This window comes from Sciurus carolinensis, chromosome 8 (assembly GCF_902686445.1).
Source record: "Sciurus carolinensis chromosome 8, mSciCar1.2, whole genome shotgun sequence".
Taxonomy (NCBI): domain Eukaryota; kingdom Metazoa; phylum Chordata; class Mammalia; order Rodentia; family Sciuridae; genus Sciurus; species Sciurus carolinensis.
In genome coordinates this window covers 20187342-20259430 of record NC_062220.1, presented here as the reverse complement: position 1 = coordinate 20259430, position 72089 = coordinate 20187342, and the positions used below count along the sequence as shown (strand labels likewise).

General features: G+C 44.0%; 1 protein-coding gene and 2 pseudogenes across 1 annotated transcript; 2 read left to right on the top strand and 1 right to left on the bottom strand.

The window, feature by feature from the left end:
* Positions 1-24654: 24654 nt before the first annotated feature.
* LOC124991271 (protein tyrosine phosphatase type IVA 1-like) lies at positions 24655-25551 on the top strand (annotated as a pseudogene).
* Positions 25552-28027: 2476 nt separating this feature from the next.
* Positions 28028-29038, top strand: LOC124991270 (telomere attrition and p53 response 1 protein-like; annotated as a pseudogene).
* Positions 29039-36553: 7515 nt separating this feature from the next.
* Positions 36554-51778, bottom strand: Akr1b1 (aldo-keto reductase family 1 member B). Its single transcript, XM_047561951.1, has 10 exons — positions 51624-51778; positions 45187-45354; positions 44549-44665; positions 43857-43934; positions 43432-43554; positions 42826-42932; positions 42436-42517; positions 41794-41877; positions 39467-39549; positions 36554-36946 (listed from the first exon to the last, which is right to left on the bottom strand). Exons 1-10 carry the CDS (start codon positions 51687-51689, stop codon positions 36904-36906), a joined length of 951 nt encoding a protein of 316 aa, XP_047417907.1. The 5' UTR covers positions 51690-51778; the 3' UTR covers positions 36554-36903.
* Positions 51779-72089: the final 20311 nt, after the last annotated feature.

Sequence of the window (72089 nt, the reverse complement as noted above, 5' to 3'; positions counted from 1 at the left end):
GCCAGGAGGGGAAAAAAAAACCAAAACAAAACAAAAACAAATGGTTGATGGTTTCCTTGGTCTTTGAGGAAATACCTTGTTCCTCTTTCTCCCTCCTTTCCCATGTTCCTGCCTCCTTTTCAGTCTCCTCTCTTTCCCTCACTGTTGCATTTATTATTCATTCATCAAATATTTACTGTGATTTACTATGGATAAAATTCTGTGCCAATGCTCACAAGGATGGATAAGAAATGGCTCCCCTAGTAATAAGGGAAATGCAAATCAAAACTACCCTAAGATTTCATCTCACCCCAATTAGAATGTCGATCATCAAGAATACAAGCAACAATAGGTGTTGGCGAGGATGTGGTGAAAAAGGAACACTCATACATTGCTGGTGGGGTTGCAAATGAGTGCAGCCACTCTGGAAAGCAGTGTGGAGATTCCTCAGAAAGCTTGGAATGGAAACACCATTTGACCCAGCTATCCCACTCCTTGGCCTATACCCAAAGGACTTAAAATCAGCATACTACAGAGATACAGCCACATCAATGTTCATTGCTGCTCAATTCACCATAGCCAGATTGTGCAACCAACCTAGATGCCCTTCAGTTGATGAATGGATAAAGAAACTGTGGCATATTTATACAATGGAATATTACTCCGCAATGAAGAATGATAAAATTATGGCATTTGTAGGCAAATGGTCGAAATTGGAGAATATCATGCTAAGTGAGATAAGCCAATCTCAAAAAACTAAAGGACGAATGATCTCGCTGATAAGCGGATGAGGACATATAATGGGGGGTGGGAGGGGCTAGCATTAGGTTTAGGGTTAGGTTTAGAGTTAGGCTAAGGAGAGCGGTAAGAATGAAGGAAAGAAGGACTGTGTAGAGGGAAAAGAGGGGTGGGAGGGGTGGGGGGGAGGGGAAAAATAAAATAAACATCATTACCCTATGTAAACGTAAAAAAAAATAATAATAATAAAAAAAAAAAAAAAAAAACATTATGTTAAAAACAAAAAAAAAAAAAAAAAAAGAAATGGCTCCTGGTGACAGAGTTAATCCATTAACACATGCGTCTGTTACCTGACATGGGGTGGGCACCTCAAAAAGGAATTGCTGACAGTCTAATGAAGCTGTTCCCAAAGAGGAAGATGGTCCCTCCTCCCCACCAATCAGGAGTGCCTGTGAGCAAGAATATGGTCACCTTGCTGTCCACCGCTTACCAGGGCACATTTGCTTATGTCCTTCTCCTGTTGGGCTCACTTCACAGGACTTGGGCTCCCCAAGTAAGGGATCGACTTCATCCTGTGAGGGTCTTAGCCAGGGTTTATAGCTGGGGACAGCTCAGTGCCAGCACCCAAGTGCATGACTTGCAGAAGGCTGGGACAGGAGGTCTCAGCTTTTATTTCTTGAACAAACTTTACAAGTTAATTCCCTATTCTCATTTTCTTAAGGCCTCTCTTTGATATGACACACACACACATGTATGTGTGTGTGTGTATATATATATGGAGAGAGAGAGAGAGATAAAGCCTTGGAGTTAAGGCGATCTGTGTTCAAATCTCAGCTCTGCTCCTCACAGTGTGCCATGTTGGGTAAATGACTTCATCTCCCTGAACCTCAGTTTCCTCACGAGTCAGCCTCCAAGGGTGCTTGTAAAAGTGTCAAGACAATTCACGCACAGTGCTCTGACACACGGTAGGTGATCTGTACCTGGTGACTTTTGTGACTACAATGATCCTGCTAGATCTCCCACTGCATAGCAATGATCCTGCCAACTTTCACTGTATCAAAATCAATAGAACAAGGACTACAGAAATCCTCTCTCCTGAACTGATTCAAGCACCATCTTATATGGAGGAACCAGGAATTTAGAAAGTCAATCAAAGCTTTGTCCCTTTATCCATATACTTCCTTCCTTTTACAGAAAATAAGGGGGGTGGAAAAGAGATGGGGGGCGGCTGGCAGAGCGACTCAGAGAAGCTACCTCAGTTGCCTTTCTTCAGACCTTGCATCTGTGAGGGGAGCTCTTGGCCCTCTTTAGCTGGAGCATTCTGTAACTAGCGAGACAACTGCCCAGCTCCCTCTTCCCAGCTTCCTCTGCATACCAACTGTAGCCGGAGTCAGGGCCTCCAGGAATCTCTCATCTCCCCTTGGACTTGCAGCATGACCGAGAATGAGTGACATTGCTCATTTTTCTGGGCCTGCCTGTGGGTCTCTCTGCTGCAGGAGCCGCTGCTGGGGTGACCTGGGAGAGGATTCGTGGTGTTTGGGGATACACACTGGATGTAAACAAAGCCCCTGGTTATGCTGGGTCACTTCACGCTTCTTCCATCCTGACCCTCATTACCACCTGATTTGCCTGTCTCCTTCAGTAGAAGATCAGCTCCATGAGACCCGAGGCCTCTCTGTGGCCCCCACCTCTGGGACCTCCAGTGCCAGAAGGCAGTGGAGCAGAGTGGGCACTCCACGACCATTTGCATGGACAAATGTGCGAGAGATGGCTGGCATGCACAGGCTGGGGCCACAGGATGCCAACACTTCTAGGTTGGGCAACAACTAAGATGTGGAGCAAACAGTAGCTGGGAGAGACCCAGGAGCGCCACCCCTCCCCAGGGCATTGACATGATTTACCCAGGTTAGTACCAAGCAAACCAGGTGAACTGGCCTCTCAGCCGCATGTCATCCAAATGGGTTGTAGGTTCGTTGAACCTTTTTGTCGTGTTCAGGTGCATCTGGAGTCCAGAGATAGGGCTGTCATCAGGCAGTGGAGAGAGATGCAAATCATGCAGATGGATCTCAGAGAGGAAACGGGGCTGCCCGCGCTACAGCTGTCCAGCTCACCACACGGAGGAAGAGCTGGGAGACGAGACCCTCCAGGCATCTGAAATCAGAAAATAGGTGCCAGTGCGAGCAGGACCCACGTTGGTGCTGTCCCACTCCCGCCTTCCGGTGTCTTTCTCATGATGTGACTTAGACGTGGTTCCTCAGCCTGTCATGTCTTACTTGGTTTTAATTGTTCCCTAAATGCCATTGGAATTATTTAGCCATTTTAAGTTCTATTTGTTTCTTAAGGAACGGTGGATCCCCGCCCTGCCTGCACCTTCAGGAACACAAGAAAGGATAAGGCAGCGGGACGTTGTGTATTTGGCCTCAGCTGGACACCCCTCCCGTGTCCTGTGAAGCTGCAGCAGAAGTCTGCAGGTGTGAGAGGGGCCGGGACTGTCCTTGGAAACCAAGGGAGATGAGAGTTCCTGAGCCTGCAGGCCTTCGGTCTGGCTTGTTCCAATGCCAACTATTTTTGCTTCATCGACTATGGCTGAAGCTGGGACTGTCTGCCACTCGTTAGACAGGACTTCATTTCCCCTCCTCTCATTTAGTGTTTCATCTTTTCCCCCCTTGGCGGTGGAAGTGAATCACCCTGGGTCGGCTGCTCATCAGCTGGGGGCTCAGGTCTTTTCCTTCCTGAGTGTAGGCAGAAGCCTGAGAAAGAATTGCTTTTTTTCCAAGAGAGAATCACTTGCAATCAGCCTTGTTACCAATATCACAACGATGAGTGAATGTACAGAGATGGTATCGTGTGCAGAAAGAACGTGGGGTTTTGAGAGATCTCTTTCTGCCTTACTTTCTTTGGGCCTGCAGTCCACCCTGCCCAGCCACACCCAGAAAGAAAGAAAATAAAGGATTTTGGTAAGAATTAAATGCAATGGCATATGATGTGTTCAGCACACAAGAGGTACCCAACAAATATTAGGCCTCCTTCCTGATGCTGTGTGGGCAATCTCAGCATTCAGTCTAGAGGGACAGCAGAAGGGTGACTTCCCATGACTCAGGCACTGTTGGCCTCTCCCAACCTGATTGTCACTAATACTGGTCTTCATTCATGTCTGGGGCCAGCTTTTTGAACCCAATACAAAAACCTATCTGCAGTGACAGTTGGAGACAAGTTCCAACTTCTAATCCAGACAACTGCTTCTCACAATCTGAATCGAAGGTTGTAACAAAGGATGAAAAGCAAACCATAAGAAAACTCACCCTCAACCATGAACACGTCAGAACTTCCAGAACTCCGGGGAGGGACCAGAGAAAGAGAGTGGAGCAATGTCCCCACCAAGTGGTGTAATGCTGAATGACTGTTTTGACTCCTGGTTTTCCATTAAGCTCCGCATCCCAGCAGCGTTAAGGAGCCTCCACCTGAGCCCAGGACTGGTTTATTAGAGCACAGAGTTAATAGGGACAGCACACGCAGAGGAGACCTCAAACAGTGTGCTAATAAGGGTGGCGAGCAAGACAGTGGGGGCAGAGCAGCAGAAAGGAATCCTCTGCAGAGGACAAACAATACATGTCACGTTAGTCATTTGCAAAACGTTGCTCTTGTATCACTTAGGTCAGAATTGCCTGGCGAGCTTGCAAAGGTGCAGATTCCTGGGCAGATTTCCCATTCTAGGGATGGGGATTGGGAGTTTGTATTTTTAACAAGTGCCCCAGGTAAGTCTCAGGCACCTTAAAGTTTGGGAACAGAAAGTGACCAGAAGCCAGCAAATGAACGACCATGAAGTCCCATCAACTCATTCTATAAGATGAAAACACGAATCCAGTGGACAGCGGAAGGAGGATCACAGCAAAAAGAGAGAAGCTTGAAGGACAAGGCAGTTCTTAGTATTTTGTTGGCGTGCACACATGACCCCACGGGAGGAATATGGCATTTTTGTTTGCTGAACCACACACTTTAAACTACTTTTCCTTTTTTGCCAAATAAAAAATTGCTGAACTTGAGTTCTTTCCAACACATTTTGGTATAGAGTAGCCCAGTTCAGTTCTGGGGGCCTTTTGTCCCTACGTAGAACAGAAACCGACCCTCCCCATCCTCTCCAACAAAAACAGATTCCCGGGTCCAAAAGGCTCGATTTATTTCCAGGGAAGAGGGGATTCAGTGCTGGAGAGAAGATCTGCTTTCTCTGCCATTCATTTTCTCCCAGAACCAGCAAGGTGAGTCTTCCAAATTTTTGATGAATAAAACGAAGAAGGGATGGAAGGAAGGGAGGAAGGAGCCAGCAAGCATGCACCTCCCTTCAGCTGCTCCCAGGTGACCTCTCCACTGGCCACTCTATCTGAGCTGGCTCATTCCTGTGCCCACTGGTCCATGTGGGGACTCTAGGACCAGAGCTTAGCATCCGTGTGCAGTCTGCTTGTGTGGAGGTGTTATGTTCAGTGTGGACCTTTGGGTGGCTGATAAACCAAAACAGAGTGAAACTTGGTTTGCAGCATTTGTCTAAACAATCCCCTTGTGGCCTGTTTATTCCAAGCTACAATGTGAGGTCCTGAACATAGAAGATGTAATCATAAATAATCCCAAGAGCATAGATTATAGTGAGATGTAGTAAAATACATAGCAATAAGTTCTGTATATTTGTTGCCTTTGTTTCTAATATAGTTTTTAATTATAAGATGCATATGACTTAGTTTTTAAAATAAGTCAGGCTTTTTTGCAAAATTCCTGAAACTGTAAGCATCGGCTTTCTTGAGCTGGTATGACACAGCTCTGGCACCCCACCAGCCTGCCCCAAGGAATGTTCTGACACCAGCCTAAGGCCTGTGATGGGGGCCACGCCAACCCTGGGGAGGAAGCTCCTGGTGGAGGATGCACAGGCTCAGCAGTCAGAGGAGCTGGGTTCAGGTCTTGGCTGTGTTGTTACTGGGTTGTGCCACTTTGGCATCTCTGGGCCTCAGTTTTCTCATCTGTGGGAGGAGTGAGGTGAGCCATCTAACCCTCAAGTCTCCACAGCATTCCAGGTCTTTCTTCTTCCTGCCCGGGGCCCTCCCCGGATGTTGTCCTGGCGATCTCCTGACCAGGCTCACTCACCCTCAGGGTTTCACTTCCTGTGGGGCCTGAGATCCCCAGGCCTTTACAGGCATGTAAGGAAACTTCTGTCACTGGTGTCCCTGAGGAGAAAGAAGCCCCGAAATGTGGAAAACTTTACCAGAGAGCCCAGCTGTCCATTTGTGGCAAGAGTCCAGCTTCATGGCAGGATTTCTCCAGAAATTCCAGAGAGGGTGTGGCAGGCCTTTAGGACCTCAGCCTTGAATTGCCTTGGAAATTACCAGCATGGGGGCGGGGCTTCCTCTCTGGGGCAGGGTGGGGGAGATGCCATGGGATAGGAAATGATGGGGAATAGTGGATTACTAAATTCCATGGAAGGTTTCACTTTAAAATGGTGAATTTTATGTTAAGTAAATTAGATGAATTATATTTCAGTTTTAAAAATTTACCAAAGAAAGTTTTGAAAAAGAGAGGGGAGGGAAAGGGGGCTCCCGGGGTAGAGAGGTAAAGCTTGCCAAGAGTCCCTGAACCAAGTCCTGCTGGAACTTCTCCTCTTGGAATAAGGGTTTGAACTGGATGTTGACTGCATATATCAGATGACGGGTCAGATGAGATGCAAGTGCCAGTCCTGGGAGGAGAACTAGTCAGAGTGCCAACCCCATCCGCGTGCCCAGAAAGTGACACTGAGAGAGGAAGAGGAGCCCTGCCCTTGTCCACAGGGCCAGCCTGCAGGCCTGCCCTGTCCCCCACTCAGCTGCTGGCTCTTCACAGCTTTCGGACGAGTGGCCCCTGTCCCCCTAACAACCTGTGGAAAAATCCCTTTTTCTTTTTGTTCAGCTGGGACTGAGTTGGAATTTTCCAAAAGGAACTTTTCTTCAGAAACCCAGGGGGAAAGTAAATACAGTTCTTAGAAAATAAATAAATAACAAAAAACCCATTTCACTTGAGTGTAGTTTTCCATGGTGATCAAAGCCCAGGCCAAGAAGGGGGAAGGGCTGGCGGGCCCCTTCTCTGGTCTCAAATCTGAGCAGGGTCCCACTCATGAAGACCCCTCCTCCATGGTCCCCTGGCCTTCCTTGAATAGGGCAGGAATCCAGTCCCAGGCCTTCCATGAAGCCACATCCAAGGCGGGAGACTGCAGACAGGAGTCTTACACATCCCCCTCCCCGGGGCTTAAGCAGTTCTTTCTGGTACTGCTAACTAAGCAAGTCCCAGGACTCCTGAGGGTCAGATGGGATGGAAATCAGAGCAAATCTCTGGTCCAGCTCATGCCTCCTTGCCCTCCCACTTTAAACGAAAACATTTATTTAAAGGGGAGAGGTGAGGTTTCTTGCCCATGATCACCCGGGATGCCTTGGCTGGATGGTGCTTGTGTGTACTCAGGGCTGGCCATCAGGCACTGGGAACCTTGGAAGCCAGGCTGGACAGGCCCTTCTGTGGCTTCCAAGGGACTTACTGTAGCTTCAGGGAGGACTCCTTTGAGCAGGGCAGTGTGTAGCGGGGCTTACCATATTTGCCTGCTGAGCAGAAGAACCTGGCGCCAGCAAGGAAGGAAAAAAGAACCATAGAATCATGCTGCTCCCTCCAGCCCCCTTGAGGAAGTTCTAAGAAGTGGAGGCTGATTTGGTGTAAGAAGGTCTGACCAGAAGGGCAGCACCAGAGAGCCTGAGGGCCCACAGAGGGCTGGGACTACAGAGGGCCACCCCTAGGCCTTCATCAGCCTGCAATCACAGACAAGCCAAGTGGACATTACATCCCCATGGCCCTGAGTTCAGCTTGCAGGGAGCCCTGAGTCCCTGGGGTGGCCCTGCCCGCCACAGCTCTGATTTTTGCCCAAGGTGCTAACCTGCATTCAGGACTGAGTCCTGGAGGCTACCTGCTACCTGTACTTCTTAAGTCCTGGAAGCCCCAGGCCCAAGAAGCATGTATCCACCTTGGTCTGTGCCTACAGCCTTAGGACAAAACTCCACAGGCTTGTTGCAGGGATAGTCCCAGGAGAAAGACTGAATTTATGCCCTCTGTGTGATCCACACTCAGGGGCGTCCCCTGCAAGGTACAAGCTTGGCCCCAGGTGCCATTGTGCTTATTGGTACAACTTTTCCAGATGTCTCTCTCTGTCTGTCTCTCTGTCTCTCTCTCTCTCTGTCTCTGTCTCTCTCTCTCTCTCTCACACACACACACACACACACACACACACACACACACACACTGCCATTTCTCTCAAGGTTAGTACAATGGGGCTGAGATGTCCAGCACTCCCCTGTGCCCTGTCTGGCTCCCCAGGCCAAAGACCACATTCTCCCTCTCAGAAACACTCTCTGGTTTCTTCCAGGGGCCTTTTCTTAATTTGCCTCTGTCTGGAGTCACTCAATTATCAGAATCTTTCTTTTCCATTCTTGAAGTGTAATGGAGGTGAGATTTTGGATGCCTTTTCCCCTGGGGGTTTTATCTTCTTCTTTCTGGTTGGTGGATCCAACTAGATATTCAGGACAGGAGCACAGCTCAACTCTACCTCCAGCAGCACACAGATCCTCACCTGGAGCCCAGCGGAAGCAGCTCCCTGGCTTGGCTCAGCTCACCAGAGTGCTTCAGAGCAAGGAGTGGGGCAGGGAACTGAGGGGAGCGGGATCAGTCCTCTCCCCGCAGGGTCAGACCCAGCTCAAACACCTGGATGCCTTAAGGAAACAGCCCAGGAGCCATTTTGCTCTCAACTCTTAATAAACTGCTCGAGATCAGTCTAAGATGGGGTTATAGCAGCAAGAAGAGGGATACGAACCCCCTGAGGACGATGCCTTTGGAATGTCTGTCCAAACCACAGGCCTGAGGTTGGCATGGTGGAGCCAAGACAGCTGAGGAAGATGGAAACCCACAGGAGATGTTCCCTGGCAAGCCACTCTGCAAAATGAGCCCTGTCAGGGAAACTTGTCCCACCAGAGGTCATGGCTATCCATGAGCAGCTGGTGTCTGTGCCCTGGCTGAGTCAAGAGGCCTGGCCTGATAGAAGTGAGCAGGATCTGCCTCTGGGACAGATCTGGGTGGCCTGGCAGAAATGTACTTCCTCTGAGTCAAAGGTCCCCATCAGGCAGGGTGTGGTTTCCAGTCAGAATAGTCTAGCTGTTGGGTTTAGAAAACAGCAGCCTCAGAAGCAATTTCTCTCTACCCTTCTGTCCTCCTGCCTCTAACCCCTGATTCTCCCCAACATCAGTCATAGAGACTAGAATTCCTCTTCCTCAAGGCTGGTCATAGAAACCAGAACCCCTTTTCTTCGAAGTCAGCCACAAAACCTAAAAATATTACTCTAACTTTCCCCCAACTTTCAGTGTACGATCTGGCCATAAAGAAATTCTCTTGTTTGATTATAGGTTAAAAAAGCCTCAATCCAGAAAGAGTCCTGCCCTATACCCTGAAGGAAGGGACGCCACAATCAGGGCCAAGAGGAATCCAAACGGACAGGCCTGCTGGGTTTCCCTGCCTCGAGCTATTGCTTTTAATGGCATTCTTTTTGAGTAATCTTTTTTCTACATGGTTGTACATGCTTCATGGAACCTAAGAATAAAATTAGGGTGCTATAGCTTGGATCCGAAAGGTCCCACAAAGGCACACACGTTCAAGCTTCCCCGGCTTGGTCTTGGGAGGTGGGCCTAGTGGGAGATCTTCAGGGAACTGGGGGAGGTTCTTGAGGAGGAGAGTTCCTTCCTCTCTCTTTTGCTCCCACATGAGGTGACTGGTTTTGCTCTACCAAGCAGTCCCTCCACAACATGCCGCCTGGCCACAGGCCAAAGCAACAGGACTGAACTGAAACTCTGAAACCATAAGCTAAAATAAAACTCTCCTCTTTATAAATTTATCATCTGAGGTATTTGGAGGTTTTGTTGTTGTTGTTATTGTTATTGTTTCAAGAAAAGGAAAAGAGAAGGGTTATTTCTTTGCTAGCAAAGGAGAAACACAGGGACTCCTGTCCCAGAGGCTGTGATTTTTACCCATCAGCAGGAACCCAGGGCTTTTAAAGAGGTGATTCAAAAGCTACATTCCACACGTTCTCTGTTGGAGTTATAATTCATTTGTTAATTTGGGAAGTAGTCACATCTGAGATCTTCTAGTACCATTCCCAAAGTTTGGATTACTTTGTTCCTATGGTGGGTGTGTGCTCAAGGACAGTTAAATCTGCCTCAAATGGGGAAGAAAGGTAATCCCGTTTCCCTTGAGATCAGAAAGATTGGGGAGGAGCAGGGAGAGAGGGAGAGAAACATGTCTATTTTAAAAATAAGTCACAGTGGCAGAGCAGCAAGGGCTACATTCAAAGCAGATTACATTTCCCCACTGTTACAGTTCCCCGCTGCCAATTTCTACATTCCATTCCCATGGGAATATGGGTGATGACATCTCTAAGCGACTTCCTGCTGAAAGAGGGCGAAGTTGGGGGAAGTAAACCAACAACCTCATTCTCTATCAGATGGGGCATGGACAGTTGAGGGTATTCGGCATCAAAGCAGTCCAGAGGTCCGCAGTGGCAGATGGCAGGTGACTGGACAAGGCATACATGGGGCAGGGACCATGGGAATGGCCGAGGGTGTCACAACTGTACTGAGTTCAGTTTCCTTTTTCTCAAAGTGGTCCTCCATGGCAACCTATACCATTCAGGGAGAGAAGGTGGGGGTTCCCTGAAGCAAAAGGAGCTTCGGCAGCTGCTGGGACCATCCCTCAGTCCCTCTTTTTACACAGGAACAGCTCCTCCGTTTCCACCCTAGGCAAACTCACCTGTCTCCTAACTCCCATCTGAGGTATGTGTTATAGTACCAGAGACCTGACTAACACAAACATGTGGGAAGTCGTCTCTATCCAGCAGGATCAGATAAGGTTGAGCCATGGGACACAGAGGCCTGACTTCTAGGAACTGACAGCCACAGAGGACTGTCCCAGGTCACCAGGAAGTATGTGGTGCTGTGTGGAAGTGGTTCCCTGTCTGGCTCTATGATAGTTTCCCTGAGCAAACTGGTTCCCCTAACGCCACCCCATCCTGTTCATCACAGAAGTCGTTCCTCCCAGTTCGAGCCCTTTTACCTGTGTGTCTATAAATAAAAGAGAGTTGGGCTACGCCAGGTTGTTAGAGGCCAGATCTGGTATGGTCAGACCCATCACGCCCCTTCTCATTTAAAAAGAATATCGACTCTGTGTGTTTATTGATTAGATTAGTTTATGGGTAATTAATTGATTTATAGCCAACATTGTCCTCCTGCAGTTAACCCTTTCAAATCCACATGGAACATGGCAGAAACCCCCATACAAATAGTTCAGTCTAGGTCTTTGAGTCTTCAATTTGAAGGTTCCTATGTCATATAAAACTATGACCAAATAAACTTGTTATGCTGTTCTCTTGTTAACCTATCTTTTGTCATAGGGGTGCTGGCTATGACCCTTTATGAGAACAGGAAAGGGCTCGCCTCTTCACCACTAGGCAGTTCAGGACCTGGGTGGAGGGCTCTGACCTGAGGGACAGAGTGGAAGGTGCATGGCAGAGGGGGAAATGCGGCTTTTCCCTTGGGATGTTGGAATGGATGCTTTTCACATGGATGATTGATTTGGGCCCTAGAAAGGCAAAGATGAACAAAACTCCCCGAAGAAAATTCTTAAACACGAGAAGAGTGTAGCACCTAGGATTAGCCATGACATTCTATGCAGTGTAACACATCAAGCTCTAGCAGTACAAATGCAGGCCTGTGGGAGTCATGGGTGGGCATGGACTAGATGAAGCAGACCAGCACTCACCAAAGGCTGCCATGGCCTGCAGAGGGAGGGGACAGGAGCATACAAAGGAGGTCCATTCCAGTACCAGGCTTAGCTGGCCCAGGCAGAGGGACAGCATGAGGTGGTGTTCACAGGACTCGGAGCATAGTGGAAAAATGGCACATCCACAGTGTGGCCGGAAGGAAGGTTCTATGAGGGGAGGGCATTGGGCACTGATGCTTAACCAGAAGCTTGGCTTCAGTTGTGAAGGGTTTGGCCCAACTGTGCCAAGGAGCCAGTGCAGTGGGTGGACTGGATGGGAGACATATCAATGGGACAGTGTAGCCATCCATACAGATGACACAGGTGGTCTCAAGCAGGGGGTGGGACAGGGAATCTGGTGGCATGGGGTGTGGATGTAAGAACTGCATCTGAGACAGTGAGGGCAACAGAGTGACGTGGGAGGGGCAGTGAGGAAGAGGAGAAGCCCAGGAGGAATGGCAGGCTTTTCAGCAGGGCAAATGGTGATGTCATGAAGCAAGATGGCAGGAGTGCAGGGGAATCCAAAGGCCCTGGCAGGTTTTGTTCCTGCCTTGCAGAGTGTGGAGCACATTTCCCAAGCTTGGCTCCTTACCTTTCCCATCAGCATTGAAATCATCAGCCTTGTTAAAGATGCGGGTTCCTCAGCCCCACTCAGAATCTCCAGGAATAAAAGCTACAGTCCTAGAAGTTACAAAACACCCGGTCTTAGAAATTTATGACCTCCCTCCTTCCCCACTGCTCCCTTCCCTTAGATTTTGATGTTGGGAATGTAGGAAGAAGAACATAGCGAAGCCAGAATTAAAGACAGGTAGTTAGTGTAGAAATAGTAAATCGGGTCAATTCGAGGAAATGAAGCCATGAAGCCATCTGCCTTTGGAAGTTGGAGACTGCCCCTGGAAGAATGGAATGTCAAGGAGCTCCGGAGCCCATTGATTACCAAATTTACCTGCCTTTATCAAGGACTGCAATCATGGAGCTGCTAATTAATGCCCCCTGGGCCCTTACCTGCCTGAATCACCTTGGCCCTCCCCCTGCCCATGGTTTCTCAGTAATGCAAAACCAGGCCTAGTCACGTAGGCAGGAAGGAGAGAGATAAGGGGGGAGAGAACTGGAGAACAAAAGAGACTTTAACCTATAAAAGATGTAGGGTGCACTCACTTCTTGGGACTTTAGAACATCAGCCATGGCCCCCTTCTTCCTGCCGGGAGAAGTCTGTATTATTACCTTTAAATAAAACCTGCTTAATATGCTTGCCTTGGCGTGCTTCTCTAGTGTTCAATCTTCAACATTAGAAGGAGCAGAACTCGTCACCGGTAAACGGCGGTATCAATAGGAAGATGGATGTTTGCAGATATCCATCCAGCAATTAGGTATTAAAAGCTAGGGTTCAGGAAAGCCTTTGGAATTGGGTGGACAGATTTTCAAGAATATACATGGAGGAATAATTGTAACTATGCAATTTTTCTCTTTGGTCTTCATGAGTCTATGACCTTTACACACAGTCTGCCCCAGACAGCCGTAATCTAGATACAGATTAGAACTTGTTACAGAAGGATTGCTTAGTAAAAGGCCAAGTTGATATCCAACTTTTGATGTTCAAAAAAGGATTAAATGGCAGGAAAGTAGTTTTCAAGCCAAGATATTATTCTGAGAGAAGATTCACTAAGTTCCTTTCCTTGCCCCTTCCTTTATTTATCAAGAAAAGCAAGGTCCCTGGCACGTTTTCTTTTTTTCCCCAGTATTGGAGAATGAACCCAGGGTTGCTCTATCACTGAGCTACATTCCCAACCCTTCTAATTATTGTTTTTATTTTGCGACAGGGACTCCCTCAGTTGCTGTGACAGACCTTGAATTTGCAAATCTCCTGCCTCAGCCTCCTGAGTAGCTGGGATTACAGGCCTGTGCCACTGCCCCCACTCCTTGCCCTATCGTTAAGGCTCTGGCAGAAACTGAAGAGGGTAGCTGTGACATAAGGAAAGTAGAAGAAAATTTGCCTCCTTCAAGGGAGCAGAGAAAACTGAAGGATACAGGATGTGGCAGGAGGCTAAGGATTCTGCTGCCAGCAACAGCTGAGGTGGGGTTGGATCTGTTAGGGTGGTTCAGGATGGCCAGATGGCCGCAGGGGATTAAGCAGCTTGCACATGCGCAGAGAAACAATGTAGCCTGCCATGCCCCAAGGAGCAACCAATTGGGCACTGAAAAATGACCCCAGCCAATCCCAGGAGGACTCGGAGTCCTCAAGCTTCCCCTCCCTCATCCTGGGTTGTAAAAACACAGTCCCTTTGGAGCCACGTGGGACTCCTCCAGCGCAGCACCCTGGTGGACCACGGCAGGAGAGTTGTCCCAATACAATTTTTATTTCTGATTCGCATCTGGCCTATGTGTTCTCCCGTTACCATCATCTGATCAGGTTACCCCAATCTGATCTTTCACAATCACCCAAGGAACTCACCAGGCCCAGAATGAGTACACCCCAACATAGACAACTAGGGGTTCAAAACCAAGGGTCATAAAGCACCCACTGAAGAGATCAGCAAAGTCTATCAGACTGGGAAGGAAATGGGCCAAACTATATTGTTTTATCATGTGCATGTACAAATACATAACAATGTAGCCCACTATTATGTATAATTATAATGCACCAATAATAATTTTTTTTTTAAAGAAGACTACCAGTCTGGAAAGCAGGGCAGCCTTCCAGAGGACTAGACCAGCACACCCAAGGCCAGGAGTCTCTCCTAGCAGAGCCAGGCCATGTCAGTTGAAAGGCCAAACATCAGAATCCAAGAAAGACCCAGACACCTAGAGGACTTTTATAGCAACCCAAACCTATTAAATTTAATAGGTTATAGGCCATATTTTAAAAAGTTGTGTTTTTAATCTTACACATCTAAATCATAACATGAGTTAGAATTTCAGTATCATGGAGAAGTCCCTGGGGGTGGAGCAGAAGGGGTGGGAATAAGTGGACTTAGCTAAGGAATGTGGAAAGAAGGAGCGCCGCGGGCTGCAGGAGAAAGCGACAGGAAAAGCAAAAGGCAGACATGGAGGTCAAAGCTGTGTGGGGAGAGACTGGAGGAATGGGGCCGGGAAGCCTGGAAACAGGTTCAAGAGGAAGATGGGGAACTGGACAATGTCATGTTGCATTGGGGCAGGGAGGAGAAAGCGTCATTTGATTTCACCGAAAAGAGATAAAAATGACATTTAAGAAGTCAGATGAGGGCAGTGGTGGAGAACCCTGCCAGGTAAACCACTGGTGTCAAGAGTGGCCAAGGCCAAAACAAACAAACAAACAAACAAATGAAAAATTACCAAATTACCCGTGGTGGGGGGAGAGGTTTCTTATTGGCGTCGATGAAAAATAGTAAGTCGGATGACAATTTGATAATCTGAGTGGGGAACATGATCAGGAGAATGGGGACCTGGGTAGAGAGAAGGGACTCCACCAAGGAGCGAAGAGTAAAGATGCTGGGAACGAGGGCCGTTTGAGTGCGGTGGGTGTCTTACTAATCGGCCCAGTTCTTTTGCTCAGTCTGCGGCAGAAATCGCAGGAGGCGAGCAATACTAAGCCTGAGGCTTCTTTGGAGTTGTGCACAAGAAAGACCAGCTGCAGACAGGGCCGCCCACTGCCTCCCCAAGGCAGAAGTTTTACAGCCCGGCTGCTGCCTCGCGCAGGTCCCTTTGGTGGTTGTTACAGTCCAGGATTGCGACACACGTCCAGCGTTCTGATCAGGTCACCAGGTTCTGCGTGATGATCTGCCCATTCGCATCCGGTCCTTCCGCACTCAGCTTGCAAAAGACATTAGAGCCACTGCCTACCGCCAGTCTGGGCGGGTCATATATAGGGATCAAAGCTGGGCATTCTGCGCATGCGGAGGTTGTGGGACAATACCTGACGAGACAAAAGGAAACTTTGTGAGATGTTTGGAGCCCTTTTTCCTAGTCTATCTCAGTTAAGTGAGACATCTGGGGAAGAAAAGGGAAGATGAAGAGATCGGATGGAGGGACTAGCATTGTGAAGGAAGAAGGGAACTCCCTCCTTCAGGAGGGCAAGGGAGGACACAGGTGTTCTCAAGTGGAGACAAGGGTTTAGTAATAGCGACCAGAGATGTGCCCCGGCCCCCTTTAATCTTCAGTAACTAACAAGGAATGTTGTCTGCAGTGAGCTGGTCAGAAGGGCAATGCCCATGGGTGATGAGCGATGCGCATGCGTGGTGGGCACTGCTTCTTGGGGAATGGCAGGCTCGCTTCAGGCTTTTCACAAAGGGTGGGACGTTGCTAACAAGTGCAGTAAGCAATGTCAACAGGAAGAGAACAGCAGAATTTAATAAACGAAGGAGCCAGAAAGAAGCTAGGGTTTCCCCAGAAGCAATATCTGAAGCTTGTCAACTTAATTCCTTGTCAATGTAATTTTACTTATAGTTTTCTACTTATTGACCAAAAAACATGGTCAAAAAAACAAATTTTTAAAAATCAACTTTTTTTTTCTTCTATATTTCTTCCCAATCCTACTTCTGATACTCAAGATTTTTAATCACATACAAGACTGTTAGATTGCATTTTCTAAAAATGGCCACAACCATACTCCAGTTCTGCAGGCTTTTCCAGAAATCCATTCCCTCCATCATAAAATGGCATCATTTTTCCTTCTTGGAAACGGGAAGAGACTTTGTGACTTTCAATGAATAGAGATGGAATTAACACTGTATAACTTCTAAGACCGGGTCACATGGGGTCAATTGACTTCTGCCTGGTTCTTTCTCTGGAGTCTTTTGTCCTGGGAACCCAACCACCATATTCTGAGAAAGGCTAAGATACACATAGTTCCCTGGCCAACACAGCCAGCCAAGATCTCAGTGAATGCCAACATCAATTGCCAGGAGTTTGCGTGAATGAGCCTCAGATGATTCCAACCCTAGCTGAGGCCCCAAATCTTGGGGGCCCAGCTAAGCCATACTGCTGTCATCTGTCTGAATTCCTGATCTGTAATAAACAGTCATTTCATGACACTATGTTTTAGAGTAATCTCATAGTTTTAGAGTAATCCATAGTAGCTGGAACACCTATAGCGTTCTGTTTTATAACTTTTGCATTTATTAGCATGAGTGAAATTCTCATGTTGCCTTATCATCGTCATCATAATTTCATTGGTTGTGAAATATTTTGAGTTGATGTAGTACAGCTCATTTAAATATTGTGCTATTCTTGGCTATTTAGACTGACTCTCATTTTTCACTATTTAAGTAATACTATTAAAAAGTTTGCATAAGAGATGTTTCTTTTTTCTTCAAACTGCTTCACTGGGACACATTCCCAGAAATGGAATTACATTTGAGTATGAACATTTTCATGGCACCCCAAACACACTACAAATTACTTCTCAAGATTGCATCAATAGATTCTGCCATCAATTGTGTTTGGCAAATTCAGCACATAAAATCACCTCAAATTTGTTTTGAATTGAATTGGGGCCTAAATAAATAACTATCTTAAAGAAAAACCATTATTGTATTGTCATCTGCATTAGACACTCTCATTCATTTTAATTTTGCTAATTTAATCTGTGGAAATTGTAATTTGTCATTGTTTAGGATTTCTAAGTCCTGGGTGAGCACTGATGTGATTTTTTGGAAATTGTTTTTATTCCTATCTGAAGTATCTTCATATATTCTTTATCCAATAAAGCATTTATCAGAGCTCTTGATATCATTTTAAACTGCAAATCACAATCAACCAGTAAATCATGAAATTAAGTGACTCAAGACCAGCAGTAAAAAGAAAATTATAGCGTAGAATAAGTACCAGAGCAGTCTGCACATAGTAAGTTTTTTTATGTGTAAAATTTTTGTTCCAGTGTAATTGTGTATTGGGTCATGATATAAAATCTTTTTCTCAGTGCATCAAAATATTTTTAAAAGATCAGCCTTATAAAGCATATTTTAACTCTTTTTTTTCCCACATTGATGTAAACATTTCCCAAACTGTGGTTTCCCTTTTTTTTATTGAATTATCTTTCTTTTGCAGCACTTTAATTTTTCACGTGGTCAGGTCAACCAATCCTTTGTGATTTCTTATTTCAGCTGAAAACAGAAATTCATCTTGCTTCTACAAAGGTGACAAATGATCCATCCTGTGTTTTGTCAACTCAATTCTTACTGAAGCATTCTCTGGACATCCCGAACTTATAAAAAAAAATTCGTGTCGGCTCAGCAAAATGCAAATGAAGAGCTCTGGTGGAAACGCTCTCATGCAGTGGGTAAATCGAGACTCTGCGATGATCACGAGAGCACGTGTCCCTGTTCCCACTTCCAGTTGTCAGTTTATGTGGCATCAGCAAAATGAGTTCTGGTGCAAATGCTAGATAAGCAAATATTATAATAGTTCCCCAAAGATAGCTACAGAATGATGAAAAAAATTGAAGCGGAAGTAAAGTCGAAAGTTCCAGAACTAGAAATACTCCGAATAAGACAAGAGAGATGAGTTTGGAAACAAAACTGGCCCAGCAAAGATTACTCGAATGATAATGATAGCAAAAATTTTTCTTTCTTTTCTTTTCTATTTCTTTCTCTTTTTTTTTTGGTACCAAGGATTGAACCCATGGGTGCTTAACCACTGAGACACATCCCCAGCCCTTTTTTATTTTGAGACAGGGTCTTTCTAAGTTGCTCAGGCCCTCACTGAATTGCTGAGACTGGCCTTGAACTTGTGACCCTCTGGCCTCAGCCTCAGGGATTACAGGTGTGAACCACCACGCCCAGCAATGATTTCCATTTGTTATGTACTTACCAGGGTCATTACTCCTCACCACCACCTATGGGATTCATCATTATTTCCATTTTACAGATGAGAAAACTGTTGGCCCAAATGCCCACTTGACTTACCCAAGGTCACCCAGTTAACAGGTGCCTGGAATTTGCACTTTAAACCTATGGTTTTTATTACTGTCCCCTGCTGACTCTCACATGGCAACTAAGGGTTGCAGGTGACAGAAGAAGGTGAACACCTGGAGATTTAGGAGTCTTAAAGGGATATTTCAATTTTTCTGTGGGAAACTTCAGATTGCCCCATCCACTCTGGGGAATTTCTTTCAATTAACTAGATCTAATAATTTAGAATAAAAGCAGTTCCTACCAAGATAAGGACTGATGTTTTATATTCCATCTGTTATTTTGCTGGACTACATCCAGGTCAAAAAATCCCTGACATGATGTAGTCTTGAAAAGAGAGCAGAGATGGTGGCTCAGAGCACAGATTCTGCAGCCTGCATTGGTGGATTTATTGTCCACTCGGCCTCTGTGTAGCTGTGGGATGTAGGGCATGCTTTCCTCCTTTGTCAAGTGAGGGTAATACAAGTTCCAACTTCTGAGGGTTGTTGTGAGACAAAGCCTGGTCTGTAGGAAGGGGTGCTTTAGTACTGGTTATTGTTACTATTATTATATGCTTTTGGAGCTGATATATTATATTAGTTATATTTTATTATTTCTAGTTGGAATTTCGGAGACAATTATTTAGCAGCAGCATATTTACAGATAGGGTGAGTTTCTTTTAATGTTGATTCTTGCTAGTTACATTTAATCACCTAGCATTTTATAATCTACTTCTTCAGTTTCCAGAATATATGCTAGTTGAGTGGGGTGGCCATATGGCCCAGATTACTCATGCTATCCAGTATAATTATTAGTGGTGCCCACTTTGATACCCAGCAATGTCCTGGCTGGGAAGATAAACCACCGTGGCAGTCTCTGGAGAACGGCAGCCCTCCCACCCATGATCACTGCTACATTACAAGAGCAGGGTCAGGGACCTAATGCCCACGTAGGACCAAGGACAGTGGCTTGTTATTTTATACGCCAGGACACCTTTGGCAAGTTGCAGAATCCTTTGGAATCCTCCTAATAATAATGTTTTTAAGGGTATAAAATCAAATGCACAGAATTACAAAGGAAGTCCAACACTTTGAAAAAACTGCCATCAAAATATTGAAAAAAAAAAACCAGATTCATGATCTAATAATAAATATGCTTTTATTAATGATTAAGTGACAGGTCTAGTGGCAGGTTTAATAACTACGGTAATTTCAAAGTAGTAATAAGCATCAGAGGTGCTTTGAGGAATTTGTAACAAGAAAAATGTAAACTAAAAGCAACAGTGAATTCCTGGTAGTGACAAAGTTACAGGCCCAGTTTCTATTGGTTTTTGTTCACAATTGAACAGAATGTTTTCCCCTACCCATGTGTCACAGACTTCTTCAATTTTTTTTTTTTTTTTTTTTGACCAGAGATTGAACCCAGAGGGGTTTAACCACTGAGCCACATACTCAGCCTTTTTAAAAATTTTATATTTTGAGACAGGTTATCCCTAAGTTGTTTAGGACTTAGGACTTCGCTAAATTGCTGAGGCTGACTTTGAACTTGCAATCCTCCTGCTTCAGCTTCCCTAGTTGCTGGGATTACAGGCATGTGCCACAATATCTGGCTAGACCTTTTGAATTCTATACAGATCTCTTGTGGCTCCCAGTTTCAGAAGCACTGTATGAGCATGAACATTCAAGATAAGCAGGAGAAAGGCAAATTGCACTCAGAGCAGAAGAAAAGAGACTAAAATTAAAAGCATGAACCTACATGTATTGCTTATCACTGGAAAAGGACAATGACCCAAGGACAAGTTGATGGGACAAGAGAAAAGATTTATTTGGAAATCTAGCAAACCCAAGGCCATAACCAACAATAGCCATCTTGCTGAGGGGTGTAAGCACAAGGTTTTTATAGGTATTTTGGGGGAGGCATATCTGATAGGCAGGTGCCAGGGCAGGCACAAATTTCAGGTGGCCTACTTTTATGACACACAGGTTGCTGTTATCTGCAGATCACTGGGGGCTCTGGGTTCTGTAAATCTAAAGAAAATTTCCTGTTGAGCAGGTCTTAATGACTTATGTCATTTTCGTTCCTTCCCCAAGGATAGCTAACTCTGCAGCTTATTTTCAGGATACAAAAAACATCATTCATCAAAGAAAAAGGGACGATGGCAAAAGGTAAGTGTCCCTCTGAGAATAAGTGCAGACAACCGTCCTCCAGGGAACAGGGGGAAATACCAGAAAAGCAACTTACCCTGGACAAGACTGTAAAATGCGACCTTTCAATAGCAAAGCGAGTGGGAGATTAATAATGGATTGCTCAGTTGCATGACCTCCAAAATAAGTAATTTAAAAAGTCACTTAAAAACAAATGGAGGAACTGGGGTCGTGGCTCAGTGGTAGAGGGCTTGCCTAGCATGTGGGAGGAACTGGGTTCCATTCTCAGCATATAAATGGATGAATAAAACAAAGATCCATCAACCACTTTAAAAAAAAGGCAAATGGAGCTAGAAGGTTAATTTGGGTTTTCTCTCAGTAACAGAATGGTTGTGAATTTGATGCTGTGGGCACAAGAAGTGGAGGAGGAAAATAATGTGAATGGTTGCTCACATGTGCCTGATGGTCACCAACCCTGCCCACTGTCTGACGTCTGTGGGCGCAGGGATATCCCAGCAGGATGCATCTCCTTAGAAATATGAATGTTCACAGGGGCTCAGAACATGGACATTGAAGTCTGGCACAGCTGGGTTTGAACCTTATTCCTGCCGACGACGTGCTCATGTGCATTTTGCACAAGTTGTTTACCTGCTCTGTGTAATGGCTTTTCTTCTGCTTGCGGGGAGCCATGACACCTTCCTCATTAACTCACTGTGAGGATCCCAGACAGTGCACGTCTAAGGCTTAGCTCAGTGCCTGCTCTATTCTAAGCCTTCTTTGGCAGCTCTGGCCATACTGTTGTTACTAGGAAGGTTCCTCCCTGTAGGAAGCTGCCTTGTCAACGAAACGTCACTAAAAAGTAAGTATTGACCAGCAGGGGGCAGCATAACACCACACTATAACCTCAGGAGGCTGCTCCAGGGAGTGAGGATTGTGGCTGGACACTCCCTTGGCTCAAGCAGCCTGAGCTACAAGACCCAGGCTTCCTTTGGTCTCTTTTCTTGGGTCACAGTTCCCCACAGGACACCCAGGACCCTTGTTTTGGGACCAAGCCCACTGAGACTCCCAAGGCATTGTTGGATGTGTTCTGTTGAGGCAGGTGGGCAGGCCAGGGAGCAGCCAGGGGCCCCCTGAGTCTATTATCCATTCTATTCCAGCCACATTTAAATCACAGAAGTAGACAGAGGGCTGTGTCAGGAAGAATTCTACAGCCTGCAGAGGAGGCCATGTGCTTCCTCCTTAATGGGTGTTATCTAACAGTTCACCCGCCTTCCTTGGTAGGAATACCACCTGTCCTCCAGGTAGTTCCAGGAGCTATCAGGGATTATACAGGTTGTGCCTAACTCAGGAACTCTAGACCTGAGAATCCCTGTCTGCCCTCCCCAAACCTACCTCCACATGAAGCCATTATGGTCTCATGTTACCCTGAATGAAATAATCTGCAAAGGATTTGAATTACAGCTAGGCATGCATACACAGAAAGAAGTCTCTTCTGTGATACAGCAGAAGGGTAAAACACTGTAGGCACCAAGTTTCATCATCCTGTCCCTACTCTACCTCTCCAAGGACTTCCAGGAAATGAGATGTAATTGAATAGGATGCCAGGAACATTGTGTGTGAAATAGGCAAGCCAAGGCACCATTTATAAAACTGATTCTGGCACTACCAAGTAGCTGCGAGAGGGATCATTTGTAGATCGGCCCTCTTTGGGGAATGGAGTAGTCTCTTTTCAAATGATCCTGAGCGTGTGCTGCAAAGTTGGGCATGTAACTAGGTCTCGGAGAATTCCTACTGAATGGCATTAAAATATGGGAAATGCGCAGAGAGAACCTAAGACATCCAACTTTCTTCTACATGGAAACGTTTTAAAGTTTCTTAAACTTTTATTAAGGATCGGAACCCTTTTTACAAATGAAACTGTATGCACAATTCCAACAAACGAAGCAGCTAAGAAGGAATTTACCCTGGTTGCAAGCAGCTAGGGAGGACAAGAAAAAACCTGAACACCCACAAATGATGTGTTCAGACTACAGGGACACCAGCATAGGTGAACCATAGGGAAAAAACACTGGGTAAATAGCCACAGATTCAGTTCTAGTCCTGGGTGTGCAGCCAAAACCATATGGGTGGTCTTGGCAGTCACTTAACCCATCTTGCACCATGAAAGCGGGGACCATATAATCTCTGGGAACCCCACCAGGGCTGAAGCGCCAGTCCAAATCTGCTGATTCAGGCCATACAATTCTCCTTGGTGCCAGGATACAAGCCTGGAAGCCTCTGCGCAGGCTTTTTTTTTTTGCCAAGTGAACTTGGGCAAAAGTTCACTTAGCAAACTTAGGCAAAGTGGGAGTAAGTTACCGCCTTCCTCTGCTGGGCCTACCCAGTCCATTCCCATCCTCCCACATGGTGGCCTGGTACCTTCCCCTGGGCTGAGCCAAGGAGCCTGTCTCCTGAGGTCAGTGACCCATTGTCTGATCCCTTTTGATCCCATTAAAACTTATCTGACTCCAATCTTGAGCCCCAAGGCTGGTCTTCCCTTCCTTGGTTCCCAGTTATCTACAAGGTTGGGGAGCTGATAATTCAAAATCTGTTGTTTCATCTCTAACAACCTCTCTTACTTCCTCATACCACTGAAATTATTCCTAGCTTGTGAGCCTGGAAATTTTTGTTTACCATGAGTGAATGGATAGCATACCTAGAAAACCAAGGAGAGTAAAAGAGATTATTTTTAAAGGGCAGTGTATTAAAAGGTCTTCCTTTCCCCACCTTCTTTTTGTTCAATAAAATGCAATTGACCACTTGAATTTCTTTTTGTCGTGAGTTAAGACAACAGAAATAGTTACAACAATTAGCTTCAATGCAATTTAGTAGAGAGGTCACAGCATCAGGAGGAACTATTGATTAGCTATGAGATATTTGGGATATCAATGAATTTTTCTTTAACTTCATCTGTAAAGTAGGACTAATGAGAGTTTGGGATGTGGCTCAGTGGTAGAGCACTTGCCTAGCATATGCAAGGCCCTGGGTTCAATCCCTAGCACTGCCCAAAAAGAAAGAGAGAGAGAAAATCACAGGTCATAAATTTCAAAGGATTGTTAAGGAAATTAGATAATTTATGCAGAAAACATTTTTATTGTGTAATATATATATACTTAAGAGTATATAAAATTTCTGCACATCAGTTAAAAGATTTACAATAAAATAAACACACATGTTCTCAAAACCCAAGTGAAGAAATAAGCAGTAACTTTAAAGTCTGCTTTAAGTACCTCCCTGGCAGCAAAACTCCCACCCTTAGATGTTAAATAAATCATTCTCTTGTTCTTCTGAACAATTTTATGAACTATGATTGTATCCTTAAAATATGCTATTCAGTTTGCCTAGTTTTAAACTTCATATAAATAGAATTTTACTGCATAATCTTTATGTGACTAGTTTTCTCCCTTGGTGTTCTGTTTTCTCGATTCATTCTTGTGGGAGCACATGGCTATGGTTGCACAATTGGAGAACACGCCATGATAGATTTATGTCAATACCTACGTAGATGCCTTTAACCAGGTTAAAGAACTTTTCTTCCTTCACTGCATGGTAGCCTGATGCATGGCCACTGCCTGGGGTCCAGCCATATGATTAGGCCACAGTCTTCAATGAGTAGACACGTTCCTCAGTTCTGTGGTATTCTCAGTCACACATTTATGGAGTTTCTGAAGGGCAGTGACGATTACTGCCAAGCACAGCAAGACCTCTATGCAGACAAGTGAATAAGAAATTCATTACAACTCCACCAAGAAGCCCCCATAAGAGTGGTCAACCTGGACATAGAGGTGTTGGATTGAAATCCACAGAGCATTTTATAAGAGTTCTGACTCGGACAGACAGACTTCCTTTTTATTGCCTCAGTGTTCCTGGATTGAAGAATTGCTGTTTCTTATTGGTGGTTCATCTCATTTCCCATTCCTCCCAACTTCATACTCAAAACTCTGAGAATATCAAGTGGAGTATGTTGCATCATTTCTGTGTTCAACTTTTTAAAATTCTTTCATAACCCTATTGAATTTTTTAGCTAAATTATTATGGTTTGAATGAACCACCCTGCTCCTGTGGAAGTCACATACAAAAACATGAGATTCCTTAAGACACACAATCCGACAGATACAACCTCAAACAAATTTATAGAGGAAATTAAGAAGTATGGTGTTGCCACAATAGTAAGAGCATGTGAGGCAACCTATGACATTATTGTGGAGAAAAAAGGCATTCATGTTTTTAAAAAATTTGTTAAGTTGTAGATGAACACAATACCTTTATTTATTTTTGGTTCTTTTTTTTTTTTTTTTTTTTTTTAATGTGGTGCTGAGAATCAATCAAACCCAGTGCCCCACACATGCTCGGCAAGTGCTCTGCCACAACCCCAGGCCCCTTTATTTATTTTTATTTGGTGCTGAGGATTGAACCCAGTGCCTCACACATGCTATGCAAATGCTCTAACCACTGAGCCACAATCCCAGCCCTGCCATGTTTTTTTTATTTAAAAAATTTTAAATTTTTTAAAAATTTTCTTTTTATACATGACCGTAGAATGTATTTTGACATATATATATATATATATGAAGTACGACTTCCCATTCTTCTGGTTGTACAGCATCCATGTTCTTGTACACCACCATCTAACCAAACTCTTCATGACTGTAAGTCTTGTAAAAATTAAGTTTTGTAAGCACCGAGTTGTTGAATTGCTGCCCATGGTGTTGTAGGCCTCGGGAGAACTCCAGTGCTTGTTGCCCTCGCATTCATTGAAGGTGGAATGAAATATGAAGATGTAGTACAATTCATAAGAGGAAAGCAGCATGGAGCTTTTAATAGCACGCAACTTTTGTGTTTATATAAATTATCATCCTAAAATGCAGCTGTGTTTCAAAGACTCCAGTGATCACAGAAACAACTGTTGCATCCAACAAAACTCAAAATAGCACCTGATGCTATTGCCTTGGAGTGAAACTTTAGACCTAATACGTGGTACATATTAGCCAACATTTTGGGTGGTAAATAAGTCTGATAAAGCTTCCAAGGGAGTACAGGAAACCAGTCTTCTCAGGCCACAAGCTTGACAGAATTTCAACCTCTATGTTTTGGGGTTATGTTCAACATGTTTGGATGCTTAGCAAAAGATTCTTTCTGTTCAGTATTTAAAAGGTGCTTATCATTTGTACCAATTGACCTCTCCTGAAATCATGTGATATTGAGTTACTGTCTTTACATCTATTTCCATGCCAGAATCTTATATAAGAAATTTAGAAAGATTAGGTGCCAAAATACTCAGCACAATACTTATATATTTTTAGTATCATACAAATCCAAAATTGCAGGGCCTTATGTGATTTTTTTCTTTCAGTCATTTCTAACATTGCAAGACCTATATGGTCATTTGTCTGCTTATTTGATGTTTATTTACATCTCCTATGTTCATACCAGTATTCATCAGTTTTGCTTTTTACCACTGGTTTTGGGTGGTTTTTGTTTTGTTTTGTTTTGTTCTTTGTTGTTAATTTTTACCAAGTCTTATGGTGATTATTTAATGTCTATCTATAAGTCTTATTTTTTGCTGTTATGGGAAACCTCCATTTGGGAAATATAAATTACTACGGAAGCACATATGTCTTTAATATCTCCAGACAGAAAAAAGCCTTATAGTTAATGTTTGCACTCCGAGGTGCAACTTAACAAGGAGAGTCTGAAAAAAATGGGAGGGGGCTATTAAATATTTTTAGTAAAATGTTGCCATTGTCTTATGCAGAACCTGTAGAATATGCTTTTTAATTTCGTAAATATTTTTTTGAAGGTACACATGTATGTTATTGTAGCTAAAACAATTCTTAATTATAAAATTTCTGAAATTCTTACAAATTTTTCCATGATTATCAGAAGTTGTTTATCAACTTACTTTTTGTTTGAAGTATATTCTTCCTTTTCTTCCCAACCTCTTGCAGAAGAAGAAGAAGAAGAAGAAGAATGTTTCTGCTAATGAATTGAGCAGACATCTAATATTTTAAGTGCCTTTTGAACTGTGTAACTTAATATTTGGATACTTGATAATTTTGTGTGATTATGTAATCAATAAAATGGTGATGTGTATTCAAATTAGTTCAACCACATATTTGTACTGTCTGGGAATGTGTGGTTATAGTTCTGTGGAAGAAATAATTTGTTAGTAAATTTTTTAGTAATTTGTTAGCTTGTAAAAACTTAGTGTGAGAGCTTAAACATTTGAATAAATAATAAAATGCAAAAAAACAAAGAAATTTTCTTCTTTTCCTTGTTTGCCAGATGTTATCATGAAAAAAAACTTAGCTTTATCAACTATTTATCCATTGTAATATGTATATAATTTATTCATGTGGTGTATTGCATTATTTCCTAATAGTAAATCAACAATGCATTCCTGAGATAACATCACATTGACCAGTTTTTATTTATTATTGAATGTGGTTAATTCTATTTTGTTTGGGATGTTGGCATGTGTGCTGTTTGGTGAGATTGGCCTATAATTTTCCTTTCTTGAACTGTCCTAGTCTGATTTTAGTATCTAAGTCGTGCCATTGCATAATATGAGTTTGAAAACATTCTCTCCTATCTTGTTTCCTGGAAGAGTTTGTGTGAGATTGGCAGTTTGTACCTGAAATGTTATATACAATTCTCCTGTATGGTCGTCTTAGTATGTTATTTTATGTGTGAAAAGATTTTAAGTAGTTATTCAACTTTTTTTTTTTTTTTTTTTTTTTTTTTATGGTTGTAAGACTGTAACTACTGCTTTGGCTACATCACAAAAGTTTGGACAGGTTTTGCCTTTGTCACTCTGCATGTGTTTTTTCACTTTATATTAGGAAACAGCCTAACAAAATTGGATTATGGACTTCGGAACCCATTAGCCAAGTGGAAATCCCAGCTGCACCACTTTCTAGTTGTATGAGCTCAGGCAGGAGGTTTATCCTGAGTGGACCACAGTGGTTTCATCCATCAAAGTACCAATGTTAGAGGGTTGGAGAGGATTTAAATTCTTAAAGCAGTGTTCGGGACATTAATTAACAAGTGCCATCTGTAGTGTCTGCTGTTATTTTTACTTTTTCAATCTTTTAGTTGGTTATCTGTTTCAAAATATCCAGATGTTAAGGGACAGTTTCTAGTTAATTTTTCATTGTTTCATAATTTTATAATTGTGATCAAAAAGTATGATCCGGGCGGTAGGAGGGCGCTGCGGGCGGGCGCGGGCCCGGCGGCGGGGAGGCCCGGGGCGGGGGTCGTCTGGGCTGCGCGGGGCCGCAGGGCGGGGTCGCCGGCCGTCTGGGTGCAGGAGGCCTGGGTCGCCGCGAGGAGCCGCCGGGCCGCTCGACGACGAGGCTCCTGAGCGGGTCGCGGCGGCGGCGACGAGGCCGCGGGAGGCCGCGGAGGATGGAGGAGCGGAAGGAGGAGGACGAGGCGGAGATCCAGGAGCACCGGCCGAGCACTGGTTCTCCAAGTGGGAGCGGCAGTGCCTGGCCGAGGCCGAGCAGGACGAGCCGCTGTCCCCTGAGCTGCAGGAGGCGGCGGCGGCCGCCGCGCGGCCCGAGCACCAGCAGCAGAAGCTGTGGCACCTCTTCCAGAACTCGGCACCGCCGTGGCCCAGCTCTAGACCCAGTGTGTCAGCAGCCAGGACTTTCTCTCTGGGTCCCCTTCCGAAACGCAGCGGCCGCGGTCACCAACCTCTACAAAGAAAGCGTGGATACCCATCAGCGAAGTTTTGATATTGGAATTCAGATTGTCTATCAGCGACGCAATAAGGATGTGCTGGCTCGGGTTAAAAAAGGCAGAAGAACTATTCCTAGAGAAGATTTGATCAGCTTCCTGTGTGGAAAGGGTCCTCCACCACGAAGCTCTAGAGCTGCCCCAAGACTGACTGCAGTGTCCCCTAACCGAGCTACTTCAAGGGAAACTAGCTCATCTGTAGATTGATGTGCAACCCTTCGGGGAAGCCACAGCTCTGCACGGTCTTAGTGGTGCAATGGCTAGTCTAAGCGTGCACCCGAGTACCCCAGGCTCTCCTACACGTGTAAGCAGTGGATCAATGCTAGGCGAAGGAGAAATGGACTCCATGATGTCGATTTGAACACTTTCATGTCAGAAGAAATGGCACTCCACTTGGACAATGGTGGAACTGGAAGGCGTACCTCAGCCCAGTGTGGCGATGTCATTACAGACTCACCAACCCATAAATGCAACAGAATGATGGAAACTGCAAACATTCTCACACCCACCATGCTGCTTGAAAGCCACTGGATCCTTAACATATACTATTATTGCAAAGGCAACACGAGGCCATCTTCCCTTGTTCACTGTTTAAGACAAGTGAATTCCATAGTGGTTGCCATAAAAGGAAGTTCTAGGATGTCCTCCACTTCATCCATTTTCCTGCAGATGACATGACTTCATTCCTCTTTCTGGCTGAACAGTACTCCGTGTACATGTATCCCATAAGTATGTACATCTATCCACTGGTCAGCTGACGGACACCTCGCTGACCCTGCATCTTGGCTCTTGTGAAGCAATCCCCGAGGGAGTTGCAGATATGGCTCTGTTGGGTTGCAGGCATAATGGCTGGAGACAGAGCCACCATCTGGAGCGTGATGTCACTTTAGGAATGAAGAATGGCATGTATCCACAGTGGATCAAGGAGGCAGAAGGAAGTCCTTTCCCTGATACCTGGATCCACCACACCAGCACCAGATCACCTAGTACCAGGTTTTTATGTCACAGCAAAGTCAACTTGTACCTTATTTAGGCCACTACCATTTTGTGTTTTGTTACTTATATCTGAGCTTGATCCTAATAAATGTACTACCTCATAGATTTCTTGGGAGGATGTAACTTGCCTTTCGAAGTAATAGCACATTGTGAGCCCTTATAAATGGCTTTTATTATTAGCTTCTCTAGCATCTAATTATGACTGTCCCCAGTGAGAACACTAGAGATGAATTCTTCTGGGAAGATAAATAAATCAGGTTGTTAAGTTAAAAAAAAAATATGATCCATATAATGGCGATTTGTTGAAATTCATTGAGGCCAGCACTTTGGCCTATCATATCATTGATTTTCAGGAATGTCCTACATATGCTTAGAAATGTGTCCTCCAAGAACAAGATTATTGATGATGCTAGTCAATTCTATACCCTTGCTAATTATTTTGTCTGCTTAAACTAAGGAACATGTGAGTATCTTTAAAGTAGACTAATAATCTTTGAGTGTCTTATATTTTGTTTTGTTTTTAAACAAGGGGAGTTTGTTCTCTGAAGTTTTGGAGACCAGAAGTCTAAAAGCAGGTTGCACTGGGGTTAGTTCTTTCTAAGACTCTGAGGGAAATCTGTTCCAGGCCTCTCTCCTAGCCTCTGGTGGTAGCCAACGATTCTTGTAGACACATTCCTCTAATCTCTGCCTCCATTGTTACATAGTGTTTTCCCTGGGTTTCTCTATGTCCAAATTACCCTCTTCTTATAAACATACTAGTTGTGTTGGATCAGGGTCCATATTAGTGCACTATCACCTCATTTTTATTTGATTCTATCTACAAGATAAGCTTACACTCACAGGTTCTAGGTGGACATGAATTGTGGGGGATACTATAAAATTCACCATGGGTGGTATGGAGGTGGAGGAAATTGGTTATATTTAAGAGATCTCCTCACTCTAGTTCTTTCTCTGTCCAACTAGTATTTAAAAAGCTGCTGAGTGTTCTCACTGACCAAATCTCTTCTACTAAAAGCGAGTTTGGCCATGGAGAGCAGGAAGCCCCTCCTCAATATCCCTGGAGGACACACAAACTCATTTGTTCCTTTGATGCCTTTACATTCATGGATGGATCCCTTCAGACCATCACTCCATGTCCATAGATCAACTTGGCTGCAATGCATAAATGTGCTTGGTATGCCCTCCTAAAGATCTGTTCTTTATGTTCTCATTTTTTCATATCATGACTTTTCCTGAAATAAGAATATTCACATAGCACAGTTTCAGAAGTTCAGTTCATGGCCCACTAACTCCATTCCTCTCCACCAGAGATGCTCTGCTGAATATCATGTGGGTAGGGAGAGATGGAGGAAGGCAGCTCAGTTCATGACAGCCAGGAAGCAGAGAGCTATAGAGTTATAGAGATATAGCAAGTTCCCATGTACCCCACACCTATTTTCCTGTTATTAACATCTGATGTTGCTCTGGAACATTTGGCGTCATCAGTGAACCAGTATTAGTGAACTATTATCTATTAACTCTAGTGATTTATTCAGATTGCCTTAGTTTTGTTGCTGTTTTTTTCCACCACCCGCCCCCGTACTGGGGATTGAACCCAGTACACTCTACAACTGACCTATACCCTTTTTATTTTGAAACAGAATCTCACCAAGTTGCAATCCTCCTGCAATCCTCCTCAGCCTCCCACAGACTGCTGTTTTTTATACCCGATGTCCTGTTTCCATCCCAGGTTCCCATACACATTACATAGTCATCATGTCTCCTGAGGCCATTCTTTGTTGTGACAGCTCTTAGACTTTGCTTGCTTTTTTTTTTTTTTTTTTTGGCGGTGCTGGGGATTGAACCCAGGGCCCTGTGCATCCTAGGCGAGCACTCTACTGACTGAGCTATGAGCTGTATCCCCAGCTCCCTTACCAGTTTTGAGGAATTCTGGTCATGTATTTGTCAGAATACCCTTCCATGGCTATTTGTGGATGTTTTCCTCATGATTAGACCAGAGTTTTGACTTTAGGAAGGAAGATCGTAAAGGTTGAGTACGTTCTCATCACATAAGATTGAGTTCACGTTACCAGCAGGATCTATCACTGTCCATGTTTACCTTTATCACCTAGTAGTAAAAGTCTTGTGGTTACTTTGCTTTTCATTCTAATGGAATGTCATTCTACCACTAAATTGCTAGGTACTATATAAGCTTTGGTAGGTTACTTCTCCTTCTAATCCTCAAAGTTTTTGTATATTCCATATATATATTTGGTACTGGGTACTGAACCCAGCCATGCATTACCACTGAGTTACATCTCCACCCCTTTTTAATTTTTACTTTGAGACAGGGTCTTGCTAAATTGCCCAGGTTAGCCTTGAACATGAAATCTTTCTGCTTCAGTCTCCCAAGTTGCTGGGTTTACAGGCATGCACCACCTAGATAAAAATAGATATATATTTTTTTCTTGGTGTATTACATAATAGTGGGATCTGTTGTTACATATTCATACTTGCACACACTATAACAATATAATTTGGTCAGTTTCCTCTCTCTGTACATCCCTTTTTCCTACCTCCTCCCTTACCCTGGTCTTTCTCCTTTACTGGTCTCCCTTTTACTTTCATGAGATCCACCTGTTTCCTTTGTTCTTCCTTCTTTTTACATATGAGAGAAAACATACAACCCTTGACGGAGTTTGGCTTATTTTGCTTAGCATGATGTTCTCAAAGAATATATATTCTTTTGAAATACCATGTTCATGCATATAGATACTTCTGAAATGCCTTCTAAACAATATGTAGTTCTCAGGTTGCAAATCATGGTAGCTAGTGTCCAAGGTAACCCCAGTACATAGGACTGACCGTTGTGGAAATAATGCTGTTTGACTTCTGAGGTTAGATAATGGGTCACTGTGGTTTTCACTTTGTGCTACATTGGACCACTGTATACTGTGAACACTACAGTAGCTTTAGGAAAAGGTCTATGTTGTGAAGAACTAAGGCCTCCTGCCAGTTCCAGTATTGGCTTCCCTGTGACTGAGTGTGCCACTTGGAATCAGATTCTCTGCCATATTTAAGCTTTTGGACAATTGCAGTCCTAGATTTTGACTACAGGTCTCATGAGAAACCTCAGTCCAGGTCTACCTAGTCAAAACATCCAGAATTCTTGAATACCAGCAACTGTATAAAATGTTTATAAATGTTCATTAAAAACAAACAAAAACTAGCCTTGCATCCCAAGACTTTGAAACTGTTCCAGGGCCGTTATGTATGGGGGATTGTGAGAAGGAAAGCTGACTGACTTGTTCCCCAGATTCTTCCCTGCTTATACCACAGCAGCTCTGCCTTCATCTGAGGTTTGCGCATTGAGGGTCCATGTAGGATTTCATTTCAAGAAAGGTGTGTGCTGCCAAATATAAACTTGAAGGGGTATCATCAACTGAAAACTACTTCTAAGCATGTATGAGTGTGTTGGGATGAACCCACTACTATGTATAACCATTAAGCCCTAATTAAAAAAAAAATCCAGTTGAGTGACTGATTAAAAAACAAACAAACTTGAAAATACTGGATTAGAGAAACACTAGATCAGATGAACTTCTATAGTCTTTGTCCCTTACATTCTGATTCTACCTATTATTTGTATGAAACAAATAATTCTTATAAGATCATGTATAGCACTTCCTTCATGGCTTGCTCCTCTGGTCATGAAATCAAATCCTCGAGGTAGGATGCAAAAGCTCATAGCATGCTGCTCACTGATGAGTTTAGCAGGAGCTCTCCCTCCTGCTTGTGAGGTCAAGCAGAGCTCAACCCTGGACCTGGTGTTGCTTCTGTTGTCAGCATTTGATTATAATGACGATATTAACAACATGAGCAATAATGGCCAGCATGTTTTGAATGCCATGTACGAGGCCTTGGATGGGGTTCCGTATTTATGAGTTTAATGCTCATGACCATCACAAGGTAGGCTTTTTTTAAAAAAATTTTTATTGTAAACAAATGGGACACATGTTGTTTCTGCTTGTACATGGAGTAACAGCATACCATTTGCATATTCATACATTTACATAATGATGTTTGATTCATTCTGTTATTTTTTCCCTCCCCCCCACCCCTCCCACCTCTCTTTTACAAGGTAGGCATTTTATAGACTGAGGAAAGGAAGGTTGATCAGTTAAATGATTCTACAGTGATGGATTACAAAATGTAGAACTGCAATTAATAGTCTGTAGTTATAGAAACCTTGGCCACCATTTTAATTACATAGACCGGTAGCAGAATAGAACTGCTGCCCTAGGTCTGAAATATATGGATTTCCACCCTAGGGAATCTTAACAGTGACTATAAGAAAAGCTCTTCACTCATTCGCCATCATTACTGAGAACTTACTTAAGACCAGGTGCTGTTCTAGACACGTGTAGAAAACTCTGGCACTACCTCAGGTTATACTGAGATGTTCACCTGGAAGGGACCCAAGAAGCCATCAGCTGCTTCCACTGTTGTTCCCAGGATGCAAAGACTGTCTTGCCTGGAAGCTGTTAGAGAAAGCATTCAAGAAACAGAGAGAAGCCTGGTATGGTGATGCACACCTGTATTACCAGCAGCTTGGGTGGCTGAGGCAGGAGGATTGTAAGGTCAAAGCCAGTCTCAGCAACTTAGTGAGGCCCTAAGCAACTTAACAAGACTTTCTCTCAAAGTAAAAAATAAAACAGGACTGGGATTTGGCTCAGTGGTTCAGTGTCTCTGGGTTTGATTCCTTGTACCAAAAAAACAAACAAAAGATGAGTTGGTGTGTAGGGGGTTGGGGGCTGGATCCTAGAGCACCATGGATCCCTAAAGAGAGGCCCTATAGAAAAACCTTCCTGGGTTGGACCCAACCCTGATTGTGCCTATGCTTGCTGGGCACTCTGCCCCCATTACCCACACCACGGCAGGGGACCACCAATGAGCCCACAATAACTCACACTGGCTTCTTCCATAGAAGACAGCAAGAACATTCCATTGAAACTGTGGAATTTTATCAACACAAAGGATATAATGTGTTGACAAATTACATTGAAAAAGTCCATGCAAACAACGTGCAGAGATTTTCCAGTGCATGTCTTACGTGCCTGTGTGACCTAATAAAATGTAGTTTCATTTTTTTTAATTATTGTAAATAATTCTACTCTGGCTGCAGTGTTATTTGGGTGAAACCCCAACTATTTCACAAATGCATGTTATGTCAGCAACTATACAAGGGCAAAGCTCCTCAAAGATGGGGCAGCTCTATCATTCTGTATATTCTACCAACTTGGCCCCCTGGAAGATTGCTTCATTCCTCATAACAAGTTCACCTATGTCTTCAGGCTGGGGTTGAACCTGCCCAGGAAGGTGTGGGAATTTGGTTCCAGAAATAAAAGGGAATCTCCACTGGCAAAGTAGCACCACCTTGATCCACAGACCCTCTCATGGCCATCTGCTCCCTTGCATGAATTGAAGCTGATCCCACTGAACTCTTTCTGCCGCTCCTCTCAGCCCACGTTCCAACATCAACCAGCAATGAGCTTCCACCTGAGCCTGAGCCACTGACTGCAGAAAATACTCCTGCTGAAGTTTCAAAATGCAGAACCAGCTGTTCTCCCTGCCCTTGTTTCGGGCCTCCTCTCCACTATAGGCAATGCTCCTTCACAGGGACGGTCGTTAGACTGGTTTCTGCAGCAAAGCAGAAAGGGAAGGTGGTGCCAGCTTGCCTTTTTCTCACGCTCCTGGGTGAACTTCTACATTGTTTCACCTTATCTTAAGCAGGGATCTAGAAGGCAGGCAATTGATTTAAAAACTTCTAGCCCCAGGAGTGTATTTCAGTAATAAAGCCCTTACATACCCAGCTCTGCCATCAATCAATCAATACAAAAAAACACCACCTCTTACTGGTGATTGCCTCTGAGGTTTCCAAAGTGTCTTAAAGTCAACTCTTACCTGGAGAAATACGGGTTGGGATTAGTCAGCTGATTTGATGAATCTGTTAAGAGTCTGTTCTTTTTTATCAGGGGGTGACCTAAAGCTGGCAGTTTAACTTGGGTAAGATGGGATGTGCTACCCCAGCAGGGGAAATGAACACCAGGATGGGCAGACACCAGGAGAGGGGTTCAAGTCAAAGGCCACCAGGTTGGAGGGGTAGCCTACATAGGTGGAACTCTAGGTCCCCCACACGACCTGATCCCAACCGCTCAGGGGCTTGGTGCTTTCCTCTATCCCTGAGTAAGGCCCAGCAACCATTTGCCCAATTAATTATATCTTTGGGGGCACATCTTAAAACACCAATAACCGGCTGGGTGCAGTGGCATACCTATAATCCTAGGGGCAGGAGGTTCAAGGCCAGTCTCAGTAACGTAGCAAGACCTCAGCAGTTTAGCCAGACCCTAGCACCCTATCTCAAAAAAAAAAAAAAAAGGGAAAAGGTGGGGGGCCCTGGGGTAAAATGCCCCTGGGTTCAATGCCCAGTTCAAACACGAAACACAAAAACAGCAACAACTTGCAAAGCAGTCAATGTCAGTTTGTCAGAGAGGCATGTGACCACCCAGTCAACAGTCGCGAATACAAAACAACCTGACTTCATGACATGTCAGGTTACCACTGCATCCCGTCTGTCTCCTGGGTGAGGAAACACTGGGGAAACCACCAGCAGCATCCCGGCCTCAGAGCCTCGACTCTCACACTTGCCCAGCACCATCCTTAGCAAACCAGATGTCACATTTATTTATGCTTTTCTCACCTCTTGTCCACACCAGGAGCTTCAGGAAGCAGTTTCTCTGTTAGTAAACATTCAACTTTGACCTTCACAAGAGGAGGACCACACAACTCATGAAATTAAAAAATGGGTTTATGTCCTGGCTGGGTTCCAAAACTATGGTTCTCACCCTGGCTGCGTGTGAGAATCACCTGAAGTGCTTGCAAACTAACCCAGATAGAGTTGCTCCAGGAGCAAGGTCCGGACGTCACCTGCTTTCAAAGCTCACTAGGTGATACCAGGATGCAGCCAGGATGAGCCTCACTGCCTTAAAGTCAAATGGCGGAGCACGGGGGTTGGGTGCCAGCTGAAAGGAAGGAAGCCAAGACCTCAGTCCTGCTGCATGGTCACTGGCTAGCTCTGTGGGTATCCAGGAATGAAGGTTGAGAGTGGGATAGAAAGTGATTTATTGTTTCAAAAAACTAGAACAAAATAGAACAATATCTAGTTCACAAAAACTTTTTATTTGAGGCAAAGAGAAGTCTGGCTGAAAGGATTACAGTTCCAAGCAGTCAGAACTCAGTCAGAATGGTTAGTGGCACTATTTTAAATTTGTAGTTTTTGCTTCTCTTTAATCATAAAAGTGTGCTCAGGTTGTACTTCCCAAGATGAGCAAGAAGAAAGGCAAAAGATTGGCAGAGACCTAATCTACTGATATTGCTCTTCACATCCAGTGTCAAGCTAGCAACCCAGTGTTGCCCATTGCTGAGGGACACAAGCCACACTAACTTGCAAGGAAAAATGAGGCAGGAACAGGTGCAAGTTCCCTGTGGAACAGCAGGCATCCACAGCTTCAAAACTCTGCATGGAAGGGGTAATCCTTGTGGGTAGCACAGCTGTCAAAAGAAAGAGAACACATTTTTTTTCAAGGAAAAGGTTTTGACTGTGACAAATTACCAATATAAGGAAAGAGTGTCCAATTCATAATAGCTAGATTGTGGAACCAACTGAGATGCCCTTCAATTAATGAATGGATAAAGACACTGTGGTGTATATATACACAATGGAATATTACTCAGTCATAAAGAAGAATAAAATTATGGCATTTGCTGGTAAATAGATGAATTGGAGAATATCATGCTAAGTGAAACAGGCCAAGCCCAAAAAACCAAAGGCAGAATGTTTTCTCTAAGCGGATGATGATACACAACAAGGGAGGGTGGCGGGGGGGCAGAGAAGAATGAAGGACCTTTGGATGGTGTAGAGGTAAATGGGGCAGGAGGGGGTGGGGGAAGGAAAGATAGTAGAATGAGACTGACAGTATTACCCTGTGTACATGTATAATTACATGAATGGTGTGACTCTAAACATTTCTACATTGTATACAACCAAAGAAATGAAAAGTTGTACCCCATTTGTGTACAATGAATCAAAATGCAGTTTGTAAAATAAAAAAAAAATTTAATTAAAAAAAAAAAAAAGAGGTGAGTGTCTTATTATAAGCAGATATAGAAACCTTGGAGGCAACAAGCTAGTTTTGAGTCTTTAGGTCATGGATCTGCAGCTGGGAGAGTAGCCCAGACTCCAGTCTCCTCTGCCAGACTGTCACCAAAGAACACACATGTGATGAATCCAGTCCTCCCCACGTGCCCAGCACTGGACCTGGGACAAGCAGGATGGCAAGACCCGATTCCTGCCTCCTAGAAGAAACTTGGTCTCGCTGGGAGAACCATATAGCAACTTCTTGTCTTAAACAATGTAAGGATGAAAAGAGCAAAGAGATAATAATATAACAGAAGTGTTAAAAGGCTGTATGAGACTGAATCTCAAAGGGTAAGTGAAACAGGGCTGGGGAGAGCTCAGTTGGTAGAGTGCTCACCTTGCAAGCACGAGGCCCTGGGTTCAATCCCCAGCACCGTCAAAAAAAAAAAAAAAGGTAAGTGAAACAGTAATTGCTTGCAGGACATGGAGAGGGAGGAAACCTCACTCAGTGGGAGTGAAGTGAACCTCAGGCAATCACTGGATATCTGCTACAGGAAACACGAGGGAGGGAGCAGCTGATCAGTGCAGGCATGTTGCCAAGGCTCGTGGTTCAACTGATGGGGTCAATGGCTTGTACTGGGGGAATGAAATGGCAAGAACACTGAAAGAGTAGCCAAAAGGACACACGGAGCAGGCGCAGTGGTGCATGCCTGTAATCCCAGTGACTTGGGAGGCTGAGGCAAGAGGATAGCCAGTTCAAAGCCAGCCTCGGCAACTTAGTGAGATCCTGTCTCAAAATACAATAAAACATAAAAAGAGCTGGGGATGTCACTCAGTGGTTCAGTGCCCCTGGGTTCAATCCCTGGTACCTCTCAAAAAAGCACCTGAGAGTTCCCCCGGCTGGCCTTTTTTTGCACTCAAGGAGTATGACACCATCACCAGGAATACAGGCTTGGCGTGAGGCAAGAGGTCTGGGATGTGGGCAGTTAGGAAAAGTTTCCTGAAAGACCTGCAAACATTAGAGCCAGTTCTTCCTCCCCGTCCCAAACCCAAACCATGCCCACTCAACATGCCTAGCACACAGGATAACCAGACAACTGTTTCTAGAACAGCCCTGGAGGGTGGGAAAGGCATCAGGATGTGAAGGGACTCTGAACTGGAGGGAGAGCACAGAGGTTGGGAAAGAAAACAAGCACCCCACCCTGTCTTAGGGAACGTCCAAATTGTGCTTCAGAGAGGAAGTACTAAACAAGACAGAGCAGACAGCTCAGACAGTAACAAGGGCTGGGAGAAGGAAGAGGCCCGACCCCACTGCCAACAGAGAAGCTGCTTCTTAAATGCAGAGAGTGAGTTTTAAACTGTCGTCAAAATGGCAGGAAAAGAAAAAACAAAAAAGGCCCAAACCCCACCTTACTGTGATCTCCTGAAGAGTCCAACCCCATGTCAGAAGGAATATAAGGTACAGCTTATATTCGCTTACAGAAAAGGTACAACTGGTTTTCTCAGAGTCATAGGCAGCTTTTTCATGTCAGAGCTGGGACAGACTTGAGCTTAGCTCAAGAGTCTTCTTATTAGGGTCATTGAGACAGTCACAGGCAAATTATTCCAGAAAGATGGGGCAGGGCCACTGAGATCACCTGGGTTCAAAGATTTACAAACTAAATAAATGCCCAAATATATGATTTTTTTTTTCTTTAGTTGGGTGACAGTGTCCGTGGGCAGTAGGAGGAGATATCAGAGCAGACGTCCCTTGGCCAAGGCTTTGTACAGTTCAGCTGATACAAGTGTAAATGTTTCCTGCTGCCTGTGGATAAGAAAGCAAAGTAATGTGCACAAGAAAGAAGGGCTGTGATAAGAGAGCCTGGCATAATAAAACTGTTTACAGTTTTACATGTGGTGGTCTGGGACCTGGCACCACACGGGAATTCACTCACCTCACCAAGGCACACACCCTCCAGTTCCTGTTGTAGCTGAGTAAGGTGGCCATGTCCTCGCTGCTCAGCTCAAAGTCAAAGACCTTAAACAAGAATAAATAAACTCCGCAAATAAAAATCAGAGCTGGGCCTGGTGGCACATGCCTGTTAATCCCAGAGACTTGGAAGGCTGAGGCAAGGGGATTCCAAGTTTGTGGCCAGCCTCAGCAAGTTAGTGAGGCCCTGAGCAACTCAGTGAGACCCTACCTCAAAATAAAAAATAAAAAGGTCTGGGGATGTGGTTCAGTGGTTAAGTGCCCCTCAGTTCAACCCCCAGTACCAAAAAATAAAGTAAAATAAAAATCAGATACAATATGGCAGGACCTGGATGAGAAGACTTCCAATGCCTTGAGGAGGAAGGCAGTAAGGTAAATTAAACTCAGAGAACAGTTAGTACATTTATTACTCTTCAGAGAAAAATACATGTTTTTGCTAGATCTGAAATAGTCCTTCCCTTCCAGAACTTCAAAGAAAATTGATGCTTTTCATTCCATGTATTTCGTTTCAAAACCACTTTTGAGCACTTCTCCTGTGATAAGCATCAGGGTAATAATAAAATAATGGATAAGACATGTCTTTGCTTTCATTCACCATGAAGCAGAGAATAGAAGCATTTCAACAGCTGTAATTCAAGGAGTAATTCAGTAATCACACACTATATACGACACAAAACAAAGCTCTCAGGGAGCCCAGAGACATTAGGAATGGCTTCTAGCTGGGACACGGAAGGACATGGCCAGAGAGGAGATGGCCTAAGAAGACACAGAAGGTTTGACAGGAGAGTTGACTGGGAAGAAAGAACCACTTTTGTGAAGACAACAGACTGCATGGAAGAACTCAGCCTGCGTGGGGTGGGCAGGCAGAGTAGGCAGACAGGCTAGCTGGTCCACAGCAGTGCTAGGTGACACCCAGGAGGGCTGGGACATAGAGCCAGAGACAGGGGTTCAGGGGTAAAGTGGAAGGGGGTGTTGCTTAGTTTCAGATGATCACAGAATGTGCAAAACAAGAGTCTGCTACAAACTGTGATTACAACTATGGAAAAATGTGCAAATAAAAGAATACACAGTAAGATGCAAAAATAAAATAATTTGGTTAACATTTTGAGATTGTCATTTACGTATTTTTCTTTTCTAATACTTTAATAAAATATAAAGGCTCCATCTCTAGTAGGATATGCCTTTCCCACTGTTTTGCTACTTCATTTTCAGTAGTTAAAACACCTACACAGATGAGGAAAACTACCTCCTCTACAAAATATGCTCCCCTGTCCTCCCAGGATTCACCCTTACCCGAGTCTCCTATGTGGGAAGTGGCATGTGTTAAAGCTACAGCCTCTCGTCAGCAGGATCAAGCAAAGTTAGCAGCATGCTGTGAAACCAGGGCCATCCTGAACCTGTGTGGAGCCTGCAGGGGGACTATGTGGGTGGGACTGGCTGCTGGACAGCCCTGCTCATCAGAGTACCATGCTCTGTACCAGACCTCAGGTGAGAATGGGGTGCCCCTGGCACAGCTGCTTTGCTCAGAGAGGATAGAAGCTCAGGGGCCATCATGAATGCCCCGGAGCAGCTCTCCTCCCTTCTGGCCTCCTCACTGGTACAAGAGGGAGCTAATGCCAGGCAGCCTGAGCTGCTCTCGAGAGCAATCTGAATGCCCATGCTCTGACACTGTGATAGAAGCTGCATTCTGCCCATGATTACACTGGCTCTTTGCAGAATGAGTATGAGTGACCTGCAGGGGCCTTTGCAGTTCCTGGAATTCCCAGCACAGTAATGCTTCCTGGATACTTACTATGGTACCAAGCATTGTGAGGGGCTCTGTGCATCATCTTATCTAATCTTCACAACAACCCTCAAATTAGGTATTATTTTACAGATGGAGAAACTGAGACACAGTACAGTTAAGTAACTTGCCTGAGGTCACCCAGCTGATAACTAATGGAGTTCCAGTGCAAACCCAGGCAGTAATGCTTGAGTAACAATTTCTCAGGGCAAATGCCTGCTGGCCTTGAAGAGCTTCAGCAAAGATGTGTGTTTGGGAGACCAGTGTGGGGCCAAGGAAGCACGAGACCCAGCACAGGGGACTCCACCAATAGGGAGTCATGATCTTGAGTCATGGTTTGCTCACCATAGCTTACTGAGGTTGGCCCACTGGCCTGAGAGCAAAGGATGGTAGCAGGAGGTGGGGGTCCCACAGACAAGACTATATACAGGGACAGGATGAAGGTCCCTGTAAAGAGACTCTGCCCCTTCTCTACTAAGGAGAGCCAGACTGACCAGCTGGGATCTTACCTGAAAGTTCTCTGCAATGCGTGCAGGTGTCACAGACTTGGGGATCACCACCAATTTCCTCTGCATGGGGAATCGGATCAGCACCTATGGAGGTGGAGGTGCTGAGTGTATACCTGTGCCAGGCATTCTGCATTATCACCTCCCCTGATCACACATACACAACCCAAAAAGGACACTGCTGCTGGAACTGCACAGCTGAGAAGAGAGGTTCAAAGAGGTCCACATCACCTCTGGTGCACTGGGTTCACATTCAGGTGCAGATCTGACCTGAGTCTTTCTCCTACAGGTCAACAGGAGGTCACAGGGGGACCATTTACTGCCTGGGAATGCACACTATGTATGGTTGGTAATCAGAGCTCTCTATCTGCAGAGACAAGCTTCCATGAAAATTAGTAAAAACTATGCTGACCCCTGAGCAGTTTACAAAGGCAGTGGAGGCAGTATATTAATCCAAGATGGCATGGCAGTGTCTTCTGAAGTCCCAGTCTGCTTCAGGGCCCTCCCTACTACACACTCCAGGATCCCAAACCATACTTCCAGGGAGGGCTTGATGGCTTAGTTCCCTCTCCTATCTGGCTTACAGTACCACCTAGAGAGCAGAGAGTTCTGGGGACAGTCAGGAGTGTCTGAAAATAATTGTACCTGGGCTGTCGTTTTATTGTACTTGTCTGCAATCGCCTTGATCCTGGGATCCTCCAGGAGTGAAGGGTCCTCGGGTTTGGCCCTGGAGCAGAAAGATGGTTCAGGTCAACAACCACCATCACTGCCACTTGAGGCAGCCAGTGACTCTCACCCTAACCCTCCCATTGAGTTCAGGGAGAGCAGCCAGCAGTCTCCTGGTCTGAAGGTGAGTCATGGATCATGAACCCTTTGGAAAAAGAGCAAGCATCTTGCTGCTGAAATTCTAACCTCCCAGGAAACCTGAGGCCATGGCTGCTTATCAGCTCAGAAGCATTTTCCTTGCTGTTCAATTTTTCTTTCTAGTCTAATTTTCACCAAGTGAAAGAGAACATGACCTCATAGAAAGCTCACCAGGGCCTGTCAGGAGAACCTAGGGGGCTGTAGGCAGTCACCACAATGCCTTTGGAATGGCAGTACTGGATCAACTTCTCCTGAGTTAGGTACGGGTGGCACTCGATCTGCAAAAGCAAATAGAACTGGCAGTGACACTGTGGGCACAAGATGACGTGAGGCAAAGTTTCCTCCTGCTAAGTCCTTTCCTCTGCCCCACAGAAAATGTTCTATTTTCCAGAGAAGCCATAACAACTTTCTACACATCCCAGATAGTGTCTGTGACATTAAGAACAGTAATCTTATTACCAATGTTCCATGGCCATAGGTCCTGAGGGCTTTCTCTGGCCTTAGCCATTAATCAAGTGTCACAGGTCTGAGGATCTCACTGGCTATGCACTGCTCATGTGTCAGATCCCACATCACCATGGGCATCAAACCCTTACCCACAAACTTCACTCCCAGATGTGCCCATCTTGATAAATCAGATCTTGGGGCTCTGCCAATACCCAGGATCTGCCTCCTGGTCACACCCTGGGTGATGCAGACCAGAAGTAACAGCCAGGATCAGCATCCAGATAGTAAAACAGGATGCCATCCACATCATCTTCCCCAGTGGAAGTCTACCTGGTTAACTGCCGGCTTATATTTCAAGCCAGGTTTGTTTAAGATCCTCTCAATCTGGAGATGGTTGAAGTTGGAGATGCCAATTGCTTTCACCAGCCCTTCATCCACCAGCTCTTCCATGGCCTAGGGGGAAAACAGTATGTTTGGTGCTGAAACAAACCCAAAAAAGAAAAAGATCAGAAGCTATTTTTGTACCAAGCAGTTTAACAGGTCCTGCCCTCAATCCAGTGTCAGTTAATTACACCTTTTAGAAGTGAAGAGACAGCAAGATGAAAGCCAGCCTGGCTTTTGTGGGACAAGAATAAATGTGGTGATAAAATAACAAATGCAACATAAACAATGTCAGAGCAGGTCACTCACACCTGCCATACACAAGGACAGGAAACCTGCAATGAAGGATAAAGTCCCACTAGGGACCATCTTACCATCCAGGTGTCCACAAAATCAGTGTCACTGGGAACCACGCTGCCTGCCGCATCCAACGGAAAATAGTCATCACCATGCTGTCATTACAATTGAAAACAGACATACAAAACTATCAATTACAGCCTTTCACAGACCTGCTGGGAAGCTCTGTATAGAAAAATGATTCTAATAATTGGCTAAGATTGCAGAAGATGACAAGAGGCATATTTGATAGCTAGTATGAAAAGGAAACAGGCAGATGACCCCTGATGGCCCCAGGTCCTTCTTCTATCAAATGAGTTGGAGCTGAGAGACTGTCAGATAGAGATCTGGACAACCCTCAGTCACTGAGATCCAACCAATCCTGGCTGGTTCACTGGCCTATAAAACTGCCACCTGGCCCAGCCTTACTGGTTGATCATGAAAATATGAAGGATGAAAGTCAAGTCCCTTTAAGTACTGATAAATCACCATGCACTAAAACAGCCAAAAGGTAAAACCCACATGCTTTCAATCTGGCTGACCAAGTAGAAAACCAAGCTAGGGGCTAGAAAGAAGGCAAAAGATGTAATACGCTGCTCCTGGTCTACAGCCACACCCTGAGCAGGAGGGACAGGGAGTCTAGCACACAGAGTTTGCTAATAAGGGAGATCAAGAGAGGTCACAGGTTGCACTGAGCTACAGGATTCAGTCTGAGCTTCATGTGCCATACCTTAAAGCCTGTTGGCCAATGAATCAGATAGAGGTCCAGGTAGTCCAGCTGCAGGTCGCTGAGGGTCTTCTGGAAGGCTCCTTTCACCAAGCTCTTGTCATGGAATGTGCACCACAGCTGAAGCCATTGAGACACATCTTACCACTGCCATGCATAAGGCTATATCCCAGTCAGAAGCCAGACAGCTCCAAGAAGGCTCACACTCCTCTCCCACAACCCAGCCACTTCAAAACAATGTTGTGAGTGGTCTGAGGGAATTTCCAGTTCATACATCTTTCCCAAGGAAGGTAAGATGTTCATGTCAAGGAAACCTCATAAGGACCAAACAGAAAGCATAAAATAGAATGAACAAGCCAGTCAGTCAGCCCAAGAACTAAAGATCAGTTCTCAAGGCTATTGTCTACCCTGGGTCCTTTGTGTACCAATAACCTCCAGGTCAAAAACACAGGTCAGCAGTGGAAATCTAGTCTGCAGATGGGGACCAAGTTCCAACCTTGAAGGTTAACTCCTTGAAAAGGGAAAGCCAAACCACAACTCAACCTCATTAGCATGGAGCTCTCGTCCATGAGTCTGGGGGAATGACCACCACCAACGGTTAAGTATGAATGAGAGTCCCCAAGCACTCCACAGAGCAGTACCTTGCTGACGATGAAGAGTTCATGGCGTTTCACCACCTGCTCCTTGAGCTTCTCCTGAAGGGCCACCCCCACCTCCTTCTCGTTCTGGTATACCTGAGCACAGTCGATATGGCGGTACCCAAGGTCAATCGCTACCTTCACAGCCTCAGTCACCTGGCCCGGAGATGACTGAAAGAAAAAGGAACATAAATCATGTGTTCCCCTACAGAGTTTGCGCAAAGCCAAGGAAGAAGTGCAGTGGGAGTCGTTGGTCCTGGAGGATGCCCCTGGTTTGAGGTTTGGCCCAGGCTAGCTAGGGTGTGCTTCTTAAGCAAGGTTCCGCACTGGCAGCCCCTGACATTCCTTTACTGAAGGAGAATCTGACAGCCACCCACCAGCTGCACAGACCACTTTGCATTCTTTGCATTCACTGACTGACCAACCCATTATCTGAATCCCTAAGTATTAAGAGAACTGTTTCCTTCAAACAGCTCAAAATGCTTAAAACAGCTACATTATTTACCTTAATTCCCATATGGTTCCTGATTTCAGTCAGAAAATGCCTGCCCTTTGCGTTATCCATTCGTACATGGATTCGGATATTGGCAATCACTTGATTTTAAGCAGATCTGGGAAATGATCACCAGTCAAGGATGCTACTAATGCTGATTCAAAGGCCTGTGAGTCAATTCTCAGGATATGAGAACCTGCTTTAAAGAGGTAGAGACAGGTTCTCTTCTGGGGACAGTGTCTGGAGGCACTCAGAATGGTCCAGTGTTTGACATACCATCAATAGGTTTTCCTACAACACAGTCTCTAACAAAACTCAGCTGTCCTGTAGCCCTGGTAATAGGAAGAATGGTTTGCTTTTGTACCATAAGGTTCAGAAAGCACCAAAATCTGCTATTTGCTGTGTATGACCTAAAGTTATTTTGAGATTGTTTAAAATGAAAAAACATGTCAGCAGGGCTATGGGGTTCCATGTGTGCTAAACATGCTTCCTTATGGAGGAGCAGAAAACTATCATAAAAGTGTTGAAGGTGCAGCATAGTCAGGAAGCTATATTTTTTAAAATGAAGCTTTAGCTGGGCATGGTGGCACATGCCTGTAATCCCAGCAGCTCAGGAGGCTGAGGCAGGAGGACTGTGAGTTCAAAGCCAGTCACAGCAATTGAGCAAGGACCTGTGCGTTAGCAAGACCCTGTCTCAAAATAAAGTATAAAAAAGGGCAAGGGTTGTGGCTAAGAGGTGAAGTGCCCAGGGGTTCACTCCCCAGTGCAAAAAATAAATAAATAAGTAAACAAACAAATAAATAAAAATGAAGTTTTAGTGATATAAGTTCTAAAGAAAAAAAAAAGATGATGACAATAGACAGGGAAGATGTCCCCTCAGAGGTATTGCCAGATAGAAATGTTTTGAAAGGAGAGGGGAAAATGGAACCATGGAAGATCACCATTTGTTGTGGTAAGCACTGCAAAACTTCTGAGTGACCAGCCAGGAAGTCTGGCTAAGGAGGAGGAAGTGCCTGCATAGCCACTGAGCTTCACCAGCACCCAGAGTGCATAGACACCTACCCATATCTCTTCACCACTCCTGCTTAGATCAGAGAGCTGAACAAGAAAAATGTGTGCAACGAACTGTTGAATGAACACGGCACATTCCTTTGGAGAGCTGGGTAGAAACAAATGGAAAGAAAAACTCCCCAGGGCCATCAGCAGCTGCCCACATTTGCTGTTTTGACAGGAGTTCTGGTGAACCGCCTGGGGGAAGAATGCGGACCAGCAGGACAGGTTCAATATCAGAGCCTGTTAACAGTGATCCCCACTACCCACTAACTACTACCAAGGGAAGGGACTGGCATGGCAGGGCAGCCAAGGTAACCTCAGGCGTGAGTTAAGAGAAACCTTCAGATTACCTACCAACTCCTGTTTCCCAGGAGAACCCAAAGGCTGCACCTGCAGCCTTCTCTATCCTTTGCGGTTAAGCGAACAATAAAGGGAAGAAAATCTCAGCATATTCATAATACTCTACCATGTACTTTCTGGTTGCATCCCATCCCATACACAGCCATGGTTGAAGTGGGCAGTGAGGGCAGAGCAGAGAACACCCCTGCCCAAGAAAGGGGGCCTGGTGAGTTGGGGTTAGCATCTGCCTGGCATATGTTGAACTTTCTTTAAGACTTAAGACACATTGATTGATTTTTCTGAGGAGCTGCTTCTGCATGCCATGGGGCTACCCAGCACCTGTAATCCCTAACCCTGGACAGAAGAATGGGCATGTGGCACAGGCCCAACCTAGCCACACACCATCTGCCACAGCAATTGGTACAGGGGCATGACCAAAGTCAGGCCACGAGACACCATATATGGACTTAGGATGAATTCCTAAGACAAGCTCTTGTTCTGCTAGATAATGTGCAGCTGCTAGAGAAATGAAACAGAAAAACCAAAGCCTTGGTGACATCATTTATAACCCAAGTCCCCAACACCTGAAGCCAACTACTGCTATTTGGGAGGTCAAAGAATCCCCACCCCAAACACATATCTTTTTTGCTTTGAGTTTAAGATTAAACTGGTTTTTCTGTTCTTTAGAACCAAAACCCAGGATAATCAAGGATGCCAGACAATGGCACAAAACTAAAGTCTGAGATATTTTTATAGAAAGATAAGGACAGGAGAAAGAGAAAAAAAATGACCAGAACAAGGACAGAAAAGACTGAGAGATCATAAAGAAGTTGCTGCTTCCTGACCCTTCTTCACCAGACAGGACAGTACCCTGGTGATTTTGTATAAACAAGGCTTAAAATCTGCCACACTCACAAGACTGACAAAATAAGCACCAGGGAAAATCCAGAGAATGACTACAATGTGCCACCTTTCATTACTACCCACAGTCAACGGAAAGTGCAACTTCCATTGTTTGATACAGAAAAACCAACCTCACTTGGCCTCTATGGTCCAAATTCATTTTACAGCTTAATAATGGCAATTCCACATGACCTTTCCACTGCCTTGTTACACTGAAAATACAATCAATGTGGCTAATATTTTACATCAAAGCTCATAAGGAGGTTTAACAACACAAAGACAACTGAGACTCACTTCCTCTCATTCTGCTGTAATAACTGTTCTGAATTTTAAGACACTGATATCTCCAACTTGGTTGAGACGTGGATGTGCCAGGACTGGCCCAGCAGGAACAGGACTCAATGAAATATCTTTAATCTTGGGCACGTAGTTCAGTGGCAAAGCACTTGGGTGCTTTGGGTTCAATCCCCAGTACTGCAAAAATAAGTTAATTGAGAATCTTTGATTTTGAAGACAGATGGAGTCCTGCAGAGACCCTGGCAAGTGAATAGTAAACTGAGCTCCCATGTTAGCTCCGAGGCCCACAGTGCTTCTCCCCACCCCAGGATCTTGGGCCATTACCACAAGCTTGCCCCGCTCAGGAAAAATGGCATGAAATCTTCCTTGTCACATTTTCTTCTACCTCATGCCTTCTTTTCCTCTTTTGTATCAGGGATTAAACCCAGGGGCACTTAAGCACGGAGCCATATCAGGGTCTCACTAAGTTGCTGAGGCTCACTTAGAGCCTCATTAAGTTGCTGAGGCCGGCTTTGAATTCATGATCCTCTTGCCTCAGCTCCCCAGCCACTGGGGTTACAGGCATGTGCCACGGTGCCCAGCTACCTCGTACATTCTTGAAGGGGGTGCTATTGCCCCCAGAGAAACCAAAATTAGTTTGGAAAGGTCAAAATCATCACCATCGTCATCATCATCATCATCACCACAATTACACAGCTTATAGGATGGTTTGTGACCTCCCCCCCAAAAACCAGATATACAGTATTATCTGTGATATTAAAATTTTATTGGGGGGCAACTAGGAGAAAAAAAAATGTCCCAAACAGCTCCTAAGTAGGAGGGGCAGGAAGTAATGAGAAAAAGATTGAGAACACAGTTCTCTCTCCACCATTAAGAGTATTCCTCTATCCTATGTGTGGAAGTTAAGACCACATCCTACTAACAATTTCCAAATGGGTCAAAAACATTATCAGTAACATTGTCAGAGGTCAGCGCTGTCTTAAGGGATTCCTGGTAATACAATACTATGGGTTGCTTACTGTCCAACAAAGAACGGCCAGGAAGAAAGCCCATTTAAGCTTCATGGGGTGTGGTGTAGTGAAGGTCTCCTCATGTGAGGAGAAGCAAGATGAGGACCTTCAATGGAACCATAGACTAGAGCCTTCTAGAGCCCTGCAGAGTACAACACAGCCACCGACATGGAAAGTTCCGTGAGAACGGCAACTGCATCTATATGTAGTCTCCTCCAGTTCACAATGACAAGGAAATGACCACATCTTTTGTTAAGCATATGTGAAGGGGTATGTATACACATGCAGGGAAACATATTATGTCATTAAAAAAAAAAACAACAAAAAAAAAACCTTTTTTTTTTTTTTCCTACTCTGAGCCTATACTTAGACCACTTATTTCACTTCCACACCCCAACTCCCAACCCTGTCCTTCTCCATACAGTTCTATACCGACTTCATCTCATTTCCAGAAAGACAAGTGGGTACTTTCACCACATAGCTATCTGAATGATTTTACTTGAATTTACTAATCTAGCCTACAATGAACACTTTAAGAAGTGCTAGAAACATCAGGGGACAAGACAGACACTATCCTAGCTCTCGGCCAGAATAAATAATCTAAACAGATTTTGTAATGTTATTTAAACAAATACACAGCTTTTCAGGGCTATCACATACTCAAGCAGTTGACCTGAAGTCCTCTTTAATTTGTCCCTGAGTAATAATGATTTTCAAATGATGGGTTGAGAAATTAATTTCTAAAGTTATGATCATAATTTTCGAAGAACATGGGACAGAATAAAAACATCAGAATGCATCCCACATAGTAAGTCAAGTACTATTTGGGAAACTTTGACTGCTGGTGCATGTGTACCTCTCTGTGCTGCATCACAATACAGATGTATTTGCTACAGACAAGAAAGAAGCATCCTTCACATTCATTCCAATAGATGGCATTTAACTTGGTCCATGGTTATAATCCAATTACCCCCTCAAAGTCAGCACGTACTGGACTTTTAGAAGGAAACACAAATTATGTACTCTGATCATTTTGGCTAAGAAACACTTTCTGTGAGAGGCAAATCTATGCCCGTTTTCTACTCAACAGCAGGTTTTAAGGTAAAGGTAACCCCACCTCTGTCCTATTTCAAACTGACTGCACTCAATCCTGTTTTGCTTTTTTTTTTTTTTTTTTTTTTTTTTTTTTCCCCTTTCCTTCACTGTGAGTAAATATTTAATGCCCAGGCCTGTATTCAAGACTCCTTTAAACCCCAGGTCACATCAGTGGAATGTAATACGCAATACCCTGAAGCTATTACAAGTGGTTTTAAAATACTGGGTTTGGTCTCAGCTCCCATGATACCACCTTTCTGTGTTCCCCTGTTTTTTCCTTATCAGGTTTTTTTTTAATTTGGGGAGTGGGGAAGGAGTGTTTGTTTTGGTACCAGGGATTGAACCCAGGAATGCTCTACCACCGAGCCCCAGCCCCAGCCCCACTTATTTTGAGCCATGGTGTCACTAAGTTGCTTAGGGCCTCGCGAAGCTGCTGAGGCTGGCCTTGAACTTGCGATCCACCTGCCTCAGCCTCCCGAGTCGCTGGGATTACAGGCGTGCACCACCGCGCCCAGCTCTATAATTTTTATTTTTAGAAGTACAGTTTTCGTGCCACATGATCATTCTTTTCGTGTCCTATTATGTCATGCCCGACTGTCATTTTCGTCCGCCTGGGTGGTGCTGAGGTTTCCGGGGAGGGTCGGCCTGGCGCCCACTAGGTCATCAGCGGGCGGCACAGGCAGAGGGGAGCCCAGATTCTCCGCGGAGCCCCACCGCCAGGGTCCCCCGAGGCCAGGCGGCGCGGGTTGAGCGCGCAGCGCCCCCAGGGACAGGACGCCTCGCTTCACCTAATTTCATTATCTGCGGTCTGGGGCCGGCCTCGCCGGGCTCATCTCCGAGCGGGTCCTCACGGGTCACGAGCGAAGCGAGTCGGGAACAATCTCGCGTGAGGCACGGCGGGCTGGGCCGGGAGAAGCGCGGTGGGCTCGGCTTCCGGGCTCGCGCTCCGCTCCCGGCGTCCCCCGGTGGAGCCTCCTCGCCTCCGACCCCGGCAGTGGGCTTTCAGGCGCGACGCCCGCTCGGCGGAGAGAACACCCCACCCCGCGTCGCCGGCGGACTCGGCGTGCAGTTCCCCAGCTCCGCCCAAACCCCGAACGCGGGACTCCCGCTCGCCTCGCCGCACCGCCCGGGCCCCGCCAGCCCCCGTGTGGCACCTCAGGCCCGGCGTCCGCGGCGCGGAAGCTGGATCCCGCCTTATCCCGGCGGGGCACGAAGCGAGCGGCGAGAACCGCGCTACTCAGGGTACCTACCTTCCAGGTGCCCAGCCCCAGGAGGGGCATCTTGGCGCCGTTATAGAGCTCGACGTGTCTGGCCATTGCTGCGGCACGTTAGAGACCCCAGCCCTCAACCGTGCCGCTGTGGCGCCGGCGCGCATCTTTAAATAGGTCCTGTGTTCTGTAGAAAGGGCGCCTGCAATTGGTCCGAAGTCGCGCGAAAGTGTCTTCTGATTGGCCGGCGCTGGAGGTCGGACAGAAGCATCTCCCGCTAGGTCCTAGCAGAACGGAATTCCTCTCCCAGCCCTCGGCGGTGCCCCACGTCGCAGAGAGGTCTTCTCCAACTGCTGTGAAATACTCTAAGCAACGTAACAGGCATCCTGTGAATAGAGTGGAAAGAACTTTTGGTTTAAGAGCCCAAACGAATGTATCTACTCTCCAGTCTCAGTATAACGCATTTTGGGAATTTGACAAATGCTTTGTCCTTAATTTGTATCACTACGGTGTAGTAGGCGCACTTTATTCTTAGACGAAGGTGCCTATCAGAGAAATGGCTTGCAGTCGTTTTGCAGAATACCTTCCTGAAATTGGGTTTGTCCAGCCTGTGGGTAGCCTCCTAGAGAGATCTTTGCACATCACCTGAGGTAGTGCTTGTATCTGTACCCACTGGATATGGTTCAGCAAGTCTTACTACAAAAGCCAGCAACCCTTGAAGTTGGGAAACCCTGATAAACTTAATCCAGAACACACAGAAGACTTTGTAATATGACATTCCATTCAGTCTTTGCAAAGTGAGACTATTGAAGTGGCAAGTTCCAATACTTGGTCAAACTCTGTGAAGAAAAGTGAACAGGCAGAAACACACAGAAAACAAGTTAACTATAGTATTGTAGCTTCAAGTATTCCAGATTAGGAGGTACTAAATAATACATTAATCAGCTCAATGTGCCAAGTAAAAAAACACATTGTTTTCCCAAGACAGCCAAAGGAAAGTTGCTTCGATAACCTCAAAGATTAATTTTGGTTTCTTTTCAACAACTTCTCTCCATAATGCTCTTTTACCCCTACTTTCTACTGTCTTTCTCCAATCTTTCCTCTAATTATGGAAGATTGGGAACTACAGCTGCTCAGTAATGACTCAAGAACCAGACCTCTCTAAACTCCATTCTGGTGATTTTCCATTTGGTGCCTTCTTTAAAAAATGCCCCCCTCAGGGAAAATTTACACAGAACATACTAGCCCAGATATTTTTCCATTTGACTTTTGCAAAAATTTTGCTAGTGGAGAAATTTTCATGATATTTGTCCCCAAATAATAGAATCTGAATTTGAGTCTGAAAGCTTGGGAACTTGGTCTGTGTAAAACAGTAGAAGGCCCATCACTCTTTCTCCATGAGATCCCTCCTGACATAGAGGCTGCTCTGCTAGTTGAACCTCCTGTGTCCAAATTCAAAGGGCTAATGTCTTGTGAAAATGATTTACCATGGTGACCCGGGCCTGTAATTCCAGCAACTTGGGAGGCTGAGGCAGGAAGATCACAAGTGCAGTGATCTCAGCAACTTAGCAAGGTCCTAAGCAACTTAGTGAGACCCCGTCTCAAAATAAAAAATACAATACAATAAAATAAAATAATTTTAAAAAGGTCTGGAGATGCCCGTACCAAAAAGAAAAAAGAAAAAAGAAAGAAAGAAAGAAATGCTGCATACTTTGCACCTTTGGTGACCAGAATGGAATACACAGAAGGGTCTTTGACTAGGGTGATGGACTCCATATCAGAGACTTTGTTGTGTAAGACTAGAGTATCTTGCCAGGGCTAGAAAAATATGAAGTTAGGTCTGTGGACTTTCTTTTTTTGGGGGGGGAGGGAGTAACCAGGGATTGAACCCAAGGGCGATCAATCACTGAGCCACATCCCCAGCCCTATTTTGTATTTTATTTAGAGACAGGGTCTCACTGAGTTGCTTAGCACCTCGATGTTACTGAGACTGACTTTGAACTCGAGATCCTCCTGCATCAGACTCAGAGCTGCTGGGATGACAGGTGTGCGCCACATACCGGGACCCGGCAGGTCTGTGGGCCTTTTATAGCACTCATAGTATTATCGATGGGGCACACTGTTGTGATAGTCCCCTCACAGCACATGAAGCCTCTCTAATTTTTGTGAAGTTTGTAGTCATAAAAGCACCTTATAATCTTTGTAAAATGCCATCATGCACACATCAAAATTTTGCTTAAAAAAATAAAAAATCCTTCAATAGAATCCTCTGAGAAACACTTTGGAAACTGGAATCCTAACATACTCCTAACATACTGGAATCCTAACATATATATTCACATACTAACATGTGAATACATACACATATACACACAACCATACACACACACATACACTATACCTATAGGACTGGGACAGAGTGAGGCAAATGAGGTACATAGGTGCAAACTTTCATGCCACAAGGCATGAAACTTTCATGCCACAAGGTACTGCCTTAAATTTTATGCATCCAGCAATTTACTTGCCTCCCCTTAGTTCCAGCCATACACACACGTGTACATGTGTGCGGGTGTATGTATGCAAGTCAGTTCTCTGAACATAGAGTCAAACTGTAAATATCCAACAGTAGCAAGAGATAGTAAAATGAAGAGAATATAGACACAGAGAAAAGTGTACTTGAAATAATGCTGAGATGAAAGTGAAAAACAAAATCATGGATCTGTGATGATAAGCATGAAAAACCCACATTACATTTGGAAAAAATTAGGAAGAAGACAAAGGAAATGGGGAATATCATTTGCCCTTACTACGCACATTTTTTAAATGTGTATAATGTACAGCACCTGATGCCTCTGTCTGTCATCTTCAGTGTTTGCCCCAGGATAAAAAGAGAGCACTGTGTTGAGAGCAGGGTGGTATCTGTGCTGCTAACTGTCTCAAGGACAAACAGGACTGCTGGGCCCCTGTGCTTACCAAGGTTGTTAAGAGATATTTGTCCGAGGAATGTGCAATTGCCTGGAGACCTTATCTGTCAAGGACGGGAGCCCCGACTCATCTCCTGCATAGTTCACCCCTTCCCTCCTCCCTTCTTCCACTAGGACCGTTCAGTTCTGGCAGGACCCAATGAGAATCAAATAGATTGGCAGGACCCAACCAGAGGAGGACTAATGTTTAGCTGTTCAAATGTTAACCAATTAAAAGAACACTGTAAAACTGCTTGCCTTTCATTATAAAAACCCTGCTAACGAGGGCTCGGGGCCTCTCTTAGCGTCACCGGTTAAGGACGCAGAGGACCAGGCTCGAGCTTGCTAATAAATGACTCTTTGTTGCTTGCATTGATCGTGGTCTCTGGTGGTCTTTGGGGGGTCTCAAGCCTTTGGGCACAACAACTGCAGAGTCTCAAATCAGCTAGCAATTGCTCAGACGTGGAAATGCACACAGCGTTTCCAATTACCATCTTTTGGCCAGAACTATTCCTCAGGCCCTGCCTACCAATGGGATGAGAAAGTGTCACCACTGTGTGCTAGAAAGCAGAGAGGAAGCGAGAAAAGCACTCGAAATCTCTTGCATAATGACAAACAACTTCTGACCCATTTTTTACAGTTCAGGTACTGTATTAAGCTCTTTACATTATATGAAGATGCTGCCACTGCTCATTTTAATAAATGATCATCACATGACAGATAATATCTACTAAGCTTAGGATGTAGATTGATTTACCACTCATCTGTGAGCATTATGAACATTAATCATTTAATCTTCACAACCACCCCTTGCAGTAAATACTGTTATTCATCCACTTTACATATGGAAAAACTGAGGCACAGAGAAGCGAGATAGATTGCTGAGGTCTCTCATGGCACGTGGCACTCGGGGACCGAGCCTAGTGCCATTTGTCTCTAGTGCCTTGTGCGGCTCTGGTTTGGAGAGCCCCAGCCAGATCCTGGAGAACCTCTGTGCACAGATGAACCCGCCAGAAATGGCCAGGGCAGCATCAGCAGAGGCAGGACAGGGCCAGGGCCGTGGATCCCAGAGCCGTGCATGACCACTCAGCCGGCAGTGACACCATGATGCGGGGCGAGACCCACGGGGCCGCGCCTGGAACCACGGACCTCTCGCAGTGTGGGGCTGTGCCTCCTTACAGCAGAACTCACAATACGTTGACGCCTTGATTACCTTGAAACATTGCTAACAGAATATCAGCAGAAATGTAAAGATATGTGATATTTAACAGCCTCCCCCCCACACACACACAGAAAAACCTGCCAAAGAAGATACCAAGTCCGGAGCATCAGAGAGGATGGCATGCTATCTCCAGCACGAGGAGGTCCTCTCAGTGTCCCAGATGTGCAGACATGCCTCACAAAACTGTCCATGGAGATGGGGGAAGTCCCTTCATGTATAAGTGTGGATAAAGAGAGGACCAGCAGAGCAACCCACAGTATTGACCATGTTTCCAACGAGGATGGGACTATTAGGTTTCTGCAGATTGCTAATGATGGTGACTGACTTATCTGACCCGAGTCAGTTTTCCCACCAAGCTCTCCAACTGCAATTGACTTCTTCAAACTCCCTCCTCCTCTTGGGTCTCTAGTACCCTCACGCCCTCTGATGCCATCACATCACCTGAGATCCTTACCTTCTTCACTTGCACCTGTGAGTTTGCTCTCTAAATCTGAATTCCTCCTGGGTGTGTTGTCTGTCCTAATATGGTTGTGATACTTCATTGTAGTGTATTTTATTAAGAAGTGACAAGGAGAAGTTAAGGCATGCCAATTCCCTTTGGATTAGCATAGATAGAGTATGATTTTTTTCTGTGTGTATTATGGTTACATTCTTATCTGTCTTTAGCCACAATCAAATTATAAGTTTCCTGTTTGGGGGAAAAAAAAAACTGCTGCATTCTCTCATCAAGTGTTATGGTGAAGTTTTTTTTTTTTTTTTTTGAGGTGCTGGGGGTGAACCCAGGACCTCACACATGCTGAGCAAATACATCCCAACCTTTATGATCAAGATTCCAAACCTAGGAATTTGCCTATAGCACCCAACTCTTAAGTACTACACCAATGGCTTTCAATTTTTCTTACTATGATTCACAGTGAGAATTATGCTACTTCATGACACAGTATGCATAAAGGCATACATAACAGGAACATAAAAATTACAAAACAAGCCAGGTGCAATGATGCACACCTGTAATCCCAGTGGCTTGGGCAAGGCTGAGGCAGGAGGATCTCAGGTTCAAAGCCAGCCTTAGCAACTTAGTGAGGTCCTAAGCAACTCAGGGAGACCCTGTCTCTAAATAAAATGCTAAAAAAGGACTGGAAATGTGTTTCAGTGATTGAATCCCTCCTGGGTTCAACCCCTAGTACCAAAAAGAAAAAGGGTTATAAAACAATTCTTGACCTTATTATGTGTGTTATGCTCTGTTTTTATTCTATTTATTTTATGTTTAGTGCTGAGTTGCAATTCACTCATGACTTATAATAAATGATTTCATAATCTTTGCCCTTCCTTCACTCCATGTCTTTGCAACACACTTAACCTCAGAGCAGGAAAACGATGACAACTGCCTACAGGGGACATGACTCCAGCTCCAGGAAAGATCACAAGGTGTGCTTTCCCATCACATCAGCAAGCACATCCATTTCCCCACCTCTGCCCACCTCTTATAAATTTGGTGTAAGAATAACTGTGATCGATCCTCTGGGAGAGGAAAGCAGGGAGGCAAAAGAAGAGGGGGAGGCCAGAGAGAGCACCGAGGGCCTCAGCCCTTGCCCATGAGTAAGATGGGCCTTGTAGATCTAGGAAACTGCTCTGCTTGCTGAGCTGTCTCTAGCGTGTCAATATTTACTCATGCTTGTGAGCTTAGTATAGAAGGTAAACATCACTGAGATAACTGCTAACATTAACTATTCCAATAAATATGGGAGGACAACAAAAAGAAGATCAAACCTACGAACAATAAGGTGTGCCACTTTCAACATAGCTGTTTGGTAAATTCTTGTGAATAAGAACATCTACTATTTTCTGTGTGCCTCTCTGTTTCAGGGGCTTCAAATACGTGAAAGACTTTATCTTTACGACCTCCCCACAAAGACAACTACCTCTAGGGATGTGTTCCTTTCTTGATTTTTCAGTTGAAGAAACTGAGTTTTGGTGATATTAATTTACCCAACCCTAAGAAATTAGTAAGTGGCCTTTCTTTCAAATTTTGATATTTTGTTTATCATGAAGTTTTGCATTCATTTAGATTTGTTTAAAATTGCATTATAATATTATGTATCTTAATTATTAAGATTTTTTTGTTCCCCCTCACCCTTAAATCTTGCCCCGAGGCAAATACCTCACTTGTCTTATCCTGCCTGAGATCATCAAAAGGATCAACCCACAGCAGCAGGGTCACTCGCACAGGGCAATCGTTACCCACACGGCAATAATTTGTGACTGCCACATTATTAACAACGCATGCCTGAGCATGTCTGCAGCGCTCCCAGCTCCTGAAGCCATAACCACATCCTTTTATTTCCAGTTTGTCATGAAAGCCCAGGAGAATGCAGATGAATAAGGGAAGGACTCCAACAGAAATAATAACTTGGAGGCCACTCTAGTTTGTAAAACGTGACTATGGCATCCCTGAGCTCTTCTCTATTACTAGAAACCAGTACTGGGACCCTACCAATATCTGTTGAGATATCTGTCTTATGGCTCTGTGGCTGAGAACGTCTGGTGTGTGAACTTCTTCCTGAGTGAGGGGACTGAGGATACCTGTGGTGGAAAGGGGAGAGACTTGCTCAGACAATGGAGAAGAGAAAAGGGCCTTGCAGGGCAAATCAATAAGTTCCCTGCACTCCAATCAGGAATAGGTTGCTTATGAGATTGATGGATCTCCCTACATATCTGGGATTCTGGTTTTTTGGTAGGAGCAGGGATATTGGAGGTAGGCCAGCCAGGTGCAAAACCAAGAACTGCTAACATGGGTCCCATTTTTGTTTGTTTGTTTTGTACCAGGGATTGAACTCAGGGGTGCTAAACCACTGATCTACATCCCCAACCCTTTCTGTATTTTGAGATAGGGTCTCACTAATTTTCTTAGGGCCTCCCTAAGTTGCTGAGGTTGACCTCAAACTTGCAATTCTCTTGCCTCAGTCTCCTGAGCTGTGTGGAATACAGGCATGCACCACCACACCCTGCAGGTCCTGGTATTTTTTTTTTAAAGCAAAGAAATAGAAATGTTCAGTGAATTTACTCAAATGAAGGAAGTTTACATGATACAGAAATGAATATTAGAAATCTATGTACAATAAAAAGTGATTATGAATTCACTTTTTAATTTTTAATGTTCCAGTTAAACATTCATACAAATACATATTCACTGTTTTCTTTATAGAGATAACACATATGTACATGGCATGAACATTCTGGCAAAAAAAAAAATCAGAGCTTCTAATAACATTCTCAAGTTTTAAAAATAGTATGCAAAATGTTTTAACTGCAACATTCTACATGAATATAAACTCCTGATTTAATTAATTTCATGATTTTTATCATTCTCGAACTTGGTTGTTTTTAATTTTTTTTTTTTTTTTTAGTACTGGGTATTGAACCCAGGGGTACTTTACCATTAAGCCATATCTCCAGTCCCCTTAATTATATATTTTGAGACAAGGTCTCCCAAGTTGCTGAGGCTGGCCTTGAACTTGTAATCCTTCTGCCTCAGCCTCCCGAGTGGCTGGATTACAGGTCTGTGCCTGGCAGGTTTTAATTATTTTAAAAACAGATGTGTCATAACACATCAGCTTATTAATAAGTAAGGCATTTGTATACACAGTAGCTTAATGTGGACAAATAAATTTTAATATTGATTATTTACTATGATGTTTTAAACTTTAAAAGTCTATTCAACATAAGGAAACAGTTGCACACATTCAAGTGTTTTTTAGGTTCTGGTATTTTTAAGCAGGTCATGGAGCAGATTCTATTTCCTTATCAGCGTGCAGTTGGATAAGATGATTGACATCTTTCTGACTGCTAGCTCCTATTTTCTTCCACAATACCAGACACATACCTTTAATGAAGCATTATAATCTTGGGGACCCCTTTTGGAAACTGCAAAGGCTACAGCTACCTTTAAGATGGTGAAAAACTACCTTGCTAAGCAAATCTAGTAGAGGATAAGCTTTCTCCTAGTGAACAAGTGAAACATATATTAGCAAGTTTGGCATGTAGTCGCACTTTTATGGAGGAGGTGCATCCATCTGATCATTCAATAAATTTATTCATTTCTCCAACAAGTATTTATTCTTTTATGTCAATGAGAACCATATTATGTCCTGGAATTGCAGAGGTGAACAGGAAAAAGTCTCTGACCATATGTATTCTCTTTCTTTCTAGAGGAAGAAACAGGTAATGAATGTATTTTAAAGCAAGAAATGTTGTCAGGCACAGTGGCATACCTATAATCCCAGCGACATGGGAGGCTGAAGCAGGAGGATCCCAAGTTCAAGACCAGTTTCAGCAACTTAGGGAGGACCTGTCTCAAAATAAAAAAATAAAAGGGCTGGTGATACAGCTCAGTGGTTAAGCTCCCCTGGGTTCAATCCCCAGTCACAGCATGCCAAACGATGATAAGTGATATGAAGAAAGGCAAAGGAGATTATAAGGAGACAGAGAGGAAAGCAGGTGGCTACTTGGACAATGTGACCTCTGAGCAGAGATCTGGATGGAGTAGGAGAATGAACCACCTGCATTCCTGAGGGGGTACATTCCAGTACAGGGGAAGAGTTCTGAAATGACCTTGAGGGTAGAATGAGTTGGTTTGAGTGTGGTGACAAGGGTGGGAGAACATGGGGATGGAGGATAAACCAGAAAGTCTGCACAGGGAAAGCAGGAAGAGTCGGAAGTTCATAGGAAATGCAGTTGGCACGGAAACAGGAGATCCAGGCATGGATCTGCAAGAAGGGAAGCAGAGAAACCAGTTAGTGGTCTCGGAGAGAGAAGCTGAAGTCTTGGTCTTGGGTGGTGTCACATGTTGGGATCCCCAGGAATCAGACTCTGAGGAGGAATTCAGCATGTGGAATGTCTACTCAGGAGGGCCGTTGGGATTAATACCGGTAAAAGGGAAGGGACAGAAGTAGGAGTGAACACAGAGAAGTGAGGCCATAGTCTTGCCAACTTACTGGCACCTCAGGTGCTCCCGTGGTACTGGTTGCACTGAGATGGCCAGGTATTCAAACCAAACCATAAAATTGGTTGGGCATAATTTGGTATCCAGTTGATGGGCTGGTGCTTCGGTGAGGGATGGTACCATATGAGGACTTGGTGCTGGTCTCTGCTGTGGACATCTGCTGGTGGACATCTGGTGATAGCAGTACTCCTATCAGTCTTGGTAAGTAGTAGTCCCCACTACTGGAACTGGGCACAGCCTCCATCGCTGCCACCATGGCTGTTTTACTCATGCACCCCTCATACCAGCACCGACAGGTGTGCGTGCGTGGCTGATACAGGGCCTGGGCCTGCATCTTCTGTGATAAATGATCTTTCTGGGAGACAATATGTGACATGAAGAACTTTTTTTTTTTTTTTGCCTAAAAGTAAGATGTAGATTTACAAGACAGAAAGTATATCCCGTGGGGGGGAATAGAGGGGTTAGGAGAACTTCCGCACTCATCTCATGGAAAACAGATCAACCCCTGAAGGCAGTTATGATCCCAGGAGGATTTATATGAACCAGCTTTACTTACTAGCCTTTACAGCTGCCATTTGCTTATCTTCCCACCCAAGTTGCTGCCAGTAGAGACTCAAGGTCCTTTTCCTTTTTGTTGCCACCTCTCTAGAAGGTTCTTTGTTAAGATGCTACATGAGCCTGAGTTCTCAGCCGCTGCTGCTTCATTTAGTTACTTTTCACTGAGATTTCTCATGGTTTGATAACAACATGTTGAAAAAGTTAGAATAGGATAATGGGATGGAGAGTGGGGGCAGGGCTACGTCAGCCTTGCAGGAAGCCCCACATTTCATTATAAATTTCAAGCATTCTGCGAAAATCAAAAATTGTGAAAGAAGTCTTGTTTGTTGTTGTGAGAGTCATCAGTTTCATTAGAATAAGGGCTTTGAGCCACCGTTTTTCAAGCCCTTTTTTTGTTGTTAAGAAGTGAGAGCAGACGCCCAAGAAACTCACTGACTGTGCAGAGGCCTTCTAGAAGCACAGAACTGGTTTTGGGGAACTTTTCTCTTTTGTTGGGAGAAAAGGAAAGATCATTGTCAAAACAATTTGTCAAACTTGAACATTTATGAGAGTGAGTCATAAATCATTGCAAGTATTACTTGTACTATCTTTGAGAAGTACATTTCTAATGCAAAAAAAATCCATTACGGGTACAATTTTTGAGTGTATATATTTATGTGTACTTATCCCAAGATAAGCTCAAAACTTTCTTTCACATCCTCAAATGGGTTTCTGACCCTGAGAAGATTAAAATGATCAGAGAGCAAAAGTACCGTAAATTAGGTAGCTTATAGATAAGAATTTTATTTCTCAGATTTAGAGACTGGGAAGTTCAAGGATAAGGTGTTGGCAGATTCACTCCGATAAGATTCCACTTCCTCACAGGTGACTTCTTCTCACTGTAACTTTACATGCAGAGTGGGCAAAGGACCTCTCTGGGGTCTCTTTTATAAAAGCACTAATCCCATTCATAAGGGCAGAATCCTTATAGCCTAATCAGCTCCCAAGCACACCTCCTCCTATTATCACCTGGGATTTCAACGTACGTATGGTTTGAGCAGGGACATAAACATTCAGCCCATTGCTATGTCCATTATTAAAAACTCTCAAAGAAAGCCACTCTTGAAGCAATGCCTAAAAAATTTTTTATCCAAATCATTATTCTATTTGTTGCCCTCACACACTAAAGTCATCTTTCTCTTATTTTAAGCCTGCCAGAGTTTATTTCATATTAGCAAAATTTCATAATGCATGTTCATAAACAGGAATCTCTGGAAAACCCAGAGTAAAAATCAATTTGTATTTATCAGGGTCTATTGAAGTTTCAAGAGGCCTGCTCTTCCTTCCTGAGAATAAATTGAGCAACAGGCATAAGAGTCAGGCATAAAAATTGTGTGGAGATCAAAAGACCATCTTTACCCCAAAGAGCCTTCCACGGGGTCATCTGAATGGAATATGATATGAAAAGAAGGGGTTAAAAAAAAAAAAAAAACTCCAAATTAACAAGGGCAGATTCTGTTCTAGTTGGATAGCACATTAAAAAAATGGAGCCTACAGCCACAATTCCACTCTAAGCTGTCTTAAACAGCATTGAGCGTGACAAATCAAGATTTCTTCCATTCTTAGAGAAGGAATGCATCTCCTTTACAATTTTAGCCCTTTTATCTATACTCTTGGTAACAACTCTCATTAACCTCCCCTGTTCTGAATTTTACTTTCATCAATTTAAATGGTAAGTATTGAGCATGAGACTTTTCTTGTATTTACTCTATCATTTTGAATTGCATGTTATAAGAAAAATATCAAAGTTAAACAATAGAAATAAAATTAGTTTATTATGTAAAAAATATCGTCTTTGTTTCTAACAAAGCTGAATTGGAGTATGTGGTTTGATCTTCACCCACAGGCTCCACAACCTGATTCCCCCTCCAGGATTTAATGTACCCTCCAGTGTCAGGAAAAGCTGTGTCTCCTTCTTGGGAATGGCTCCTTTATCTGGTGAAAATGTGTGCCACCTGAAGGCAAAATTCTTCCTCTGAGAGAGAGAACCAGGGTACCTAAGAGGCTGTACCAATGTACACAATTCCTAGTCCTAAATTCACCAGGGAGGTCACTCCACCCTCAAGGAAAGATCACTGAGAGGGTACATGAAAGGACATGAATGTTCCTGTAAGCAGAATGTCCTACTTTATTGGGACAAAGTAGAATTCAGAGAAGCTTTTCAAAGAGGTCTCACTAAAATGACCCAGGTGAAAAGCAAAGTGTTTTACATGGCCAAGTAACAGGTAGTGAGAGATTCCACACAGAAACCCATGGGGCATGGACAGTTCTAGGTCTAAGAATAGTCACCCTTGTGCCCAGCTTAATTGGGCACCCATCTCGTCAAAGGGTGTGACATGCACATCATTGTTCAATGTATGCATCATTCTCTCCTCTCTCAAAGTGGGGATCTGGGCAAGACGTTCAGAAATGAAGATGGTCTTCTTTGTGCAGCACTATTTATGTCCAGGTTCCATCAGTTCTTTCCCTGTCAGGTGAGGTGGGCATTGTTGCTAGACTCAGAGGCATTGAGTCACTTGCCCAAGTCCGCATAGAGTTGGTAAGGGACTGGACACAGCATGCATCACTTTAGAAAGTTCCTTCACTTTTCACTTTATCTCATGCACCTGAGAATTATCTCCCACGGGCTTGAACCCCCAAATGCGCATCTTAAGACTCCTCAGTAGGAGAGGTTATGAAATCTGTAAAAGGAGGGCTGTGCAGAGAGCTCTGCGCATGTGAAGAGTTTAGAATTTCTTTCTCTTTTTTCCCCTGGCTCATTTAAGTGGCCAAACAGAAATCTTATGTGAAATCTTCAGAAAAGGGGTTGGTAACTACGTGATAGTCTTGAGCAACAGGGAGCAGTAAGAATTTATATCAGTCATTCACAGATCTCCACGACTTTGCCGTGATCGTAGCTTGAGGGCCTGGTGTTTCACAGTGACAAGTCCTTCATGGGTCGGGAAGGACTCAGTCCTCTCTGTCAAGCTAAAAGAAATGTAGATATCCCTCGATGGACCTGGGGTGTGGGCTGTTCTTTGATTTCTTTCTTTATTTAAAAGTATACTTTTAGGGCTAGGGATATAGCTTGAAGGTAAAGCACTTGCCTAGCATATGTTAGCCCCGGGCTCAATTCCCCAGCACCACACACACACACACACACACACACACACACACACACACACAATCTGAAGTAGACATTTAGCCAGGCATGGTGGCACACGACTATAATCCCAGCAACTTGGGAGACTGAGACAGGAGGATTGATTGTAAGTTCAAGGCCAACTTCAGCAACTTAGCAGGACCCTCAGCAACTTAGTGAGATTATCACAAGATAAAAAATAAAAAGGGCTGGGGTCGTAGTTCAGTGGTAAAGTGGCCCTGAGTTCAACCCCTAATACCAAAATAAAAATAATAATTAATAAAAAATAGAGTAATATTTAAGTAGCTAATAGTATGTGAATTTAGTAAAGAGTTATATTTTTATAGCAATAAGGAAGCACATGCTTTGGGAATATTTGACAAACAATGGTTAAACATTATACTTCTTAATCTTCACAAGAACTTGCAAAAGTAGCCTATAATCTCATTCTCTTTCTGTCCCCTTTTGTCTCTCTGATCTTTAGCTCATGAAAATCTTGAGGCTCAAAAAAGATTAAGTAACCTAAGTACACAGGTCTAAAACCACACTCTTTTCAACATATAACAATACATTCCAAGAACTAACAGTGTCCCTAAAATACCACAGAGTTACAGTGAGCAGTTCATAGACATTATCCTCTTAAGTATTCCCCAGACGCTTTTGGGTGAGTCTTTATTTGCTCCCTGTACAGACAAAAGAGCCAAAGTTCAAGATGACTTCTTACAGCCAGTAAGCAGCGGAGCTGGAATTCAAGTGCAGGTCATCTGACCTCCAGCCTCAAGCTCTTCCCAGGACTCTGCCCTGCTGAAACCTAAGGCACATTCCTTTTCACCCACAGGCAGCCTTTCTGTTTGAGTTAGGACTTCACAAACAGAGCGAAGTGGCAGATTAGGGGGTTCATGTGCTTAGACTTGAAAATCATCCACAAAGTGAGAACAACATCATTACTTTGAAAAACCCCTTTAGGTGCAATGACCCTGATGGCAGCTCCAGAGTGCAGTACTAAAGGAATCTAGAAGCTGTGGCATCCACCCTCACCAATGGCATGCCCTCAAAGGGAGCTTCCACCACTCAGAACTCTTAAGAGAGGCACAACTAGACAGCAATCAGTATATTTGTAAAGTTCAGATGTTTGCACCAATTTTGTATTTTCTTTTTCCCTCCCACTGGCTGTTTGTTCTCTTCACACATTTCTATTAAGCTGCTTCATGATTCCTCTTGGTGGCACTTATCCAGTTAAAATTATGATTCAGTTTAATTTAATTTAAAGAGGACAGCGTGATGTGGAAGTGGAAGTGGCTGGGACCCAGAGGCTTGGGTTGGATTCCAGTTTTGCTTCTTACTAGCTAATATAAAAGCAAACCATATACATTTGCAAATATTCAGTTCTGTTTCAAACACAAGCAATGGCAACTTCGTGTGGCATCTCTGAGTAATGAGAGTCAGAGTAAGCCATGATACATGCCATCTCACGCAGTTCTCACAAAGCCACAGGAAAACAGGTTTCTTGTTATCGGTTGTTTTACTGATGGTGGAGGCTCAGAGAGTTTGCCTAAGGATGGTGAAGCCAGTGTGTGACCAAGCTCAGATTCTCACCTGGTCTTTCTGGTTCTACCACCTGCACTTCCAAGACCTCACTGCCCACTGATGACCTGGACAAGTCACTTAGGTCTTGTTGGCCTCAGACTTGATCTCTCCTATTTATCCTGTGCAGGAAGAAACTGGCTTCTCTTTTTCTACCAGTTATCATCCAAGCAGAGAAATCTTGAAAATGGACACAATTTATAATAATTTTGAGACTCTGTCTCAAAATAAAACATAAAAAGGGCCGGGGATGTGACTCAGTGATAAAGTGCCCCTGGGTTCAATCATCAGTACAAAAAAAAAAAAAAGAGAGAGAGAGAGAAATCTTTTGCTGGCTTTTATCTCCAAAGAAATTATAATACAAATTGCCTTTCTCAATACCCCAGGCCTATCTAATTTTCAGCACTGAGTGTACCAAGTAATTATGGTTATCTCAGCCCCCAGATGAATTTCTCTAACAAAAATTGTTGAGCTGAGTGCAGTGGCACATGCCTGTAATCCCAGTGGCTCTGGAGGCTGAGGCAGGAGAATCACAAGTTCAAAGCCAGCCTCAGCAACTTTATCAAGACCCTAAGCAGCTCAGTGAGACCCTGTCTCTAAATAAAATACAAAAAGGGCTGGGGATGTGGCTCAGTGGTTCAGTGCCCCTGGGTTCAAACCCCAGTAACACACACACCCAAAAACTGTTGAACAAACTTTTGAGTCTCATTGACTTCAATGTGGGGCAAGTCAAAGTTATTTGTTTGCACTCGCCCATCAAATGTAAAAAGCAAATTATTCGGTGTCTCACAAGTTGAGACAGGAGGGCCCAACTATGACTGTTCATTAAATACATAGTAACATCTTTACACCATTGAAAAAACCTAGCCAGAGTGTTATACTCTTAATTTGCAGGTAAATTCCTCTGAAGAATAATCTTAAAGATGTTAGTAAATTTGAGTAAACTGAAGCCACATTAAGGTCCACTATGTTTAAATGTTACTAATGAAAATATTGAGAATTTTGATTCTTAATTTCTGTGAGGTCCTTGTTTAAGGGTGGCAAGGGGCCTGTGTTCCTTATGTGTCCTAACATGTGGATCTATATGTATACATATACAAATGTAATTGCACTGTTCATAGGGAGGGGGTCAGAGATTTTTGTCATATTTTCTGAAGGGCTTTGGCAAGTGAATAAGGTAAGACAGGCTGCAAGTCTGATGTAAGAAAGAGTGGACCGAAGAAAGGCAAATGATACTACTGAACACTGGGGACCGTGGCCTTGAATGGACGTTGCAGGTCTATTCTGCAACATCTAAAGACCTTTCTTCTTAGAAATGAAAACTTTAAGTCATGCAGCTGAATCTCTCACATGAAGTCATCATTGTCTCAGTCATTCGGTCTCTGAAGTTTCTAGAGACAAGGATGTTCTGCTCGGGTAGCTAGAATGTTTTTATGAAACCCAAATTCACTTTCTTTAACTTTGACTCGTCTTAATTCTTCTCTTTGGGGTAATCCTCATTATAATATTCTTCTCTACATAATATAGCAGCTCACGTATTCATAAACTACTTTAAAATCTTCCTGAGTCTTTTCCAGTTTAAACAAATATAGGTCTTTTAAAAATTGATTCACAATTGTGACATGGCTACCCGCTAATTATTAGTTCTTTCTGGTTTGACCACACTTGAGTTTGTCTCTTTTTTCTTTGTAATATATTTTAATGTGTTCTAACAAAGGCATACACATATGTATAAAGAAAGATGAGTTTGTCTCTTTTTGAATGTGGTTTCCAGACCTGAAAATCATATACAAGATGTGGTCGAAACCATTCAGTTTTTTTCCTGAACTGAAATGTATGTCTATTAAAAATGTTATAGATTGTGTCTGATGTTGATTGATCAACATTCCCAGAATATTTTTATCAGAATGCCTGTCCCTTCTAATCCCCTCTAATTTGCTTTTTTTTTTTTTTTTCCAGTGTTTGGGATCAAACCAAGGGGCTATGACTGAGTTATACCCCCCACTCTGTTTTTGAAACAGGGTCTCACTAAGTTACTGAGGGTCTCACTAAATTGCTGAGACCAGCATCAAACTTGGAGATCTTCTTGTTGCTGGGATTACAGGTGGGTGCCACACCCAGTTAATTCTACTCTTGAACGTCTTTAAATTAATATGGAAGGGCTGGGCATGGTGGTATCCACCCATAGTCCTGTGGCTCAGGAGGCTGAAGCAGGAGGACTGTAGGGTCAAAGCAGGCTCAGCAACTTTGTGCCACACTGAAATAAACAAAAACAAAAACCACAAAAACAAAAACTTCACATGGAAAATTTTGCATTTAACCCAGTTCAAAATCATTTCTTAATTTAACTTTAGATAACTCAATGTTCCAAAGGAGTTAATTCCAGATCTTGTTCCTGTGCCGAGTCTTACTCCTACTTTTATTTCATCAGAAAATGGCACAATAATTACCTTCTATTTCTTTGTGTTTTTTTTTAAAGAAAAAAATCCATTTTTTTTAACTACAAAGGAAGTCACTATAAAAATCTTGAAAGACAAAAGACAGATGTTGGAATTTTTTTTTGTAATTTACCTCACAAAGGGATAATTCTTTTAAAAAATTTTATTGGTGCATTATAATGATACATAATAGCAAAATGCACTGGGATATATGAGCACACATGTATAACTTGGTCTCCTTCCTTCTCAGTACTCAGTACCTCCTCTCCACTCCTTCCTACCACCGATCCCCCTCCTCTACTCTGCTGGCTTCCCTTCTGTTTTAAGATCCCACTCCCTTGTTTCTCGTGTTTTTGTTTTCTCCCCTCTCTAGCCTCCATAGATGAGAGAAAACATATGTCCTTACCTTTCTGAGTCTGGTTTAGTTCACTTAGTATGGTGTTCCCCACTTCTATCCATTTTCCTGCCAATGACATCATTTCATTCTTCTTTATGGCGGAGTAGAACTGCATGGCGTATATGACACATTTTCTTTGTCCATTCATCTGCTGATGAGCACCTAGGCTGGTTCCTTGACTTGGCTGTGAATTGTGCTGCTGTGAACTTGGCACGGGCGTATCACTGTACTACGCTTTGTGTGGGGGTTGGGGGTTGAAGCCAGGAGTGCTTTACCACTGAGGTAAATCCCCAGTCTTTTTAAATTTTATTTTGAAACAAGGTGTCACCAGGTTGGCGGGGCTGGACTCAAATTCACAATCCTCCTGCCTCAGCCTCCCGAGTTCCCGGGATGACAGGGGTGCACCACTGAGCCTGACTTCTAGTATGCTTGTTAATAGGATAAATACCAAGGAGTGATATAGCTGGGTCTTGTGGTGGATTCATTCCTACTCTTCCAAGAAACCTCCATACTGATTTCCCATAGTGGTCATCTTAATTTACAGTCCCACCAATACTGTGTAAAAGTTCCTTTACCCCTACCTCCTTTCCAGTATTTATTATGTCTTCTCCTCCTTCCCCTTCTCTTTCTTTTGTTTTCGGTACTGGGGATTGAACAAGGGGGCACTTTACACTGAGTTAAGTCCCCAGTCCTTTCTACTTTTTATTTTGAGGCAGGATCTCACTACACTGTTGGGGGGCTTGCTGAGCTGCTGAGCCAGCCTGGAGATTTTCCTGCCGCAGCCTCTTGAGTTGCTGGGACTGCAGACAAGCGCCAGCACACCTGGCTCTCTTCATGCTCTTCTTTCCTTTGTGTGGAAGCTTCTTAATTTGATGTCATCCCATTATTTTCATGGTTTTGTTTCTTTTCTTTGTGCCAGGAATTGAACCCAGGGGTGCTGAACCACTGGGCCACACCCCCAGTCCTTTTTATTCTGAGACAGGGTCTCACTCAGTTGCTGAGGCTGACTTTGAACTTTCTATCCTCCTGCCTCAGCCTCCTGAGTCGCTGGGATTATAGGTGTGTGCCACTGAGCCTGGCTTGGTTTTATTTCTTGAGCTTTAGGAGTCTTACTGAGTAACCCTTACCCGCACCTATCAGTTGGAGTACTTTCTTCTGTGTAAGCTGAGAAATAGAGCTCTGTTTCATTCTTCTACAGAGGAATATCCAGTTTTCCCAGCACCGTTTGTTCAAAAGGCTCTTTTCTTCAACATGTTCTTTTTCCAACATGTTAATTAACTAATTAATTTTGTGCTTTGAGTTTAATTATTTATTTATTTGCATTTCGATTCATTGTACACAAACGAATACAACTTTTGTTTCCCTGGTTGTGCATGATGTAGAGTCCCATCATTCATGCAATCATACGTGTACATAGGGTAATGATATTGGTCTCACTGACAATCAATTTAACACCCGTTTTGAAATTTGCACTTAAAATTGTAAGGTTTACAAACTGAAAGCAAAACCACAATTACAAAAGGTAAGGACACCTGCTTTGGACCAATATAGAGTAATAGTGCTCAGCTAGAAATGGCAAAAAAAAAATGGACACACTATATTAGAAACCAGTTTTTAAAATATTAGTTGTCAGGTAATGAGGACAGTGATAACTGAGAGACTGGAAAGAAAAGAATCATGTGGTCACCCCAGTGCACTGTCGGGTGTGAGTTTCCAGGCTGCAGCATGGGCAGGGATCCAGGGTGAAGCCAGTGGTCTCCCTGATTTGAGGGCATGATGCTGGCAGTCTGGGGAAACGGAGGCACTTGGGGTTTTCAGGAGAGAATAACAGAAAGGAGAGAAATGCAAAAAGACAGTACTCTGAAGATCTTCATAGGCATTAGCAGGTACTAATTACCACACATTCATGAGGAAACTACATGATACTGGGGAAAGAACCACACATAAAGGTGAGAGAAAACCATACCTGATGCCCACACAATGCTGGCATGGGTACCTATTCCAACTGGCCAGACCAGAAAAATCCTACTCTACTCTGGGCAGGGTATCCAGAAGGAGCTTGCCTACGTGGTGGAGAAGAATTAGACCTGGAATGAACACACCTTCACTCCTGCCTAACGAACCCTCGAAACAGGATCTGGAAGGATGAAACTTTCCAACTTACTGAATGGCCTCCCAGAAATAGAAAATCTCAAGAATTATAGAAATATAAAAATACCCAATACCCAACAAGGTAAAATTCACAATGAATTTCATTCCAATTGGTAGTTACATACATGCAGAGAAGCAGGAAGAGGCAACCAATAGCAGGGGGACAAGCTGAGCAAGTGAAAACAACCCAGAACGGGCACAGACCTAAGAATTAGCAGACAAGAACATTAAAACAGCTATTAAAGCTAAATTTCACATGTTGAAAAAGTTAGGTGGAAGCATGGAAAGACAAAAGGACCCACTGGGCAATATGGTGCACCCCTGGAATCCCAGCAACCAAGGAGGCTGAGGCAGGAGGATCGCAAGTCCAAAGCCAGCCTTGCAACTTAGCGAGTTCCGAAGCAAATTAGCCAGACCCTGTCTCAAAGTGAAACTGGGGATAAATATAGAAAACAAAAAGGACTGGGGATGTGACTCAGTGGTTAAGTGCTCCTAGGTTCAATGCCCAGTGCCAAGTACAAAATAAAATTGAAAGTCTTATGATCTGCAACTTCCTTAGGTTCAGACGAACAGTGATAGTTGGTCTCCCTAGTAAGGGTTATTCTTGACAAGTGACCCTATCCTATTTACTCAAGATTTTAAGCTTATCTATGCTTCTTGTAATTTTTGTGTTCTTCATTGTATCCGGTTTAACTGGTTTCTCTATGAACTTCCCGCTTCCTTGCTAAACTAAAAGGATCAAAACCTCTTAATAGTTGGAAGCAAATGTAGATAATGTCCAGTCAAACTCACTGATATACAAGTGATCAAACTGAGGCTCAAAGATAAATAACCAACTAAATGTGTACATCTTAAATCCAGAAGTGGTTAGACCTTACAATCTCAGTATCTGTAAGAATGAAGTAACTAATCTTTATGTGTCCTCAAGTATTCCGGCTTGCGAGGACAACTTGTCCCTTAAGATCAAGTAAAAATGTCCTCAAACTCAGATCCCATTTATGACAACCAACTTGGCATCTCTCCTAATGTCTCT

Excerpts from the sequence above, each read along its gene's own strand:
- Akr1b1 (XM_047561951.1), bottom strand. The coding sequence starts at position 51,689 with ATGGCCAGACACGTCGAGCTCTATAACGGCGCCAAGATGCCCCTCCTG. Across the intron at positions 43,935-44,548 it reads ATTGGCCAACAGGCTTTAAG|CATGGTGATGACTATTTTCC; the intron begins GTATGGCACATG and ends TTGTAATGACAG. Across the intron at positions 42,933-43,431 it reads ATAAGCCGGCAGTTAACCAG|ATCGAGTGCCACCCGTACCT; the intron begins GTAGACTTCCAC and ends TTGCTTTTGCAG.